This window comes from Amblyraja radiata, chromosome 1 (genome assembly GCF_010909765.2).
Source record: "Amblyraja radiata isolate CabotCenter1 chromosome 1, sAmbRad1.1.pri, whole genome shotgun sequence".
NCBI lineage: Eukaryota > Metazoa > Chordata > Chondrichthyes > Rajiformes > Rajidae > Amblyraja > Amblyraja radiata.
In genome coordinates, this window is record NC_045956.1 from 37,393,525 (window position 1) to 37,465,613 (window position 72,089).

At 43.6% G+C, this 72,089-nt stretch overlaps 1 protein-coding gene across 1 annotated transcript; it reads right to left on the bottom strand.

The window, feature by feature from the left end:
• Positions 1-25,517: 25,517 nt before the first annotated feature.
• On the bottom strand, positions 25,518-30,298 carry LOC116978018. Its single transcript, XM_033029045.1, has 5 exons — positions 29,328-30,298; positions 28,781-29,024; positions 28,348-28,454; positions 27,397-28,039; positions 25,518-25,679 (listed from the first exon to the last, which is right to left on the bottom strand). Exons 1-5 carry the CDS (start codon positions 30,296-30,298, stop codon positions 25,518-25,520), a joined length of 2,127 nt encoding a protein of 708 aa, XP_032884936.1.
• Positions 30,299-72,089: the final 41,791 nt, after the last annotated feature.

The window sequence follows — 72,089 nt, forward strand, 5'->3', positions numbered from 1 at the left end:
AACCCATTCCAACACAATATCCCACCACTCACCCACAGCGCAGGCGCGGTTCATTTCCCCTCAACCCCCAGCACTCCCTCCCCCTCCTCTTCAGGTGTGGGAGGGAAGGGGCGTGTGTCGCGGGGGGGGGGGGGAGAGCTTGAATAAAAGACGGGGAAGAGCCATGCGGAGAGGGGAGGGGGGGAAGGGGGGCAAGAGCCAGCGAGGGTGACCAGAGGGGAAGGGGCTGGCGGTGCGATGGGGACTCACAGTGAGCGCTGGTCGTTCTCCGCCGGGATAAGAGGCTCCGCTTTCCGTTTGGCGCCATCGACGACATCTCCGACGCCGCGCCGTTTCCGGTCCCTCCGAAAATTGTGTCCGGTTGGAGACCTCCGCCGGCCGGCCATCCAAGAGCGTCCCTTAGCTCCAGTAAAAACGCGATGTCAGCTGGCGAAAAATCGTAGCGCAAATAGAAAAACCGGAAGAGCACAAGATCAGCGTTTTAGTTATGTAGAGAGATATAGAACAAATGAATGATCATCTGCAGAAGTTTTCAGATGACTCTGCAAGTGTGGGCTGCATCAGTGAGGGGAGGGCAGCTGAATACAATAACTTTGATTAGTGGTGTGGGCTGAATCACCTGCACCTCATCACCGACAAGACTAAGGAGTTGGTGGTGGTGGAATTTAGGAGGAGAGGAACGCCTCTGTCCCGTCTCCATCAATGATATGGATATGCTAGCAATGTTACAAAATTTTGAGATTTTAAAAATCAAGTCTGCAATTTATCCCATCAGATAAAGCATAAACATAAGTTTAATTTGACACCCAATTCACTTTCATATCTCAAGTATTTAAAAAGTTATGGCCATTTTCATACTGGGAAATGAGCATCTTGTTCCCTATTGATTTTCTATGGACATAACAAAAAAGCTGTGATCGTGAACAGTCAAAAGCCCATAACTTTCTTAAAAATTAAGAGAACTGAATGAAATTTTCAGTTATCATAGATTGAAGCATTCTGAAACAAATATAAAATAATCTTACTTGGATGACCTGAAATTAAAGCATATAATTAGTTAGTTACCCAATTGTAGCTAATTTCAGACTTCAATTACTAGATCTAAACATCTATCCATTTCTTAATAAATGATTAACATTTTTAAATAGCCTAAATGTCCAAATAATATTCACAAATAATTCACAATAAAACATGATTTTTAAATCTCATTTACATTAATTTATAGGCCAAATGGAAGGAATTTAGTGTTCAATTGCTGTAAATAAATGCCCATTTAAATCAGCTTTCCAGTGGGTCCCTGTGGAACGCGCTGGTTTAGAACGTTCACATTGCGGTAGATTTGTGCCCCAAATGCCCAGAAAAATACTGCGCGATATAATGGGCCCAAATTGAGCTACTCGCAATATTAAACTTTGTATAAAGGGTTCTTTAGAAGCCCTTTTTAATGTAAATATATACAGCCTAACTTCAGCTGTTTGCTTTATGAGACTCTGCGGTTGCTGACGGTCGCGGGTTTAGAGATTGATTTTTAAACTACTATAACTATTTTACGAGGCCTTTAAAACTAATAATAGCTTTTGCGACGGGGTCTTCCAGCGATTTTTCGTTAATAATTAACTAGGCTGAACATCTTCGATTTGAACAGCCTGGAGAAAATCGCGTTTTAAACCCGCCCCCTCTAAACGGCGCCAAAATCGCGCACACTTGCAACGGCAGATTTTCAACGACGCTTCAGGTAGGCTTTGCAACATACCTAGATATGCAGTTTACCAGGGAGTACAAATATCTTGGAGTGGACGTGGACAGTAAATTGGACTGGTCCAGGAATGCAGAAGCCCTGTATAAGAAGGGACATAGCCGGCTGGACATTTTGAGTAGGCTCAAAGATGCAGTAAGTTGCTGCAGATGTTCAACCAATCGGTAGCCAGTGCCATCTTCGCTGCTGTGTGCTGGGGCAGCAGGGTGAAGGCTGCGGATGCCAATAGGATCAACAAGTTCATCAGGAAGGTCGGCTACGTCCTGGGGGCAGAGTTGGATACATGAGAGTTAGGGAGGGGAGGATGCCCCTCAAACTGCAGAGCATCAGCCTTCTAGACCATTAAGTGCGGCCTATTGAATGAATCCAAATTTTGTAGAACAAATCCTTTTATTTTTATTAATATGTTTTTGTTCGTCTTATTATTTTAATCTTAAAATGAAATCTTAAAATGAATTTATGAGTGGATAATGGCATGAAGAAGGATATGAGTGAATAGAGGAAGCAATTATGAATCTCCCAAAAGGAAGTACTAGCTCTAGGAGTCCTTAATTTTGATTCCAAACTACATGAAGTCTCATCATCATCATCGTTGCAAACATCTGGTGCCTTACAATGGTGCCTTACAATGCTAAAGTCACGGTGCCTTACAATGGCATTACAAGCCTCATAGCATCGTGAAATATGAGCAAGGAAACATTCTCCTGACTTGTACCTACCATATTCCCTCAGGACGGTGAATCTGTGCTTCCCCGTGTTAAAGGCATAGACTGTAATGGAAGTTAATCCTGACATTTTGACATATACAGTAAATGTAGGGCACTGAAGAATGTTAATAAACAGAGACACCATGGGCTCTACGTATTATTCCCTGAAAGTGACAACACATGTTAATAGGGTGCGAATGCTTATGGCATGCTTAACTTCATAGACGGGCATAGATATAAAGTTGGGACATTATGTTGCCATGTTAGATAGAGTGGATGTGGGAAAGATGTTTCCAGTAATGGGAGACTCTAATATCAGAATCTTGTCCCCATATTAGATGTATCAAAATTAAATAACTTTAATGTAGAAGGAACTTCAAAGAGGATTTAAGGCACTTAAACCAGGTTTATAAGAAAATTATCCTAATGTGAGGCAATGGGATTGGTAAAAAGTTTTCAACTTCTGTACATCGGCGAGACCAAGTGCAGGCTCTGCGATCGTTTCGCTGAACGATCGCCGAGCGAACGATTCGCTCAGTCCGCCTTAACCTAACTGATCTCCCAGTTGCTCAGCACTTTAACTCCAACTCCCATTCCCAATCCAACCTTTCTGTTCTGGGCCTCCTCTATTGTCAGAGTGACGCCCAGCACAAATTGGAGGAACACCACCTCATATTTCGCTTGGGTAGTTTGCACCCCAGCGGTATGAACTGACTTCTCTAACTTCAAATAGCCCTTGCTTTTCCTCTCTCTCCATCCCCTCCCCCTTCCCAGTTCTCCCACCAGTCTTAGTCTCCGACTACATTCTATCTCTGTCCCGCCCACTCCCCTGACATCAGTCTGATGAAGGGTCTCGACCTGAAACGTCACCCATACCTTTTCTCCAGAGATGCTGCCTGTCCCGCTGAGTTACTCCAGCATTTTGGTAAAATATTTGGCAGGGACATTGGAGGCCAATGAGCCTGGTTCTGTGCTGTATGACTCTATGCCTACTTTGGGAAGCTCCAGCTTAGTTTGAAAAGTTTTCATGGAGTTGGAAACGGCAGAACAAGACTTCAACCTCACTTCAACCCTGAATGATTTGATAGCACCACCGGGTTGTGAAGAACATAGCTCTTTGGGACGACAGATGGCACAATGGGCTAAGTGTTCGGCTGGCGACCGGAAGGTAGCCGGTTCGAATCCCGCTTGGAGTGCATACTGTCGTTGTGTCCTTGGGCAAGACACTTCACCCACCTTTGCCTGTGTGTGAGTGATTGGTGGTGGTCGGAGGGGCCGTAGGCGCAGATTAGCAGCCACGCTTCCGTCAGTCTGCCCCAGGGCAGCTGTGGCTACAGAAGTAGCTCACCACCACCGAGTGTGACTGAGGAGTGTATGAATAATGCGATGTAAAGCGCCTTGAGTATTCTAGAAAGGCGTTATATAAATCCCATCCATTATAGCTGCCCAGGTCTGGAGTAGGCAGTGAAGGAAAGGAAAAAAAAAAGGATTTTCCACATCCTCACAAAGCAGCCTCTGGCAGATGCATTTGAACATGATATATTGATAGAGGTACCCTGCACCCTATGTTACTCCAACAGCACCTCTGTCAACAAGTACAAGCGTTTCTGGGAACACAACCGCCATTTGTAAATCCTACACCAAGTTGCACATCATTCTGATGTTGAAATATCAGAATGGTCCTTCATCTTTGCGGAGTTCTTCGTGAAACTCCCTATCCATGTATTGTCAGAATGTCGACAATGGCCCAAGAAACAGTTCACTGTCACTGTCACTACTACCCTTTAGAAGGCAGTTAAACGATAAATGTTGGCTTTGCCAGGGATATGCAGATCCAGAACATTATTAAGTGATAAAAAAAATCCATTGAAGCATTAGAAAATTAACAACAAATGAATAAAGAATGAAGTACCCATTTGAGTGGATTAATTTGGTGTGGTTAGGTCAGAAAGTAAAATAAGAGTGGGAAAACAAAAAAAGATCTAGTAAATACTTTGGTCCTTTTATTCTTAATCTGTTTTGTTTTTTGTTTTTCCACTCTTATTTTACTTTCTGATCTGACTACACCAAATTAATCTACTCAGCTGCCAGTGTACATTTAAAAGAGTGATGGAGTTATAGGGTAATGGAAAGAGGCAGGGAAACAGGCCCTTCGGCCCAACTTGCCCATGCTGACCAAAATGCCCCATCTACATTGGTGCCACTTGCCGCATTTGGGTCATATCCCTTCAATGATTTTCCTATCCATGTATCATCCAAATGTCTTTTAAATGTTATAATACCTGCTTCAACTACTTCCTCTGGCAGCTCCATCCATATACCCACCACCCTTTGTGTGAAGGTATGTGGGAATTTATTTTTTTCACGCAGAGTGGTGGGTGCCTGGAACACATTGCCAGTGGTTGTGATGGAGGCAGATGCAATGGTGATGTTTAAGAGACTTTTAAATAAGCACATGAATATGTTGGGAATGAAAGAACATGGATCAATGCAGGCTGAGGAGATTAGTTTAACTTGGCATCATTTTCACCACAGACAATGTGGACCAAAGGGTCTGTTCCTGTGTTGTACTGTTCTATTTTGTTCTTTTTTGCAGGCCGCAACTGTTGTAACGATGATAAAGGAAACTTGCTGTGGGCTAGGTGAAAACAAGTTACAGACAATGAATCTCGACAAGACAGTGGCGAGTGGAGTGCCGCAAGGCTCGGTGTTGCGGAAATATAGGTGTTGAGTGAATATATCGGTGTTGCAGAAATATAGGTTCCTTTGCTTTTTATGGGAGTAGATGAATGTAAAATGGTTGCACACATGCAAACAATCACAATCCTTCAAAGCAGTTTTGAGAAAGGTGATTAATCAAGGCAGCTGCGTAATAACCGGCACTTTTATGTTGATTACATTTATATTTATAACTGCGACTTGCATAAATGCAGGTCACTTTATGAAACCTTAGATTTCTGTGTTCTTTAAAAGCAATACATTCTGGGGTTTTTTTGTACTTGGTGGTATTGGTGATTGTGACTGTTTCCATTTGACTGCCTGTTCAGTTTGTTCTGGGTTTCCATGGGTTAGCAGGTGAGAGCAGTGTGATATAAATCACTGCCCACCCGTGGATATTGTATAACATTTATCTATATTATACTGCAAGTTGAAAATATATAACACATAGTTCATTCTAGAGAAAATTGGATCCACTCAAGTTAACAGAAACTGAGATTATTTGTGGGTGTAAAACTAAACTCTGATAACCCACAATTAAAACGGAAAATGCTAGAATTATAGAGAAGAATGAAGACACTTGATAGAAAATCTCCTTTGATCACCTCTTTTGCTCCCTAAGTACTCCCCACTCATCAGACGGGTTAAACCCACTGTGAGGACAGTTAAAGTCTGGTCAGAGAAAGCGGACTCCACACTTCAGCAGTGTTTTGGAAACACTGACTGGAAGGCGTTTGCAGCCCAGGCCACCCTTGACTCCCACATGGACATTGATTCCTACACATCCTCTGTTCTGGACTTTATAAACTCCACCATCAATAGTGTCACCTCCCTCAAACGGGTGACCATATTCCCGAATCAGAAGCCATGGATGAACAGCGAGGTCAGGCTACTGCTGAAAGCACGGGACACCGCTTTCAGGTCAGGCGATGCTCGAGCCTACAGTTCATCCAGGGCTAACCTGAAGAGAGGCATCAAGAAGGCCAAGCACTGCCATAAGCTCAGGATTGAGGAGCACTTCAACAACAACTCCGACCCCTGACGCATGTGGCAAGGCATCCAGGCCATCACAGACTATAGACCCACCAACACCACCCCCACATCCAGCGACGCCTCCTTCCTTGAGCTTAACCACTTCTATGGCCGCTTCAACAGGGACAATCTAGAGACAGCCATTAAGGCTGTGCTCCCTGCTGATCACCAACCCCTCACACTCACCCCCTACGATGTGTACATGGCACTTAGGACTAATGCACGTAAGGCTGCTGGCCCTGACGGCATCCCCGGGCGCGTCCTCAGGGCCTGTGCTGCGCAGCTGACAGACGTCTGGACTGACATCTTTAACCTGTCACTTGCCCAAGCAGTTGTTCCCACGTGCCTTAAAACCACCTCCAAAACACTCCACTGCGGCAAGCCTCAACGACTTCCGCCCAGTTGCACTTACCCCCATCATCACCAAGTGCTTCGAGAGGCTGGTCCTGGCACACCTCAAAGGCTGCCTACATTGGATCCCTATCAGTTTGCCTACCGCAAGAATAGGAGTACAGAGGATGCCATCTCAACGGCACTTCACTCCGCCCTCTCCCACCTCGACAACAAAGACACTTACGTAAGAATGCTGTTCATCGATTACAGCTCAGCATTCAACACCATTATACCCTCTAAACTGATCACCAAACTCGGTAACCTGGGCATCGACCTCTCCCTCTGCAACTGGATACTGGACTTTATAACCAACAGACCCCAGTCTGTTAGGTTAGATAAGCACACCTCTTCAACCCTCACCCTGAACACTGGCGTTCCACAGGGCTGTGTGCTGAGGCCCCTCCTCTACTCCCTCTTCACCTACGACTGCACACCTGTACATGGTACTGACACCATCATCAAGTATGCAGATGATCCAACGGTGATTGGCCTCATCAGCAACAATGATGAGTCGGCCTATAGGGAGGAGGTCCAGCTCCTAGCAGCATGGTGCGCTGACAACAACTTGGCCCTTAACTCCAAGAAGACCAAGGAGCTCATTGTAGACTTCAGGAAGTCTAGGGGCGGCATGCACACCCCCATCCACATCAACGGGACGGAGGTGGAACGTGTTTCCAGCTTCAGGTTCCTGGGGGTCAACATCTCCGATGACCTCTCTTGGACCCACAATACCTCAACTCTGGTCAAGAAGGCTCACCAGCGTCTCTTCTTCTTGAGACTGAAGAAGGTCCATCTGTCTCCTCAGATCCTGGTGAACTTCTACCGCTGCACCATCGAGAGCATCCTTACCAACTGTATCACAGTATGGTATGGCAACTGCTCTGTCTCCGACCGGAAAGCACTGCAGAGGGTGGTGAAAATTGCCCAACACATCACCGGTTCCTCGCTCCCCTCCATTGAGTCTGTCCAAAGCAAGCGTTGTCTGCGGAGGGCGCTCAGCATCGCCAAGGACTGCTCTCACCCCAACCATGGACTGTTTACCCTCCTACCATCCGGGAGGCGCTACAGGTCTCTCCGTTTCCGGACCAGCAGGTCCAGGAACAGCTTCTTCCCTGCGGCTGTCACACTACTCAACAATGTACCTCGGTGACTGCCAATCACCCCCCCCCCCCCCCCCCCCCCGGACACTCCTCCCACAGGAAAAACACTATGTCTGTATACATGTAAATAGATTTATTTATTGAAATCATATTCTATGTCGCTCTTTCAGGGAGATGCTAACTGCATTTCGTTGTCTCTGTACTTTACACTGACAATGACAATTAAAGTTGAATCTGAATCTGAAAAGTATTCCATGTCTGATGGGAGATTTGGATGAATTGTTTGTGTCTTTGCTGAGGGTGCACTAAAGTTCACAAATCTGTTTGCTGCAATACATTCAATTCTGAGCATTTTTCTCATGCATTATTCTATAAATTATTTAGGACAAATTACCCACAGAAGGTTCATTCCTCTCCATTTTTAATTGTGCAATGTTTTAATCGCTGCTGAACATACTTAGAATTATGTCCCCACCTCTTCAAAGGTATAACATAGAATGTATAATTAAATAATACTCAGGCTTGTATAAAATTATGAGAGAGTGTATAAAATCATGAGAGAAAGGTGAATCGAGGACCAGAGGACATAGGGTTAAGGTGAAGGGGAAAAGATTTAATAGGAATCTGAGGGGAACTTTTTCACGCAAAGGGTGGTGGGTGTATGGAACAAGCTACCAGAGGAGGTAGTTGAGCCTGGGACTATCCAAACATTTAAGAAACAATTAGACAGGTACATGGATAGGACAGGTTTGGAGGGATATGAACCAAACACGGGCAGGTGGGACGTGTAGCTGGGACATGTTGTGCAAGTTGGGCCGAAGGGCCTGTTTCCACACTGTATCAGTCTATAACTAATGGAAGAATCATGAGCTCTTGGGGCCATGGGCACAGCACCAGAAGTTGAGATTATGGATAATAATTTCCCACCACCATAATGGACAATGTCCTCATTTGGCATTGCAAATTTTCTATAATTCCATAAACACAAGATTTCTAACAATTCCCTTGGAGCTGGAGACTTTTTAAAGCATGTTTAAAAATAGACGAAAGAAAAAGAATACTTCTAAACTTTGAAGGGTGCTGTAGTTGGCTGATTAATTTATTCTTGTTTGGTTCTTGTAAAAAATAACTGAATTTACTGGAATAGTTTATGTGAGTGTACACAACATCTCATTATAGAGCCAAAATATGCCAATTTACCTCAAAGAAATACTGAGGAAGATGGGTGATATCAGTTTGTGGCAGGTAGTGAGAATAATGCAGAGAATAGTGAAATAGATTTCATTGGATTCTGAAACAAAATTGTTTCTCCTTACAAGGACCAACTGCTGAATCAGTCTCACTCTACCTGTCAGAAGTTCAAAGGTTATTTTATTGGTCACATACACCTAGGTGTAGTGAAATGCTTCTTGCCAATGCAGCACATAAAGAAAGAATACAGACATAACAGTAATAAAGAAATTTAAACATAAAAACATCCCCCCACAATGGCTCCCACTGTGGGGGAAGGCACAGTGGGAGCCATCCCATGTCCACCCATTTACGGAGGCCCGATGTTCCAGGCCGTTCTCGACGGGTGATGGTGCTCCGGCGTCGGGAGAATCCTCTCAGCGGCATGGGAACCCTGGAACGGCCGCGCCGGATAGAGCTCCACCACTGGCGATCTCGTCGTGAGATCCCAGGCTCCCGATGTAAAGTTCAGCGCCGCCGCCCGCAGCTGGCCACTCCACAGACCCGCAGCTCCGCGATGTTCATCGGCAGTCTTCAGCTCACCGGAGTTCCAGCGCGGCGCCCCGGGCAAGGCATCGCCCGCTCCGCTCCGCGATAGCGTTCCAGCGCTGTGCCGCCGCCGAAGCCGAGGTACTGGGCGGTCCCCGGCAGGAAACGCCGTTCCAGGCCCGCTGGTAGGCCGCGAGGACGCGTCGAAGTTGAAGCTCCTCTGCGAAATTTGTTACCGTTGAAAAGAGCGAGTGCAGGTCTTGCTCTGCTCAGGATTTGGCAACGGCCGCTGCATTCTGTTGCAGACAAAAACGTTCAATAAATTAATATATTTTCTGCGGAGGTATAAAACTCTGAGTAACTTCACGGCCCTTACAGTGCGAATTTAAGAGCTCCATTAATTGACCATCTGTCATGTAAAATCTACCACATCATCGAGTCTACTCTATGCATTTACTCACCCGAAGAAAAGTGCTACATTCATATTTTCTGAACCATAAAAGAGAGAAGGTGAAAGCCTGTAATATTCCTTCATTTGCCTGTGGCCTGTTACTATGTACAGTTTACATTCCATGTCCCTGGCCCAGGGCTCAGCAACAAAGAACAAAAAATGCTGCACAAATTCTTGATCTTTGAAATTTCATATATAAAAACCATGGAAGTACATTATTAAGCACAATTGGACAAATACGTAATGCTAACAAAAAAATTGTTAGAGGAACCCAGCGAGTCATGCGAAATGGACAGGCGACGTTTCGGATCGGGGCACTGCACTTCTGAAACAGGCAGATGAAGTGTACAGACCCGCAATGTATCTGTTAACTTCCTCTGCAGATGTTGAATTCTTTCAGCACTTAATTTTATGTCCAAGATTACAGCATCTACAGTTTCATGTGTCTCCAAATACCTAATGCAACAAATTTCCGTCATTTTAGAAGGGATAATACCACGATTAAAACTGAGAAAATAGCAATGCACGTGGATTGCTTGTAAAACAACAGTGCTTGTAAAACAAAATCTTTTTCAATAACCTTATGATAAAAATAAAATTGAAACCTGATGCAATTTATCACACAATAATATCGCCATGTGGCCATTAATCGGTATTTACCAAATTGCATGCCTTGCTTGCCAATTCACCATTTCTTAGTTACAGAATGAACAAATTTAGTATTATGCACGGTAATTAATTTTGTCTGAAACCATATATTAAATTTTATTTATCACCAATTTATTGCAGATCAATCAGATTTTACAATATTCAAATCATCTCATGTTATCATGAAACGGGAATGGTGCCGGAGGATTGGCGTATTGTGTGTAGCGGCAGATTTTTCATATCTTTCAGGTAATTAGCACCCTAGCCGTTAATTGGATGAGAATGGATATTTGATGAATATTTGATGAATATTTTCTTTATTGTAGAAAGAAAACAGTTAGATACATCCAAGGTTTTTCCGACTTCTTCGAATTCCAGCTCATTACTTCAGATATTAGAAAGCTCCTCGTGTCTCCGTAACAATGACATGCCTTGACATGGTCGAAGGATTAACCATCTCCATCGTCTCCCCAAAAACGAATCTAAAAACTAAACTTCTGCGCAAGCAGTTAGATACATAGAAAATAGGTGCAGGAGTAGGCCATTCGGCCCTTCGAGCCTGCACCGCCATTCAATATGATCATGGCTGATCATCCAACTCAGTATCCCGTACCTGCCTTCTCTCCATACCCCCTGATCCCTTTAGCCACAAGGGCCATATCTAACTCCCTCTTAAATATTAAAAGTTAAGCTGCAAACACGCCCAAAGACACGTCATAAATCCCACCCACATTATAACGGGCAGTCTAAACTTTAAAGGCACATGCCATCCACAATGACATGCAAAACAGGCCAAATGGCCCCTAATTGTTCCGAATACATAATGAGGCAATTACTAATAAACATCATAAAAGTGGCCATATATAAAAATCAAAAGGTTAGGGAATAAAACCCTGTAGCTCAAAATCAAACCCAGGTCTCCCGCGTGACAGGCGGGGATACTAACCACTACACTACAGAGGAAAAAATAGCATGCACTATAAATCTGCAATCACAATTCTTCTGGCTCTTGCATCTTCACTTTCGCCTTCTAGAAGTAAGCACAACTTAGTTATTAATCTTATTACAACAGTGGTTTAATTCAAAGTCATATCGTGCATACCAATCCCTTAAAATAAGGCATGGTACCCAGTATATAGTCCAAAAGATAATAGTCCAAAGCTTTGAGAGCATGAAACGTCTTCCTCCATGTCCGATCAACTCATTGATGTGTTGTAACAGCAATGTTGAAATATGAAAATCCTTCAAAAGAATGACAGGATCTTTAACAATAAAGTTCACCATTAAGTTTGATTTATCGTCCGAATCTTTAGCAGAGATTTCAAATGCCAGCTCAAGCTTTGGCCATTCTCTGTCTGGCTTGCAGAGAGATTTTAATTCATTGACCCATTCATTGATCCATTGATCCATGAAGTTTCCAGAGAACTGACAGTGAACTGTTTATTAAGCGAAAAGAAATGTCTTTTCGCTTAATAAACAGTTCACTGTCAGTTCTCTGGAAACTTCATTCGCAGAATTTTCTTCTGTGTCAATATATTTCAGTTGCACCACATTAGTAACTCCCAATGTTCTCTCCATTGGCAGATCAAAAACACGTTCTTGCCTGAAAGGCAAGTCCACACAACAGTGTCCATCAGCTTTCATTGAGTAGTTCATAACATCCATGAACTTCAATTCTTCTTTCGACATCTCTTCAGGTGATTTGCTAGTACTTTCATTAGAGTCATGATTGTATGGCTTCATCACTGGCTTTTCTAATTCATCATTGGACATTTGATTAATAACAATGGCATCACAGTTCTCCTGATTTCCGATTTTGTGGTTCCTTTTCAAGGAGCCATAGATAACCCATCCAAGTCGGGTTTTCGTAGCATACAGTCCATCCCATTGGCTCCTAATAATCTGTACAGGTTCTAATGCTCTCAGAGCATTCGTTCCAATAAGTAAGTCAATATCAGAATTTATCTTTGATATTTTGACATCCTTCAGGTAAGGCCATTGCTGTAAGTCTTTGCCAAGGGGATGGTCTGTATGCTACGGCATTGTTTCATGTGTACCATTGACCAACAGGCATTGTTTCATGTGTAAAAACTTCTGAAATTGGAATAAAATTATCTTCATCCAAACTGGATATCTCCATACTCGTAATGCAATGACTCATGCTCTCTTCATCTTTATTCATGGTACGTAATCGAATTTTAGTCTCTTCTCCTCTGATATTCAGCCTTCTCATCAGGCTTTCTGTACAAAAGGTAGTCGAACTTCCATGATCCAGAAAAGCATATATTTGCAACACTGCATTCGTCTTGCTGTTCCTTACTTGCACAGGTAAGATAGAAAAATTACGAGTTTCAACCCCGGCCCCAATATGAGCAGATACTTGAGGCGAGGTGATAGCATTTCTGGTAGTTGGCTTCTCGCCCTCTTCTGTTTGTTCCAGTTCTTCTTCTTCTTCTTCCCGGTGCTCTGACAGCTCTTCTTCAATGTGAAGTGCTTCAGGATGATATTGATTGCATTCATAACAAATTATAGGACTCTTACAGTCTCTTACCATATGTCCCTTTTTCAAACATCCAAAACAGATTCCCTTCTCTTTCAAGAAATCCATCTTGTCTTCATATTCTTTCATCTTGAATCTACGACACCATCTTATGGTGTGACCAACTTCATCACATAACAAACAAAATACTATTTGCTTGCTAGTAGACACCTTTCTTTTTCTTTCATATGTCTTTTCCACAGACACGGTCGTGATAGCAAAACTACTTTTCTTAGGTTGAGATCTTTCTTCGGTTTCGGTAAAAGTAGAACCTTTATAAGTTGCAAGTGGTTTGCGATCTTCAATAATCCCGTTGCATGAGTCTGACATGTACCGTACTTCTCTTTCTAAAAATTTCACCAGGTCTGGTAGCCTGGCTACTTGTTTGCTCTTATCTCGTATTTCACCTGCCCTATCTCTCCACTTTTCTCTCATTCTTCTGGGCAACTTATTAATGATGATTCTCATATTACTTGCAAGATTCATTTCCTCCATGTAGCCAAGATTTTTCATCGAGCTGCAACTTTTCAGAAATATTGCACATTCACTCAATTTTTCCACATCTTCTGGTTTGATTTCTTTCCAAGCATGAGCCTTTTCAATGTATGCATTCGCAATCCTCTGTTCATCACCAAAATGTTCCTTTAGTAATCTTCTTGCCTTTTTATAGCCCTGGTTGCCTGGCTCCATCTGACAACTTTCTACAAGCACCTTCACACTTCCTTTTGTGTGCTTCACCAGAAATCGTAAGCGCTCTTTTTCATCTTTAACTTTTGTCTCTAATACCTCCTCTATTGCCCTTACGAAAGTTTCATACTCCAAAGGATCTCCACCATACGTAGGAATTTAAACTGGTGGCAGAATGAGAGAGGTACTTTGTCGAGCTATAATCTTGTTGAATTCAGATTGCCTATTCAACAGTGCCAATAATCCATCCTGAAATCTCTGTCTTGGCTCCACCTGTTCATAAACAGGTCTTGGCTCAAACAGACTTGTTCGAGCCCATGCCCTAGGCCTTGGAAAAGCATGATCCACTGGTCCATCTCGAATTTGTACGGATGCTCCCATAGTAGCTAGTTTCGTTCTAGAGGAAGCTCTGTTCCAATGGGGTTTCAAAGCCTCGATTGTGGAATTGATCCAACTGCCAATTCATTTCGAGCAGTTTTTCTTCTTGGTCCAGAGCTCATCATCCTCGACGATCTAGAGCTGCATCTTGACCCTTCACTTTCGAGTATGTCCTTCCTGGCTTTGGCCACCGCCATCTTTGTATCTAATTCCAGTTGTTCCTGACATCGCGCCATCTCTTCTTGCTGTCGCTTTATCTGCCGCATCATCTCTTCTTGCTGTCGGGCCTTCTCTTCTTGCTGTCGCTTTATCTGTTGCATCATCTCTTCTTGCTGTCGGGCCTTCTGTTGCATCATCTCTTCTTGCTGTCGGGCCTTCTGTTCTTGCTGTCGGGCCTTCTCTTCTTGCTGTCGGGCCATCTGTTGCATCATCTCTTCTTGCTGTCGCTTTATCTGCCGCATCGGTAGGGGGCGCTGCACTGGCAGCGCCTGTCGGCAGTGTGTCCGTCTTTTTTCAACTTTTTTTATTTTTTTAGTATGTTTAAAAGTGTGTTTTTAATGTTTCTTTGTGTGTTATGTGTGGGGGGTGGTGTGGGGGGGTAAGGGGGAAACCGTTTCGGCCGCCTCTTCCATGGAGAGGCGACTTTTTCAGGCCGCCTCCCCCGTGGCCTAACAGCAAGGATCGGCGCCGACTTTCCCTGAGACGCGCCCGGAGCTTCAGCGGCGGGCACAGCGTGGACTCTCGGCGTGGAGCGGGTGAGCCCTCGCTGGAGGGGAGCGCTCCGTTACGCTGGCCCGCGGCAGCCGGCAGCCTGAAGCAGCGGTCTGCAGAACTCCAGCTGGTGCGGCGTCTACAGCCCGGGATCTCACGTTGGGGACCCGGGTGGAAGAAGCTTTCACTGCCGGCCCGCGGCCATCTTCTACCGCGGGTGCGGCATGGACTTAACATCACCCCAGGAGGGGAGCTTCGACCGCCGGCCCTGCAGACTGCGGTGCTTCCGGCTGCGGCACGGCAGGTACTTTAAAACTTTGACCGCCGGCCTGCGGCCTACACCAGCCTGAAGCCGCGGTCTCTGGTTGGGAAGAGCCGATCCTGGACTCACCTTGACTTTGACTTTGTCCCTTACCATCTGGACGCCCGCAGCAACGGCTGTGGAGGGTGGTGGTCCCGACCACGGGGGAAAATGGAGGAGGACTGGCCAAGCTCTGTGCCTTCCACCACAGTGATGAATGCTGTGGTGGATGTTTGTGTAAAATTTTAATGTGGTTGTGTTCTTTATTATTGTACCGCTGCTGGCAACCCAAATACCACCGACCTTGGTTATTTCTATTTCTATCATCTCTTCTTGCTGTCGGGCCTTCTCTTCTTGCTGTCGCTTTATCTGTTGCATCATCTCTTCTTGCTGTCGGGCCTTCTGTTGCATCATCTCTTCTTGCTGTCGGGCCTTCTGTTCTTGCTGTCGGGCCATCTCATGTTTTTTCTTCATGGCATCCGCTTTTATTGAGAGCACTGCTAACTCAGCCTTCGCACCCAATTGAGCAGAAGCCCTCGAAACCGAACTGACTGAGCAACCAGATCTGCGGCCTGATCTTCGTGAAGATACATTTGAGATACTATCTCCCGTTTCTATATCATCACCTTCTTCTTCTTCATGCTTAGTATCTTCTTTTCTGCTACATTTACTTTTGTCAACTTGCGCTAACCATGCTTCTGCAACATCCATGGATTCATCATAATACTCCGTATTTTCTGAATCCCACTTATAATGTCTTTCACGTTCCTTGAGAACGCTCTGCTTCCAGCAGTGTGTCCTCCTTCTCTTTCAGCTCCTGGCTAAGGCTACGTATCATGCGTAATTTATCCTCCACCTTCTCCTGGTTAGCTTCTGATTCCATGAGTATCTTCACACTTTCAAATAGCCTTCTAATCCTCTTCCACAACTTGTTCCTATCCAATTCAGTCTCCTTGAGAACATGAATTCAACCTTTCTCAGTGAGTTTAACTTGTCTGGCTGGTCTTTCTCCACCATGTGCTCCTTCAAGCACCAAGCTTCGAGCTCCTTCGCTCATAACTTGTGACATAATTTCAGATAACCACTTATCTGCCTTTTTCTTGAAACCATTGAATATCTTCTTTGTGTATTCATCCCACTGGGTATGTCTTCTGCGTTCTTCCCAAGACAGCACTGAACACAGCAGTACATTCTGTTTCTTGCCAACCTCCTGGTAGAGGTTCCATAGTTGGCTCATATTAGATTTCACCTTGATTACGTTCTGTTCTGATTCCATCTGTGTATCAATTAATCTGGTCACCTACAACCATAATTCATTTCTCTCTTTCTCGGTTTCCCTCAAACAGGCAGCATGTGAAATATCTGTTTCTTCAAGTTGTCTGGGTCTTTCTCCACCACCACGTGGTTCTTCTGGCATCGCTCTGCCTTCATCTTCTAAATTCATGATTTTAAAGAGGTCTTGGCAGATTGCCAAGTCTTTAAATTAGTCGAAAAAGTCTCTGCTAGTAGTTGTGGCTTTGTTCTTATCAACAATTTCTTCCAAAACTAAAAACATGCTGATAATGTAGAGAACATCTCTCGAACACCAGGTGCAAAATGTAGCTCTAATTCAATGGAATGCACTTATCATGAGCAATTCCAAACAATCCAAGGTCGGTCTGGAGAAAACAGCTTCTGAGTTCTGTTACAGAAGACTTTTAATAAAGCCGTGATTTTAATTCAAAGAGTAATAATCGATTCGTACTCACAAATCCAGTGATACGTCTTCAGATACGTTCCGATGCTGTTGATAGACCTCAAGGCTTTTCCTGGCCGAGACCTTATCTTCAGTTCCACGACTGGAACCAATCTTCTTTGGCTATGCCTCTCCGAGGTCTTAGCCTTGACATCCTTCTCTGGCTGCACCTCTCCGAGGTCTTAGCCTGGTCGTCCTTCTCTGGCTGTGCCTCTCCGAGGTCTTAGCCTTCTTTTCTTCGATTAAATCTTCTGTCCCACTCTCTGGGACTGGTATTTAACCCCCCTGCCGGAGGTATCCTTCGACTTAATGTAGCGGCAGATTTTTCATATCTTTCAGGTAATTAGCACCCTAGCCGCTAATTGGATGAGAATGGATAAGGGGAATATCTTCGGTACGCATGCAAGCTACCTCAGAGACCTTCAGAGCTTCTCCATTCATAAAGCTTCAGCACAGTCTTTTGATGAATATTTTCTTTATTGTAGATAGAAAACAGTAAGATACATTCAAGGTTTTTCCGACTTGTTACGGCAATCTTCTTCGAACTCCAGCTCATTACTTCAGATATTAGAAAGCTCCTCGTGTCTCCGTAACAATGACATGCCTTGACATGGTCGAAGGATTAACCTTCTCCATCGTCTCTCCAAAAACAAACCTAAAAACTAAACTTCTGCGCAAGCAGTTAAGCTGCAAACACGCCCAAAGACACTCATAAATCCCACTCACATTATAACGGGCAGTCTAAAATTTAAAGGCACATGCCATCCACAATGACATGCAAAACAGGCCAAATGGCCACTACACTGCGCATGTTGGTCCATTGTTTAAAAAGGATTCTACGAGTAAACCTAGCAATTATAGACCTGTTAGTTTGTCGTCAGTGGTGGGCAAATTAATGGAAAGGATACAGAGATAATATATATAATCATCTGGATAAACAGGGACTGATTAGGAACAGTCAACATGGATTTGTGCCTGGAAGGTCATGTTTGACTAATCTTGAACTTTTTGAAGAGGTTACTAGGGACATTGATGAGGGTAAAGCAGTGGATGTTGTCTATATGGACTTCAGTAAGGCCTTTGACAAGGTTCCACATGGAAGGTTGGTTAAGAAGGTTCAATTGTTGGGTATTAATAGTGGAGTAGCAAGATGGATTCAACAGTGGCTGAATGGGAGATACCAGAGAGTAATGGTGGATAACTGTTTGTCAAGTTGGAGGCCGGTGACTAGTGCCTCAGGGATATGTGTTGGGTCCACTGTTGTTTGTCATATACATCAATGATCTGGATGATGGTTTGGTAAATTGGATTAGTAAGTATGCAGATGATACTAAGTGTTGTGGATAATGAAGTAGATTTTCAAAGCTTACAGAGAGATTTAGGCCATTTGGAAGTGAGCTGAAAGATGGCAGATGGAGTTTAATGCTGATAAGTGTGAGGTGCTACATCTTGGCAGGACAAATCAAAATATGACGTACATGGTAAATGGTAGCGAATTGAGGAATGCAGTTGAACTGAGGGATTTAGGAATAACTGTGCATAGTTCCCTGAAACATAGAAACATAGAAAATAGGTGCCGGAGTAGGCCATTTGGCCCTTCGAGCCTGCACCACCATTCAATATGATAATGGCTGATCATCCAACTCGGTATCCTGTACCTGCCTTCTCTCCATAAAGATCCCTTTAGCCACAAGGGCCACATCTAACTCCCTCTTAAATATAGCCAATGAACTGGCCTCAACTACCTTCTGTGGCAGAGTTCCAGAGATTCACCACCCTCTGCGTGAAAAACAGAAGGTAGATAGGGTGGTAAAGAAAGCTTTTGGTGTGCTGGCCTTTATAAATCAGAAAAGTTGGGATGTAATGTTAAAATTGTACAAGACATTGGTGAGGCCAATTCTGGAATCTGGTGTACAATTCTGGTCACCAAATTATTGGAAAGGTGTCAACAAAATAGAGAGAGTACAGAGGAGATTTACTAGAATGTTGCCTGGGTTTCAGCACCTAAGTTACAGAGAAAGGTTTAACAAGATAGGTCTCTATTCTTTGGAGCGCAGAAGTTTAAGGGGGGACTTGATAGAGGTCTTTAAAATTATGAGAGAGATAGAGAGAGTTGACGTGGATAAGCTTTTTCCATTGAGAGTATGGGAAGATTCAAACTACAGAACATGATTTGAGAATTAAGGGACAAATGTTTTGGGGCAACATGAGGGGGAACCTCTTTACTCAGAGAGTGTGGAATGAAGGCAGGTTCATTTTTAACATTTAAAAATAATTTGGATAGGTATATGGGCGGGAAAGGAATGGAGGGTTATGGTCTGAGTGCAGGTAGATGGGACTAGGTGAGAGTAAGTTTACGGCACGGACTAGAAGGGCCGAGATGGCCCGTGTCCGTTCCAAATTATAGGACAAATTATAGTAACAAAATAGAGAGAGTACAGAGGAGATTTACATAGAAATAGAAACTCTATAAGAAATTCTATAAGAGTCATCAGACATGATTTACCTTCCATAAATCCGTGCTGCCTTTGTCCAATGATTTCACCACTTTCCAAATGTGCTGGTATCCCATCTTTAATAACTGACTATAGCATTTTCCCCACTACCGATGTTAGACTAACTGGTCTGTAATTCCCGGTTTTCTCTTTCCCTCCCTTTTTAAAAAGTGTGGTTACATTAGCTACCCTCCAATCCTCAGGAACTACTCCAGAATCTAAAGAGTTTTGAAAAATTATCACTAATGCATCCACTATTTCTGGGGCTACTTCCTTTAAGTACTCTGGGATGCAGCCTATCTGGCCCTGGGGATTTATCGGCCTTTAATCCATTCAATATACCTAACACCACTTCCCGACTAACCGGGATTTCACTCAGTTCCTGCATCCTGCATCTTATTTGACCCCCGGTCCCCTGCTATTTCCGGCAGTTTATTTATGTCTTCCTTAGTGAAGACAGAACCAAAGTAGTTATTCAATTGTTCTGCCATGTCCTTGTTCCCCATGATCAATTCACCTGTTTCTGACTGCTTTAACTAATCTTTTCATCTTCACATATCTATAAAAACGTTTGCAGTCAGTTTTTATGTTCCCTGCCAGTTTTCTTTCATAATCTGTTTCCCCTTTCCTAATTAAGCCCTAGGTCCTCCTCTGCTGTTTCTCCCAGTCCTCTGGGAGGCCGCTTTTTCTGGCGATTTCTACGCTTCATCTTTTGCTTTGATACCATCCCTGATTTCCTGTGTTATCCATGGTTGCACTACCTTCCCTGATTTATTCTTTTGCTAAACTGGGATGAACAATTGTTGTAGTTCATCCATGCAGTCTTTAAATGCCTTCCATTGCATATCCACCGTCAACCTTTTAAGAATCAATTGTCAGTCTATCTTGGCCAATTCACATCTCATACCCTCAAAGTTACCTTTCTTTAAGTTCAGAACCCTTGTTTCTGAATTAACAATGTCACTCTTGCCCAAGGGGCTACACAGAACAAGACTGCTAAGTACCTCATTACTCAATACCCAGTCTAGAATAGCATGCTCTCTCGTTGGTTCCTTTACATGTTGGTTTAGAAAACTATCCCGCATACATTCCAAGAAATCCTCTTCCTCAGCACCCCTGCCAATTTGATTCACCCAATCTATATGTAGATTGAAGTCAGCCATTATAACTGTTTTATCTTTGTTGCACGCATTTCTAATTTCCCCAACTCCACTACTAATGTTAGGTGGCCTGTACACAACTCCCACTAGCGTGTTTCTCAGCTCTACCCATATTGATTCCACATCCTCCAAGCTAATGTCCTTCCTTTCTATTGCGTTATTCTCCTCTCGAACAAGCAAAGCTACCCCACCTCCTTTTCCTTTCTGTCTATCCCTCCTGAATATTGAATATCCCTGGATGTTCAGCTCCCAGCCTTGGGCACCCTGGAGCCATGTCTCCGTGATCCCAACTATATCATATTCATTAATAACTATGTGCACATTCAACTCATCCACCATATTACGAATGCTCCTTGCATTGAGACACAAAGCCTACAGGCTTGTTTTTACAACACTCTTACCCCTTATACAATTATGTTGAAAAGTGCCCCTTTTTGACTTTTGCCCTGGATTTGTCTGCCTGCCACTTTTACTTTTCACCTTGCTACCTATTGCTTCTAGCCTCATTTTACACCCCGTCTCTCTGCTCATGATCCCATCCCCCTGCCACATTAGTTTAAATCCTCCCCGACAGCACTCGCAAACACTCCCCCATTTACAAGAATGTTGCCTGGGTTTCAGCACCTAAGTTACAGAGAAAAGTTGATGAACAAATGCTGAAAAATAGGACTTCCCATGTTGTTATCTCCGGTTTGCTTCCAGTTCCTCGTGCTGGCGAGAGCAGGAACAGGGAGATACGGGACCTGAATGTGTGGCTGAGGAACTGGTGCAGGGATTTGGATTATTAGATCACTGGGATCTGTTTTGGAGTAAGGGGGAACAGTACAAAAGGGACGGATTGCATCTTAACAGGTGGGGGACCAGCATTCTGGCAGGCAGGTTTGCCACTGCTACACGGGTGGTTTTAAACTGAATAAGGGGGGTGGGGTGTCAAATGAGATAGTCGAGGACGGAGTTAAAGGGAAAGAGAGTAAAGGGATGGTTAACGACCTCCTGCACCTATTTTCTATGTTTCTAAGTTTGGTCTTTATTCTTTGGAGCGCGGAAGGTTAAGGGGGGACTTGATAGAGGTCTTTAAAATTATGAGAGAGATAGCCAAAGTTGACGTGGGTAAGCTTTTTCCATTGAGAGTCGGGAAGATTGAGGGGAGCTTCTTTACTCAGAGTGGTAGCTGTGTGGAATGAGCTTCCAGTGGAAGTGGTGAAGGCAGGCTCGTTTTTATCATTTAAAAATGAATTGGATAGGTATATGGAAGGGAAAGGAATGGAGGGTTATGGTCTGAGTGCAGATAGATGGGACTAGGTGAGAGTAAGTTTTCGGCACGGACTAGAAGGGCTGAGATGGCTTGTTTCCATGGTGTAATTGTTATATGGTTATAAGGTTTGGTAGACCAGTTCAATATGGCGAATATTTCTCAGCAAAATTTTTGAATGAATTAGAGAATGTGTTTGAGTGAAAGTACTCAGCTGAAGGGCTAATGTTGGTGAGGATCAGCTCAGAAAAGATTTGCACCAGAGATTGGAAGATTACACAGTAGAAAGTCCAAGGTGGGTCTTCAAAGAGGTTAGTTTGGATAAAGATCAGACGCATTTCCTAAAAAGAAATAGGAATGGAGCCAACCATTCACTGCCACATGGAGATCGTGTTGCAAAATTAACCCATTTACATTTGAACCAATGCAGGCAAAAATAAAATCTGTGTTACTGCTATATATTAAACACCTTTAAACACATATTAATGACGTGGACTTGAGAATGTGGGACTTAATTGCAGAATTTGTACCAGATATGAAACTTTGTCAGTGGCTTTGTAAGGCAGCAACTCTACCACTGTGCCACTGTGCACGTTGGATATGTATTAATATTATACCAGGAATGTGAAATTTCAGTTATGTTGCTCTAATGCCAGAAATGATTGAGAAAATGAATAAGCATGTTCAGAATCATGGCAAATGATGCAACATTAAGAGTTTTTTACTGCTGATAATTGTGATGTTTTGGAATGCACTGACTGATCTATGGTTCAATGCTAAGTTTTATATGTTAGTTTGATAAACATTTGAAAAGTTAAATAGGGCTATGAGGAAAGGGAGTGAATTAGAACTATAACTCTTTAAAAGAGCTGACATAGGAATAATGACTGAATGGTCTTTGATGCCTTTTATTATAACTTTATGTTTTCATAATATTATAATTTACCGAGCAATTTTCCTTCAGTTGTTTTTAGATAATGTCACAGTAAACCCTTATCGTTTTGTCTGCCAGTATTAAAGCCTGCTGTGCAATGTTGAAAAGAACAATATATTTCTTGGGTATGATAATAAATCTTTAGCATTCAGTTCAAGTCTGCTATTCAATCAAAGTCAAGGGAGTGTTCGGCACGGACTAGAAGGGTCGAGATGGCCTGTTTCCGTGCTGTAATTGTTATATGGTTATATGGTTATATGGCGCCGTCCAGTTGTGTATGGCTTCTTTCTTTTATTTTTAGTGTGTTAAAAAGTGTTTTGTTTGGAGGTCTATTCTTTTTTATGTGGGTTGTGGGGGGGGGGGGAGGGTAGGGGGAAAATGCTTTTCCTGTTCTCTACCTGGAGAGGCGTCTTTTCTCCGGGCAGCATCTTCGACCCGTCCTTGCGGCCTACCAACGGGTCTGGAGCGGCGTTTCCTGGGGGGACCGGCCAAAACCACGGCTTCGGTGCATGTGATAATAAATGTCCTTTGTATCCTTGTGAATGTACATCATTCTTAAGTTGCTACAGAACAAAAAATTATAGTCTTGAAACTTAGTTGTCTGTACACGTTTCAATGAAAAAGGTTAATAACCATGTTATCAAAACAAATGTATAACACATACTTGTTATAAAGCATTAGATTTTACAGTCATTATCCTGAACTAAATTGGCTGAAATGAATATAAAATGGTGGGGTGCTTATAATAAATGATAAAGTAATATTGGGACACACGATGATCCCAATTGTACCAATAATATTTGGAGCTTTATGGATCCCCAAGGAGATATTGGACATAAAGGAGATATTGTTCAGTGTGAGAATATGTACATCCAAGCAAGGTAGTCATGGCCTATTTTACATGATCAGTACTCGGTAGAGGTCTTTATTTTATCCATCACATGCCCATCTCAAATCCTGCATGCTGTTGATATTGCATCTGCATTCCTGATCTGTCCGAAGGGTTTTGGCCCGAAACGTTGCCTATTTCCTTCGCTCCATAGATGCTGCCTCACCAGCTCAGTTTCTCCAGCACTTTTGACTCCCTTTACTTTGGTGCCGTTCCCTCTTTGGATCTACCCTGAGCAAACTGCTGGCATGCACAGATAGTCTCCATTTTTTGAGCCACTTGGTCACTCCAAACATACCCTCCTTCAAATTTGTAGTACACCACTCACTAAGGAGCAATGTTATCATTGACATTGAACCTGCTGATACAAGCTATGCTGTTTTTATTTCAATAACTAAGTTACTTACTTTCAGAAGTTTAATGGACAGTGCTCTGATACTTTCTCATATTCTCTTCTGGTTGGTGACCTGACCAAGAACATCAGGTCATTTTTTGCTGGATAGCTACTGACCTAATTTCCTCTGGAGAGTTTCCCTTCTCAGACTGCCAAACAACCACCTTTACCTCCGCAATCCGGACTGTCTGGTTTCGGTTGGACAAATCGTTTCAGCTGGTTCTTGACTCACAAATTGCACTTCTTCCTACCCTGGCTCCTGTCTGTCTCCATGTCAAGTCACCGCCTAATCAAGAAGGGTTTCGGCCCGAAACGTCGCCTATTTCCTTCGCTCCATAGATGCTGCTGCACCCGCTGAGTTTCCCCAGCAATTTTGTGTACCACCGCCTAATCAAGATACCTTCACTTCTGCAAAATGTTGTCATTTTGAAAGTGGTGCTTTGAACCCAGACAAAGAACCCAAATATTTAAACAAATATCAAATGTGATCATTTGGAATGCTTAAATTCCTGTTTCTGCAATTTATTCAAAGCTACGCTCTTCCTGCAGCTTACTAATAAGTTTGTTATAAGCGCAAATACAGAGAGGTTCAGGTACAATGAAAAATCTTACTTTCAAAAAATTTGATTCTGTGATCACAAACTTTATTTGGGATTATAAAACACACAGAATCCATAAACGACATTTATGTAATCCCAAGGAAATTGGCTGACTGGCTCTCCCTAATTTTTGTACTATTACTGGGCAACGAATATTAAAAGCTTAATCTATTGGATGGACAATACATGCCAACAGGTAAACTGGTTAACAATGGAGAGAGAAGATTGTTCGCCTTTTAATATAGGTGCGATTCTTCTCTCTCCGATAAATCTGAAGAAATCAGTATATATCAACAGAATTACAGTTGAAATATCACCTGAAAGGTAGCCAATACTTTAGATATCTTCTAATAATGTTGATTCACATTTTTCTCTCACATCGGTTGTTTCGACAATAATCGACCAGGCACCAGGGTTGCTTTAAACGTACGTTTATTGAGCAGGAGTCTTCACACAGGTTACAACCCGGCAAAGAGTCAAGCTCTCTGCCCTTAATTGCAATGCTTTTTATATGTTAATGCCACTGTTTAGCACCTCCCACATTCCCCAATCAAAGAACCGACACGTACGCAAAATACAGGAAAACAGGTATGTACATATAAGGAGATGTTAGATGAACCACACTAGATCTCAGACCAGTACATTCCTTAGTCTTCCTGGCGAGGGGGATTGTGTATTCCTCAATCTTGTCAGACGGGGCGGGTGATCCCCTATTCATGACTATGCAGTAACTGCAAGACAATCTGTATACCCTTCCTGAAACCTGCAGCCTCAGTTCCAGCAAGCCTGGTCAGCAGCCATCTTATGCTCTTTATTTCAGTCTACCTGGCCAACCATTTTACCTTTACAGAACAATCTTACAGCGTTGATTCAGGATTTCCATTCACATTCCCCCCTTTTGCTATTCTTATGGCAACACTCATAGTCCATTTAAAAGTCCCATTCGCCGAATCTCGTAACCTTCTAGTTCCCTGGCCATGGCTTCTTGGACCGTCCGACCTTTGTCCTCCAATTCTCCTTCCTCACTCACTTCATCGTTTTCGCTGTCGTTGGGGAATGGTAACAGTCTCTCCTGCTCAAGCTGTAAGACCATCATTCGTACAGAATTTTTAGCTTCCTCGGGGGTGGTCCCCAAACCCAATAAGGCCACCATTAATCGGGCTATGATACATTTCACAATGGCAATCCCCACAAATAAGCAAGTAACTACTATAGCAGCATAGATGGCCATGCTGATAATCCAGTTGTATAATCCCCCAAATTCCCAATTCCCCCATCCCTGGTTTTCGTTTATTCCATCCAAAAAGGTGGTAATCTCTTTCTGGTGTTGGGTGATGTTGCTAGTCCTGTCTTGAACCCCCATCATACATTTCCCTTTTATGACGGTACAGGTCCCCCCTTCTCTAGTCAATACGTAATTGAGCGCATATCTATTTTGTAGGGAAAACATCCTCATTTCGGCCATCTGGGTTTTTACTGCCTCCAAGGCTCCAGTTGTTGCATTGCCCAGAATTGTCAGGCCGCAAACAAGGTAATTTCGGTTTTTGGCTGCTTCACCTCCACCCACTCCTCCCATGGTTAGCATGCTTAATAATCCCCATCCGATGGCATGTCCGTGGGTAGCCCCCCTGACCCCTGGATTTCTCCATTGCGCGCAAAACCAACACCGCCCTTCGTTGAACCTGAGCCATGGGTTTAGTCCATTGCTCGGGACAAGGTACCGTGGTTGGCACCAATGCTCCAACTGCCACGTTCTTGGGGAAAGGGGGTTTTAGGACATTGGTTCCTTTCCCATTAAAGAAGAAGTAATATCCTTCCTCCGTATATAATGATCCATTACAGCCCCTTGGGGTGTTAATGTCTTTTCCCCCTCCAGACCAGTCCCTCCACGCTTCACTGATCCCATTGCTATAACTGGGGATTGGCAGGTGATGGGATCCTACCGTCAGATGGGTCCCGTTAGCCCATCCACACAACAGCTGAAATCCAGCATTTACAGGGATACAGTCCCTAGGCACCTTACATTGAACTCCTTTATAGGTAAGGTTACATGTGGAGCCGTGAAAGGGCCCTTGCAGAGCGCAAGTGAGGTTATTTTTAACATTTATGACTATACACCCGTGTCCTTGGTTACTAAAACAATTTTCATATTGCCTGTTATTATTGGTGGTGAAGTTACATGGCCTAGCCGGTGGTCTTTATGCCGTCCTTGATTCATTATAGCAAATGTCGTAGGAGTGGTTATTGTTCTTAGGTAGCGGTAAGCAGTTGGCCGGTGGAGCGAGAAGCCTATCATAGCCGATGCTAACGGGCTTGACAGGGACCGTTTTTTTGTCCTGGCACTTCACCAGTCGTTCAGTTCTGCCTCATGCAGGGGATGGGGTAAACAGGGAGGTAACTGAAGTCATTTGTGGATAACAAACCACCTGTCCCTTCCCGAATAGCTCATTGTGTGCCTGGATGAATAAATTGGAGTTTTCCCGTTCCCCTCTCTTTCCTCGTTTGTTCCGTCCGTATTCAGGCTTTGTCCATTTCCAGCCGAAACTGATTAACCCTGCAGTGGTCGCCACACATATTAATGCCACGAAGACCCTCATCTCAGCGATTTATTTCGTATCTGTGAACACAAGGGAGGGAAAAGAAAAAGAACGTGCAATTTCATAGCAAAATTAATTCGTGCCCTGCTTTCCGTAGACTGGATCCCCCTCCCTGACCTCGACCTCCCCCCTTTGCTTGGTGTCACCAACCACTTTACAATGGTGCAAATGCACCCATGCCGATCGTCCTTCTACCTTTACCGCGGTGGGGGTGGTAAGGAGAACCTGGAAGGGGCCCAACCATCGAGGAGAAAGGGTGTCCTTACGAACCCAATTCTTAATCAACACATAAGAACCCGGGGTGATCCGTCCATTAACGGGAAAATCTATGTCGCCCACATAAGAGGCCTTGACCTCCACATGAATCTCACGCAGGGCCCTTGTAAGGGCAAGGACGTAGGAGACCATCTCCTCCGCCATGTGATGCAATGTCATTGTGGCCGGGATAATGTCTGTCCAGGGGGTGCGCAGAGGTCGGCCATAGATGATCTCTGCAGGAGACAACCTTGTCTTCCCTGCGGGAAGGACTCTGATCTGGAACAAAGCAACAGGCAACATTTTAACCCAGGTGAAGCCCGATTGGTCCACCGGCTTGGCAAGCCTGGTCTTCAGGGTCTGGTTCAAGCGTTCCACCATTCCTGAAGCCTGTGGGCGATAAGCACAATGCAGCCGCTGGGTTACGCCCAGCTGTCGGTACAATTCTTTATTGATAGCGGCAATAAAGTGAGGGCCGTTATCCGAACTGATGGTGTTTGGAACCCCAAAGCGAGGAACAAACTGCCGTAATAAAATAGACACCACCGTAGAAGCAGTGCAATCAGTGGTTGGAAAGGCTTCAATCCACCTAGAAAACACATCAACAATAACAAGCACATGTTTATAACACTGACACTTAGGCAAATCAATAAAATCCATCTGTAAGGAGTCCAATGTAAGGTTTCAAATGGAGCAGTAGGTAATGGAGTACGACCTGTCTGGCAGACAACTCCTTTACCAGGGTTGTGTGTAGCACAGGTGAGGCACCGTGCACTAGTTTGGGCTGCCAAAACCTTAAGTCGAGGATGCCACCATGCCTGTAAGAGAGCATTTACTAGCAAGGTGGCCCCACAGTGAGTGGCTACATGTAGGCAATCAATGACCCAGGTCGCTAACTGGTCTGTCATACAGGTCTGTCCGGCCGGCGTGAGCCACAATCCGGAGTCAGCCTTCCGACAGCCCAGCTGCTCCCATTCCATTATAACATCAACAGAGGCGTCCCCCTGTAAGTGCAATACATCATTCATAGTTGGCATAGGTTTCTCAGATTCAGACGACCCATATAAAGACTTTTCACCTGCCTCATCATACTACCCACCACTTTAAATCTATCGCGTGAAGCACACTTAGCCGCTTCGTCAGCCAACCTGTTACCGATTTGGACCGGGGAATCTCCTGTCGTGTGGGCCGCACATTTGATTATGGCTACCGCAGAGGGCAGAAGGATAGCATTCAACAGGTCACAGACCAGGATCTGATTGGCAATCTTATGGCCCGTCGAGGTGAGGAATCCCCTATTTTTCCATAACTATCCGAAATCGTGAATGACTCCAAATGCGTATCGGGAGTCGGTGTAAATATTGACGGAGTGCCCCTCTGCGAGGACACAGGCTCGTGTGAGGGCAAACAACTCAGCCTGCTGAGCTGAAAACGGTGGGTCAAAACTGCCACAATCCAGCAAGGTTCCATCTTGATTAACTACGGCAAAGCCTGACAGACGGCGTCCCTGCTCGTCGATGGACGAACTTCCATCGGTATAGAGGATCAAATCTGGAGAGGCTAGAGGTTGATCGCTAAGGTTAGGGCGTGGACTGGTATCCGCGAGAATAGCCTCCAAGCAATTATGGTCGCATGGAGCGAGGAGATCAGGAGGAGAGCAGAGAAACGCAGCAGGGTTGATAGTGGTGCAGTGCCGGAACTGTAGCTTGGGATTATTCAACAGGTAGATCTCATACTTATTTTGTCTGGCTGAAGTCAAATGCTGGGTCTGGAGCTGTCCCAGTAGGGCGGTCACGGAGTGGGAGGAATATCGGTAATGTCCTGCTGGAGAGTGAGGTTGGCGGCCGACTGAAGATTATTGTATACAATGAGGATACCCCAGTGCCACAGGGTCTAACTTGGATGAATAATACGCCACTGGTCGGTGCTTATCCCCATGCAGCTGGGTCAAAACCGCAGTGGCACATTCTGCCAGGACGGTACAATAGAGCTGAAAAGGTCTATCATACAGTGGTCGCCCCAGCGCAGGAGCCTTCTGCAGGGCCTCTCGTAGATTATTGAACGCGGTCAAGGCTTCACCTGACAATACAAAGGTACCTTCCTGGCTGGTGTAAGGGGTCAGGTGCTTTATGTCCAGGGCCACATTCGGAATCCACTGACGGCAGTAGTTGATCATTCCCAGCCACTGTCGCATTCCCCTGGCTGACGTGGGGGGTGCTGTTCTGTAAATGGGGTCTGTACGGCTCTCGTCCAACCGACGGCCATCTGCTGAGATTATGACTCCGAGGAATTTCACCTCCTTTTGTCCGACATTTACTTTGGAGGGGGACACAACGTACCCCAATGCCTTTACAAAGTTCAACAACAAAATTATAGCTTCCCTATTCTGCTCCTCCGTTTCACTGGCCACTAAAAGGTCATCGACATACTGGATCAGTGCAGACCCCTCAGGTAACTGAAGGTTTTGTAATTGCTGTTGCAGACAACGAGAAAATAGCGTCGGTGAGTTTACAAAGCCCTGTGGCAATCTGGTCCATGTATACTGTTGTCCATTATAGGTGAATGCGAACAGGTACTGACAGTCCGGGTGTAAAGGAATCGAGAAAAAGGCATGTTGGAGATCCACCGATCCAAAGACTGTTGTTATAGCCGGGATGGTAGCAAGAATATGTGCTGGGTTAGGAACCAGAGCATGTCGGGGTTGTACTATGGCATTGATGGCCCGCAGGTCCTGGACTAGACGATACTGATTCGGTTTGCCCGGTTTTGGGACTGCGAGAATCGGTGTGTTGCAGCAGAACTGGCATGTGATCAAAATACCTTGCTCCAATAGTCCTTTGAGTAACATGTCGATACAGGGTACGGCCTGGACTTTCAAGGGATATTGTCGTATAGATGATCTTTGGTCAGAATGACGGTTAGTGAAGAATTCGAATAATCGCTGGAGCGTTCAGATGGTGCACGCGCATCCTGCACCAAAAGGGGGGGGGGGAGCGTGTGTCGTCACACACAAAGATCTTATAGCGGAGATCTCCGCTATAAGATCTTTGGTCACACACTATGCTCGCGCCTCCACAAACAGATGAGCGTCTTCTTGAATGGAGAGCGCGTGGCCGCCTCCACAAACAGTCACACACACTGTGGACCTGCCCCCACTAAAAATATTTTGTGTGGAAGGGGAGGAGGAGGGTGGAGAGGGAGAGGGAGGGGGGGGAGAAGAGGATGGGGGAGAGAGGTGAAGGGGGGGGGGGGTGGAGGGGTTGGAGCGGGCGTGCATGAGTCGTGAGAAGAGAGAAGGGCAGAGAGAGAGAGAGAGGCTGGTACAACAACAAAAAACCTGGATAAACTCAGCGGGTGCAGCAGCATCTATGGACCGAAGGTACAGGGCAACATTTTTGGCCGAAACCCCTTCTTCCGGGTTTCGCTCCATAGATGCTGCCGCACCCGCTGAGTTTATCCAGCTTTTTTTATGTCTACCTTCGATTTTCCAGCATCTGTAGTTCCTTCTTAAAGACAGAGACTGTGCACGGTAAGGGAATGAGGAGGGAGAGGGGGAAGAGTGTGGAGGGAGGGGGAGGGTGGGATGGGAGGGGGAGAGGGGTGGGGGGAGAGAGAAGTGGAAGAGTGGGGAGGGAGCGAGGGAGGGGGAGAGGGGTAGCAGGAGTGGTGGAAGAGGGACAGGGGGAGTGGTGGACCCCTAAAGAATTTTGTAAGTTTCTATAAGTTACGCCCTCAATCTTCTAAAATCTAGCGAGTACAAACCGAGTCTGGGGCTGATTCTATGGGTGAGATGCCAGTATTTTTTTAAATATTTGGTGGGGGGGGGGATTTGATTAAAAATGTGTACATAAACACGACGAAATGTAATCAGGAGTTTCTATAAGATCCCCCCCAATCTTGTGAAATCTGGCGAGTACAAGCCGAGTCTATCCAGTCTTTCTTCATATGAAAGTTCTGACATCCCAGGTATCAGTCTGGTGAAGCTTCTCTGTACTCCCTCTCTATGGCAACGATGTCTTTGAGCATTGGGCATTGTGACATCACACTATGGAACGTTCACCATTGGCTGGGGCTCCTGCATAGGCATATGTAAATGAATCCATTCCGATTGGACATATGTGAACATTGGGCATTGTGACATCACACGATGGAACGTTCAGCAGGGGCTGGGGCTGGTACAGCTTCTGTGGGTGAGAAGCCAGTTTAGTTTTGAAATATTGGGGGGGGGGGGGAGGATTTGATTAAAAACGTGTACTTAAACACGACGGAATGTAATGAGAAGCGGATACTTAGAAAGAAAAGTGAAATCTCTACCGAAATGGAAAAGACGTCGGCGATTCTGCGTCCGGTTTCGGAGTTGCAGGGAATCAATGGTAGAAATGCGGCCGGAAGCCGTACATGTAAATGGATCCATTCCGATTGGACGTCTGCGAGCGTCGGGCATCGCGATTGGACGTCTGCGAGCATCGGGCATTGTGACATCGCACGGCGGGAACGAATCGAAAGGCAGAAAGGCAGCCGGACGGATGTCGGACGGATGGGGCGAGAGTTTTATAGAATAACTAGACCAAGTGCAGACCCGTTGGGTCTGTTTCCCCAACGGCGTTTGCGGGGGGGAAGAGGGGAGGGAGAGGAGAGGAGGAGGAGGAAACGGGATAGATTTGGGAGGGAAAGGAGAGCGGGGTAGGGGGTGAGAGATGGGGAGAGAGATGTCGGGGAGGGGGGATGGGGAAGATGGGGAGGAGGGAGTGGGGTGGGGGAGAGAGGGGAAAGAGTGGGGAGGGAGAGTGGAGGGGAAGGGGAGAGAAGTGGAAGAGTGGGGAGGGAGGGAGGGGTAGGGAGAGTGATGTACCTGCCTTCTCTCCATACCCCTTGATCCCTTTAGCCAACGCAGCCGTTCCCTACCCATAGCCCCACTGGGGGGGGGGGGGCGGCATCACACACACTAACCACCCCCACACACAGAGTTGGAAAAGTGTATAAACACCGTTCCGTACCTGTAGCCCCCAGCGGAGACGTGGTCGTCGAAGTCGGGTCCCGGCCGTCTTAAAATAGCGCATCTTGAAGTCGTCGAAGTCGGGTCCGTCTCGGCAACGCGGGGGGGGGGGAGCGGTGGCGGGGCGGCATCACACACACGAAGCATCCCCACACACAGAGCCTTAAAAGTGTAATGCCCCAACGCAGCCGTTGTCTACCCGCAGCCCCCACGGGAGACGTGGTCCTCGAAGTAGAGCCGTTCCCGAAAGGCCGTTTTTAAATGGCGTCGCTTGAGGTTGTGCTGCGGGCGCCAGCAGCCGTTATGGTCGCTGGCCAGCAGGAGGCGACAAATTGAGTGAGTGGGGAGGGGGGGTGAAGGTTTTAATGAAAAAAATGGACATAAACATAACAAAATGTAATGAGGAGTGGATAGCTGGAAGGGAAAGTGAAATGTCTACCGAAATGGCTGCTTGTATGGGTGAGAAGCCAGTTTGTACTCTGTACTGTCACTATGGCAACGATGTATTTGAGCATTGGGCATTGTGACATCACACGATGGAACGTTCTCCATTGGCTGGGGCTCCTCCATAGGCATATGTAAATGAATCCATTCCGATTGGACATATGTGAACATTGGGCATTGTGACATCACACGATGGAACGTTCAGCAGGGGCTGGTGAAGCTACTGTGGGTGAGCAGCCAGTTTAGTTTTGAAATATTGGGGGGGGGGGGGGGTAAGGATTTGATTAAAAACGTGTACTTAAACACGACGAAATGTAATGAGGAGCGGATACCTAGAAAGAAAAGTGAAATCTCTACCGAAATGGAAAAGACGTCGGCGAATCTGCGTCCGGTTTCGGAGTCGCAGGGAATCAAAGGAAGAAATGCGGCCGTAAGCCGTACATGTAAATGGATCCGTTCCGATTGGACGTCCGCGAGCGTCGGGCATCGCGATTGGACGTCTGCGAGCATCGGGCATTGTGACATCGCACGGCGGGAACGAATCGAAAGGCAGGAAGGGAGCCGGACGCCAGCCGGTCGGATGGGGCGAGAGTTTTAATATATAACTAGACCAAGTGCAGACCCGTTGGGTCTGTTTCCCCAACGGCGTTTGGGGGGGGGGGGGGGGGGTTGAGAAGTGGGGAGTGGAGGAGGAAACGGGATAGATTTGGGAGGGAAAGGAGAGCGGGGTAGGGGGTGAGAGATGGGGAGAGAGATGTCGGGGAGGGGGGATGGGGAAGATGGGGAGGAGGGAGAGGGGTGGGGGAGAGAGGGGAAAGAGTGGGGAGGGAGAGTAGAGGGGAAGGGGGAGAGAAGTGGAAGAGTGGGGAGGGAGGGAGGGGTAGGGAGAGTGATGTACCTGCCTTCTCTCCATACCCCTTGATCCCTTTAGCCAACGCAGCCTTTCCCTACCCGTAGCCCCCACTGGGGGGGGGGGGGAGCGGCATCACACACACTAACCACCCCCACACACAGAGTTGGAAAAGTGTATAAACACCGTTCCCTACCTGTAGCCCCCAGCGGAGATGTGGTCGTCGAATTCGAGTCCCGGCCGTCTTAAAATAGCGTATTTTGAAGTCGTCGAAGTCGGTTCTGTCTCGGCAACGCGGGGGGGGGGGAGAGGGGTGGCGGGGCGGCATCACACAAACGAAGCATCCCCACACACAGAGCCTTAAAAGTGTAATGCCCCAATGCAGCCGTTGCCTACCCGCAGCCCCCACGGGAGACGTGGTCCTCGAAGTAGAGCCGTTCCCGAAAGGCCGTTTTTAAATGGCGTCGCTTGAGGTTGTGCTGCGGGCGCCAGCAGCCGTTATGGTCGATGGCCAGCAAGAGGCGACAAAATGAGTGGATGTGGCGGGGGGGGGGGGGGGGTGAAGGTTTTAATGAAAAAAATGGACATAAACATAACGAAATGTAATGAGGAGTGGATAGCTGGAAGGGAAAGTGAAATGTCTACCGAAATGGCTGCTTGTATGGGTGAGAAGCCAGTTTGTACTCTGTACTGTCACTATGGCAACAATGTATTTGAGCATTGGGCATTGTGACATCACACGATGGAACGTTTACCATTGGCTGGGGCTCCTGCATAGGCATATGTAAATGAATCCATTCCGATTGGACATATGTGAACATTGGGCATTGTGACATCACATGATGGAACGTTCAGCAGGGCCTGGGGCTGGTGAAGCTTCTGTGGGTGAGAAGCCAGTTTAGTTTTGAAATTTTGGGGGGGGGGGGGAGAAGGATTTGATTAAAAACGTGTACTTAAACACGACGAAATGTAATGAGGTGCGGATACCTAGAAAGAAAAGTGAAATCTCTACCGAAATGGAAAAGACGTTGGCGATTCTGCGTCCGGTTTCGGAGTTGCAGGGAATCAAAGGAAGAAATGCGGCCGGAAGCAGTACATGTAAATGGATCCGTTCCGATTGGACGTCTGCGAGCGTCGGGCATCGCGATTGGACGTCTGCGAGCATCGGGCATTGTGACATCGCACGGCGGGAACGAATCGAAAGGCAGGAAGGGATCCGGACGCCAGCCGGTCGGATGGGGCGAGAGTTTTAATAATATGATAGATAGATAGATAGATAGATAGATAGATAGATAGATAGATAGATAGATAGATAGATAGATAGATAGATAGATAGATAGATAGATAGATAGATAGATAGATAGATAGATAGATAGATAGATAGGAGGAAAGCCTTCTATATATACACATAACTGTTCTCTTAAAGTTAGGCATTCATTAATACAATTTAAAATACTGCATAGACCTAATTATTCAAAGCCTAAACTGAATAAGATCTTCAGGAAGCAACTAATTATTTTGCCTCCTGTATAAAGCTACATAATTTCTGGAGGGGGAATTTTGACATTTTGAAAAAATTATTACTTAAATTTTGGAAACACACATCAGTCTTTACTGTAAAGATGTGGATTACAAATATGTCCAAGACACTACATTTGGAAAATATTAGGCTTGTCCTGGCAGAAAAACCAGATAAATTTTTTAAGACATGGAGACCCTTTACCGAATTCTTACGATAGCATGGCGCAACACAAATTTGGATTTAAATCCAACTATGGGTTGGGTGAGGTGGGTGCGGGGAGACGAGGCACTGGTATATCTCCATCTTTTTATTTTTTTCCCTTTTTTCCCCCTTTTTCTCTCTTATACCTTTACTCACTTTGGCCACACTACTTTGGTAGTCTCGGGGTCCTATCTTTTCACTTTTCACCTTTTCCTTCTCTTGTTCCGTCTCTCTTGTTTTCTCTCATTCTCAGGTTAAATGGTCAAAATTGAAGCTGTACCATAATTGTATAATTTTACATGCCTGTGATTACAATGAATGGCGGTGCTGGCTCGAAGGGCCGAATGGCCTCCTCCTGCACCTATTTTCTACATTTTATTCTTGTACAATTGCTTCTAATAAACATAATTTTTTTTAAATCATACTTTCAGCAGCATCACACGTACACAGACGAACGAACACAAAAACAAATTATACATAAATCAGACCAACAATTCTAAAAGAAAGATGATGGTGCAAAAAAAAAAGATATATTAGTGCAAAAACATAATTAGAAAAAAACGAAGTACAAAGTAATGCAAGAGGAGAACCGTTGTTGTGGGTTGGGACATCATAACTTCATAAGTGATAGGAGCAGAAATAGGCGATTCCGCCCATCACATCTATGCCATTCAATCATGGCTGATCTACCCCTTTTAACCCCATTCTCCTGCCTTCTACCCATAACTCCTGACACCCGTACTAATCAAGAGATGGAACTGGAGATGGAGCTGTAACTAGTACAGCTCATTGAGGGCTCTGGAAACGGGGCCGGAGCTTGAGCTGGAGATTGAGCTATGGTGTATTTAGTGTGTTGTATTATATTGTAAAGTGTTCAACTGTGTTATAGCGTATTATGGTGTGTACTAGTATATAGAATGTAATAGAATAACATGTGTTAGCATGTTTTATATAGTATGTTATATTAAAGTGTGTTTTTGTGTATTAGACTATTTTGGTGTGTTATACTGTTGTAGAGTGATACTGTGTTATAGTGTGATATTATTTTTGTATATGATTATATTTTTAATGTGATAATGTTAAATGATTGTAATGTATTACAGTGCGTTATAGTATATTGCATTGAGAGAACGTGTTATTCTGTGTTATTGTGCATTATATTAGTGTTACAACACTACATTATAATGTATATTATAATGTGTTATGGTCCATTATAATATATCTTAGTGTGTTATAGTGTATTTTTGCGTTTTATAGTGCGTTATAGTGTTATAATGTATTATTGTGTATTACAGTGTTATTAAGTGTTAAACTGTATTATATTGTGTTATAGGGTGTTAAAGTGTATTATATTGCTTTAGTGTATTATGGTGTGTTATAGAGTGTTATAATGTATCATAGTATTCAAATGTATTATAATGTGTTATCGCGTTTTATAGTGTACTGGTGTATTATAGTCTATGTTATACTGTGATAGTGTTTTGTATTGTTTTATAGTGTTATACTGTTATGATAGTGTTATTATCGCGTGTATTATCGTGTGAAGTCGTGTATTATATTATTACAGTTTTAGTGTATTATAGTATTATATTGTGCTAGACGTGTGTCTAATATAATGTGTTATAGTGTATTCCACTGAAAATATGATATAATGTGATGTAGTGTGTTAAAGTACCAGATAGTGTATAATAATGTGTTGTAACGTAGTGTGTTTGTGCTGGTGTATTATAATGTACGTTATATTATAGTATGTTATATTATAAGGTGTAATAGTGTGTATTGTAATGTGCTATTGGGTGTAGTGTGATTGTGACATAGTGTATTGGTTGTTATATTATATTTTACATAGAAACATAGAAAATAGGTGCAGGAGTAGGCCATTCGGCCCTTCGAGCCTGCACCGCCATTCGATATGATCATGGCTGATCATCCAACTCAGTATCCCATCCCTGCCTTCTCTCCATACCCCCTGATCCCTTTAGCCACAAGGGCCACATCTAACTCCCTCTTAAATATAGCCAATGAACTGGCCTCAACTACCTTCTGTGGCAGAGAATTCCACAGTTTCACCACTCTCTGTGTAAAAAATCATTTTCTCATCTCGGTCCTAAAAGACTTCCCTCTTATCCTTAAACTGTGACCCCTAGTTCTGGACTTCCCCAACATCGGGAATAATCTTCCTGCATCTAGCCTGTCCAACCCCTTAAGAATTTTGTAAGTTTCTATAAGATCCCCCCTCAATCTTCTGAATTCTAGCGTGTACAAGCCGAGTCTATCCAGTCTTTCTTTATATGAAAGTCCTGCCATCCCAGGAATCAGTCTGGTGAACCTTCTCTGTACTCCCTCTATGGCAAGAATGTCTTTCCTCTGATTAGGTATGGTCTCACCAAGACCCTGTACAACTGCAGTAGAAACTCCCTGCTCTTATACTCAAATCCTTTTGCTATGAATGCTAACATACCATTTGCTTTCTTCACTGCCTGCTGCACCTGCATTCCTACTTTCAATGACTGGTGTACCATGACACCCAGGTCTCGTTGCATCTCCCCTTTTCCTAATCGGCCACCATTCAGATAATAGTCTACTTTCCTGTTTTTGCCACCAAAGTGGATAACCTCACATTTATCCACATTATACTGCATCTGCCATGCATTTGCCCACTCACCCAACTTATCCAAGTCACCTTGCAGCCTCTTAGCATCCTCCTCACAGCTAACACTACCCCCCAGCTTCGTGTCATCCGCAAACTTGGAGAGGTTGCATTCAATTCCCTCATCCAGATCATTAATATATATTGTAAATAGCTGGGGTCCCAGCACTGAGCCTTGCGGTACCCCACTAGACACTGCCTGCCATTCTGAAAAGGACCCGTTTACTCCTACTCTTTGCTTCCTGTCTGCCAGCCAGTTCTCTATCCACATCAATACTGAACCCCCAATACCATGTGGTTTAAGTTTGTATACTAATCTCTTATGTGGGACCTTGTCGAAAGCCTTCTGAAAGTCCAGATATAACACATCCACTGGTTCTCCCTTATCCACACTATTAGTTACATCCTCGAAAAATTCTATAAGATTCGTCAGACATGATTTACCTTTCATAAATCCATGCTGACTTTGTCCAATGAATTCACCACTTTCCAAATGTGCTGCTATCCCATCTTTAATAACTGACTCCAGAATTTTCCCCACCACCGATGTTAGACTAACTGGTCTGTAATTCCCTGTTTTCTCTCTCCCTCCCTTTTTAAAAAATGGGGTTACATTAGCTACCCTCCAGTCCGCAGGAACTACTCCAGAATCTAAAGAGTTTTTTTAATGTGTGATAGTGTGTTATACTGTGTTAAAGTGTATCATAGTGTATTATAGTGTGTAAGTGTATTAGATTGTGTTATGTGTTATAATTTATGATATAGTTTTATATAATATTTAAACATATAACCATTACAGCACGGAAACAGGCCATCTCGGGCCTTCTAGTCCGTGCCGAACACGTATTCTCCCCTAGTCCCATCTACCTGCACTCAGACCATAACCCTCCATTCCTTTCCCGTCCATATAACTATCCAACTGCATTCTTCAATTCCCTACCATTTACCATGTCTTATATAGTATTATATAGTATGTTACTAGACTAAGTGGGACCCGTTGGGTCCCAGCATCACACGGGAGGGCTGGTCACCAACGCAATATTCCACCTCTCCACCAATTCCAATACTGCTCGCCAGTGGGGGGGCTGTCTGTTGCGCTAGTAGGTACTGGTTTCCAGAGGGCTAGTATAGACATTGTGGGCCGTATGGATGCTTGGGCAGGCATCCAACTGTTGCGACAATTTTAAAAGCTAAGCCAAGGCAAACAATTGGGCTGCAGCCACCCGACAACCAAAATTCATCTTATGAACACAAACTTGTCAAAAAGGCGAGGCAAACAATTGGGCTGCAGACACCCGACAACCAAAATTCATCTTGTGAACACAAACCTGTCAAAAAGGCGAGGCAAACAATTGGGCTGCAGACACCCGACAACCAAAATTTATCTTGTGAACACAAACTTGTCAAAAAGGCGAGGCAAACAATTGGGCTGCAGACACCCGACAACCAAAATTCATTTTGTGAACACAAACTTGTTAAAAAAGGCGAGGCAAACAATTGGGCTGCAGACACCCGACAACCAAAATTCATCTTGTGAACATAAACTTGTCAAAAAGGCGAGGCAAACAATTGGGCTGCAGACACCCGACAACCAAAATGTATCTTGTGAACATAAACTTGTCAAAAAGGTGAGGCAAACATTTGGGCTGCAGACACCCGACAACCAAAATTCATTTTGTGAACACAAACGTGTTAAAAAGGAGAGGCAAACAATTGGGCTGCAGCCACCCGACAACCAAAATTCATTTTGTGAACACAATCTTGTTAAAAAGGAGAGGCAAACAATTGGGCTGCAGACACCAGACAACCAAAATTCATCTTGTGAACACAAACTTGTCAAAAAGGCGAGGCAAACAATTGGGCTGCAGCCACCCGACAACCAAAATGTATCTTGTGAACACAAACTTGTCAAAAAGGCGAGGCAAACATTTGGGCTGCAGACACCTGACAACCAAAATTCAATTTGTGAACACAAACTTGTCAAAAAGGCGAGTCAAACAATTGGGCTGCTGACACCTGACAACCAAAATTCAATTTGTGAACACAAACTTGTTAAAAAGGCGAGGCAAACAATTGGGCTGCAGCCACCCGACAACCAAAATTCATTTTGTGAACACAATCTTGTTAAAAAGGAGAGGCAAACAATTGGGCTGCAGACACCAGACAACCAAAATTCATCTTGTGAACACAAACTTGTCAAAAAGGCGAGGCAAACAATTGGGCTGCAGCCACCCGACAACCAAAATTCATCTTGTGAACACCAACTTGTCAAAAAGGCGAGGCATACAATTGGGCTGCAGCCACCCGACAACCAAAATGTATCTTGTGAACACAAACTTGTCAAAAAGGCGAGGCAAACATTTGGGCTGCAGACACCTGACAACCAAAATTCAATTTGTGAACACAAAATTGTTAAAAAGGCGAGGCAAACAATTGGGCTGCTGACACCCCACAACCAAAATTCATTTTGTGAACACAAACCTGTCAAAAAGGCGAGTCAAACAATTGGGCTGCTGACACCTGACAACCAAAATTCAATTTGTGAACACAAACTTGTTAAAAAGGCGAGGCAAACAATTGGGCTGCAGCCACCCGACAACCAAAATTCATTTTGTGAACACAATCTTGTTAAAAAGGAGAGGCAAACAATTGGGCTGCAGACACCAGACAACCAAAATTCATCTTGTGAACACAAACTTGTCAAAAAGGCGAGGCAAACAATTGGGCTGCAGCCACCCGACAACCAAAATTCATCTTGTGAACACCAACTTGTCAAAAAGGCGAGGCATACAATTGGGCTGCAGCCACCCGACAACCAAAATGTATCTTGTGAACACAAACTTGTCAAAAAGGCGAGGCAAACATTTGGGCTGCAGACACCTGACAACCAAAATTCAATTTGTGAACACAAAATTGTTAAAAAGGCGAGGCAAACAATTGGGCTGCTGACACCCCACAACCAAAATTCATTTTGTGAACACAAACCTGTCAAAAAGGCGAGGCAAACAATTGGGCTGCAGACATCCGACAACCAAAATTCATTTTGTGAACACAAACTTGTTAAAAAAAGGCGAGGCAAACAATTGGGCTGCAGACACCCGATAACCAAAATTCATTTTGTGCATACAAACTTGTTAAAAAAGGCGAGGCAAACAATTGGGCTGCAGACACCCGACAACCAAAATTCATCTTATGAACACAAACTTGTCGAAAAGGCGAGGCAAACAATTGGGCTGCAGACACCTGACAACCAAAATTCAATTTGTGAACACAAACTTGTTAAAAAGGCGAGGCAAACAATTGGGCTGCTGACACCCCACAACCAAAATTCATTTTGTGAACACAAACCTGTCAAAAAGGCGAGGCAAACAATTGGGCTGCAGACACCCGACAACCAAAATTCATCTTGTGAACACAAACTTGTCAAAAAGGAGAGGCAAACAATTGGGCTGCAGCCACCCGACAACCAAAATTCATTTTGTGAACACAAATCTGTCAAAAAGAAGAGGCAAACAATTGGGCTGCAGAAACACGACAACCAAAATTCATTTTGTGAACACAAACTTGTTAAAAAAGTGAGGCAAACAATTGGGCTGCAGACACCCAACAACCAAAATTCATCTTGTGTACACAAACTTGTCAAAAAGGCGAGGCAAACAATTGGGCTGCAGCCACCTGACAACCAAAATTCATTTTGTGAACACAAACCTGTCAAAAAGGCGAGGCAAACAATTGGGCTGCAGACACCCGACAACCAAAATTCATCTTGTGAACACCAACTTGTCAAAAAGGCGAGGCATACAATTGGGCTGCAGCCACCCGACAACCAAAATTCATTTTGTGAACACAAACCTGTCAAAAAGGCGAGGCAAACAATTGGGCTGCAGACACCCGACAACCAAAATTCATCTTGTGAACACAAACTTGTCAAAAAGGCGAGGCAAACAATTGGGCTGCAGACACCCGATAACCAAAATTCATTTTGTGAACACAAACTTGTTAAGAAAGGCAGGCAAACAATTGGGCTGCAGACACCCGACAACCAAAATTCATCTTGTGAACACAAACTTGTCAAAAAGGAGAGGCAAACAATTGGGCTGCAGACATCCGACAACCAAAATTCATTTTGTGAACACAAACTTGTTAAAAAAGGCGAGGCAAACAATTGGGCTGCAGACACCCGACAACCAAAATTCATCTTATGAACACAGACTTGTCAAAAAGGCGAGGAAACAATTGGGCTGCAGACACCCGACAACCAAAATTCATCTTCTGAACACAAACTTGTCGAAAAGGCGAGGCAAACAATTGGGCTGCAGCCACCCGACAACCAAAATTCAACTTGTGAACACAAACTTGTCAAAAAGGCGAGGCAAACAATTGGGCTGCAGCCACCCGACAACCAAAATTCATCTTGTGAACACCAACTTGTCAAAAAGGCGAGGCATACAATTGGGCTGCAGCCACCCGACAACCAAAATGTATCTTGTGAACACAAACTTGTCAAAAAGGCGAGTCAAACATTTGGGCTGCAGACACCTGACAACCAAAATTCAATTTGTGAACACAAACTTGTTAAAAAGGCGAGGCAAACAATTGGGCTGCTGACACCCCACAACCAAAATTCATTTTGTGAACACAAACCTGTCAAAAAGGCGAGGCAAACAATTGGGCTGCAGACACCCGACAACCAAAATTCATCTTGTGAACACAAACTTGTCAAAAAGGCGAGGCAAACAATTGGGCTGCAGACACCTGATAACCAAAATTCATTTTGTGAACACAAACTTGTTAAGAAAGGCAGGCAAACAATTGGGCTGCAGACACCCGACAACCAAAATTCATCTTGTGAACACAAACTTGTCAAAAAGGAGAGGCAAACAATTGGGCTGCAGCCACCCGACAACCAAAATTCATTTTGTGTACACAAATCTGTCAAAAAGAAGAGGCAAACAATTGGGCTGCAGAAACACGACAACCAAAATTCATTTTGTGAACACAAACTTGTTAAAAAAGTGAGGCAAACAATTGGGCTGCAGACACCCAACAACCATAATTCATTTTGTGAATACAAACTTGTTAAAAAAGGCGAGTCAAACAATTGGGCTGCAGACACCCGACAACCAAAATTCATTTTGTGAACACAAACTTGTTAAAAAGGAGAGGCAAACAATTGGGCTGCAGCCACCCGACAACCAAAATTCATTTTGTGAACACAGTCTTGTTAAAAAGGAGAGGCAAACAATTGGGTTGCAGACACCCGACAACCAAAATTCATCTTGTGAACACAAACTTGTCAAAAAGGTGAGGCAAACAATTGGGCTGCAGCCACCCGACAACCAAAATTCATTTTGTGAACACAAACCTGTCAAAAAGGCGAGGCAAACAATTGGGCTGCAGACACCCGACAACCAAAATTCATCTTGTGAACACCAACTTGTCAAAAAGGCGAGGCATACAATTGGGCTGCAGCCACCCGACAACCAAAATGTATCTTGTGAACACAAACTTGTCAAAAAGGCGAGTCAAACATTTGGGCTGCAGGCACCTGACAACCAAAATTCAATTTGTGAACACAAACTTGTTAAAAAGGCAAGGCAAACAATTGGGCTGCTGACACCCCACAACCAAAATTCATTTTGTGAACACAAACCTGTCAAAAAGGCGAGGCAAACAATTGGGCTGCAGATACCCGAAAACCAAAATTCATTTTGTGAACACAAACTTGTCAAAAAGGCGAGGCAAACATTTGGGCTGCAGACTCCGACAACCAAAATTCATTTTGTGAACACAAATCTGTCAAAAAGAAAAGGCAAACAATTGGGCTGCAGAAACCCGACAACCAAAATTCAGTTTATGAACACAAACTTGTTAAAAAGGCGAGGCAAACAATTGGGCTGCAGATACACGACAACCAAAATTCATTTTGTGAACACAAACTTGTTAAAAAGGCGAGGCAAACAATTGGGCTGCAGACACCCGACAACCAAAATTCATTTTGTGAACACAAACTTGTTAGAAAAGGCCAGGCAAACAATTGGGCTGCAGATACCCGACAACCAAAATTCATCTTGTGAACACAAACTTGTCAAAAAGGCCAGGCAAACAATTGGGCTGCAGACACCCAACAACCAAAATTCATCTTGTGAACACAAACTTGTCAAAAAGGCGAGGCAAACATTTGGGCTGCAGACTCCGACAACCAAAATTCATTTTGTGAACACAAATCTGTCAAAAAGAAAAGGCAAACAATAGGGCTGCAGACACCCGACGACCAAAATTCATTTTGTGAACACAAACTTGTTAAAAAAGGCGAGGCAAACAATTGGGCTGCAGACACCCGACAACAAAAATTCATTTTGTGAACACAAACTTGTTAAATAAGGCGAGGCAAACAATTGGGCTGCAGACACCCGACAACCAAAGTTCATTTTGTGAACACAAACTTATTAAAAATGGCGAAGCAAACAATTGGGCTGCAGACACCCAACAACCAAAATTCATTTTGTGAACACAAACTTGTTAAAAATTGGCGAGGCAAACAATTGGGCTGCAGACACCCGATAAACAAAATTCATTTTGTGAACACAAACTTGTTAAAAAAAAGGCGAGGCAAACAATTGGGCTGCAGACACCCGACAACCAAAATTCATTTTGTTGAACACAAACTTTTTAAAAAGACGAGGCAAACAATTGGGCTGCAGACACCCGACAACCAAAATTAATTTTGTGAACACAAACTTGTTAAAAAAAGGCGAGGCACACAATTGGGCTGCAGACACCCGACAACCAAAATTCATTTTGTGAACACAAACTTGTTAAAAATAGGTGAGGCAAACAATTGGGCTGCAGACACCCGACAACCAAAATTCATTTTGTGAACACAAACTTGTTAAAAAAGGCGAGGCAAACAATTGGGCTGCAGACACCCGATAACCAAAATTCATTTTGTGAACACAAACTTGTTAAAAAAGGCGAGGAAAACAATTGGGCTGCAGACACCCGACAACCAAAGTTCATTTTGTGAACACAAACTTGTTAAAAAAGGCGAAGCAAACAATTGGGCTGCAGACACCCGACAACCAAAATTCATTTTGTGAACACAAAATTTAAAAAAAGGGCTGCAGCCACTTTACAGCCGCATCGAGGGGACTCACCGTGGAGAAGACGTGCGTTCAGTGTTATTCGCAGCTCAGAGAGCCGTGACCCTCTCGCTTCCTGGTCTGGCAGAGACTGAGTGAGGCACGACACTTCCTGATTTTATAGTCCCTCCCCCTGCCGCCAGGGGGGGCAGCAGAGATAATGGGGAATTTTGTGAAAACATTAATATATTTCTCATTTTTCTTCGATGGAAAAAATCCTACGCACTCATACGGCGGAGGGGGGCTCTGAGCGATGTGGCCAAAAATGATGGCCATAGGTTGTGGCGTTCTCTCGGAAATCGCAGCACAGTCGGCCAAAAGCGGTCAAGATCAGAGATTTAGTAATATAGATAATGTTAAAGTGTGTTTTTCTGTATCTGCAGTAACACTATAAGACAATGTAACACTATAACACAGTATAACATACTAGTGTTATTGTGTTATAGTGTGTTATTCTATTATAGTGATATGGTGTGTTACTGCATATAATTTATGATTTTGTATTATAATTTGTTGCGTTGTATTGTTGTCGTTTATGGTGTGTTATAATGTATTATAGCGTGTTATAGTGTTTATAGTGTATTTTGTGTTAATATAATATATGATATCGTTTTATATAGCATTATATATGTTATAATGTTAAAGTTTGTGTATTAGACTATATTAGTGAGTTATATTGGTTTCGAATGCTTATAGTGTTTTATAGTGTATTATAGGTACAGTGTGGTACTGTTATAATGTGTTGGATTATTATAGTATTTTATATTCTAATTTAGTGAATCATAATGTCATATGGTATTATACCGAGTAGCAGTGTGTTGGTTTACAGTGCTATAGTAGATTAAGGCGTGTTACAGTGTTATTATATCATATCGTGTATTATACTGAGATCCTGTTATATACTATGTTTTAAGGTGTTATTTTGTATATTGTATATAGTATACAGTATTGTACCATTATAGTGTGTTATAGTGTATTATAGTTGTAATATGTAATAGTGTATAATAGTGTTTTAAAGTGTGTTAGTGCTTTATTGTGTTATATACAATATTATAATGTTATAGTGTGTTGTGGTGTATTAGACTATTATAGTGTTAGTGTTATAGCGTGTAGTATTATATTGTGTTATAGATTGTTATAATGTTATAGTGTTATAATATTATAATGTTCTAATGTGTGGTCTTACAGTATTATTACAGTGTGTTATAGTTTATAGTGTACTATATAGTACAATAAGGTATTATAGTTTTATGTAGTGTGTTATAGTGTGTAATAACGTATTATCGCGTGATACAGTTATAGTGTGTATGTGTTTTATTGTTTTGTAGTATGTAATAGTGTATTATAGTGTATAATTTTATTTTGATATGTATTATAGTGTTATAGTTATAGTGCATTATAGTGCATTATAATGTGTAATATAATGTGTTATAATTGTTATTGTGCTAGTGTATTATAGTGTGTGTTTGTGTATTATCATGTTGTAATATATTGTATTGTGTTATAGTGTATATAGTATATTAAAATATTATTAATAGACAGAATGGGAGGCAGGAAGCAGAAAAGGGAAGCACTCGGACACAAGAGGAGAAAGAAAAAAAAGGAAATAAACAGAGAAGAAGAGACGGGGGGTTTCTTAAATGTGCATATTTTAATGCTAGGAGCATTGTAAGAAAGGTGGATGAGCTTAGAGTCTGGATAGACACCTGGAAGTATGATGTTGTGGCGATCAGTGAAACATGGTTGCAGGAGGGCTGTGATTGGAAACTAAATATTCCAGGATTTCGTTGCTTCAGGTGTGATAGAATTGGAGGGGCAAGAGGTGGAGGTGTTGCATTGCTAGTCAGGGAAGATATTACAGCAGTGCTTTGGCAGGATAGATTGGAGGGCTCATCTAGGGAGGCTATTTGGGTGGAACTGAGAAGTGGGAAAGGTGTAGCAACACTTATAGGGGTGTATTATAGACCGCCAAATGGGGAACGAGAATTGGAAGAGCAAATATGTAAGGAGATAGCAGATATTAGTAGTAAGCACAAGGTAGTGATTGTGGGAGATTTCAACTTTCCACACATAGACTGGGAAACACATTCTGTAAATGGGCTGGATGGTTTGGAGTTTGTAAAATGTGTGCAGGATAGTTTTTTGCAGCAATACATAGAGGTACCTACTAGAGGAGGGGCAGTGCTGGACCTCCTGTTAGGAAATGAGACGGGACAGGTGGCGGAGGTATGCGTTGGGGAGCACTTCGGGTCCAGTGATCACAATACCATTAGTTTCAATATAATTATGGAGAAGGTCAGAACTGGACCTAGGGTTGAGATTTTTGATTGGAGAAAGGCTAACTTTGATGAGATGCGAGATGATTTAAAAGGAGTGGACTGGGACATTTTGTTTTATGGGAAAGATGTAGAAGAGAAATGGTGGACATTTAAAGGGGAAATTTTAAGAGTACAGAATCTTTATGTTCCTGTTCGGTTGAAAGGAAACAGTAAAAATTGGAAAGAGCCCTGGTTTTCAAGGGAAATTGGACATCTTGTTCGGAAAAAGAGGGAGATCTACAATAATTATAGGCAGCATGAAGTAAATGAGGTGCTTGTGGAGTATAAGGAATGTAAAAAGAATCTTAAGAAAGAAATTAGAAAAGCTAAAAGAAGATATGAGGTTGCTTTGGCAAGTAAGGTGAAAGTAAATCCAAAGGGTTTCTACAGCTATATTAATAGCAAAAGGATAACGAGGGATAAAATTGGTCCATTGGAGAAACAGAGTGGGCAGCTATCTGCAGAGCCAAAAGAGATGGGGGAGATATTGAACAATTTATTTTCTTCGGTATTCACCAAGGAGAAGGATATTGAATTATGTGAGGTAAGGGAAACGAGTAGAGTAGTTATGGATACTATGAGTTTCAAAGTAAAAGAAGTACTGACACTTTTGAAAAATATAAAAGTGGATAAGTCTCCAGGTCCTGACAGGATATTCCCTAGGACATTGAGGGAAGTTAGTGTAGAAATAGCCGGGGCTATGACAGAAATATTTCAAATGTCATTAGAAACGGGAATAGTCCCCGAGGATTGGCGTACTGCGCATGTTGTTCCATTGTTTAAAAAGGGTTCTAAGAGTAAACCTAGCAATTATAGACCTGTTAGTTTGACTTCAGTGGTGGGCAAATTAATGGAAAAGATACTTAGAGATAATATATATAAGCATCTGGATAAACAGGGTCTGATTAGGAACAGTCAACATGGATTTGTGCCTGGAAGGTCATGTTTGACTAATCTTCTTGAATTTTTTGAAGAGGTTACTAGGGAAATTGACGAGGGTAAAGCAGTGGATGTTGTCTATATGGACTTTAGTAAGGCCTTTGACAAGGTTCCTCATGGAAGGTTGGTTAAGAAGGTTAAACTGTTGGGTATAAATGCAGGAATAGCAAGATGGATTCAGCAGTGGCTGAATGGGAGAAGCCAGAGGGTAATGGTGGATGGCTGTTTGTCGGGTTGGAGGCAGGTGACTAGTGGGGTGCCTCAGGGATCTGTGTTGGGTCCTTTGTTGTTTGTCATGTACATCAATGATCTGGATGAAGGGGTGGTAAATTGGATTAGTAAGTATGCAGATGATACCAAGATAGGGGGTGTTGTGGATAATGAAGAGGATTTCCAAAGTCTACAGAGTGATTTAGGCCATTTGGAAAAATGGGCTGAAAGATGGCAGATGGAGTTTAATGCTGATAAATGTGAGGTGTTACACCTTGGCAGGACAAATCAAAATAGGACGTACATGATAAATGGTAGGGAATTGAAGAATACAGTTGAACAGAGGGATCTGGGAATAACCGTGCATAGTTCCTTGAAGGTGGAATCTCATATAGATAGGGTGATAAAGAAAGCTTTTGGTATGCTAGCCTTTATAAATCAGAGCATTGAGTATAGAAGCTGGGATGTAATGTTAAAATTGTACAAGGCATTGGTGAGACCAAATCTGGAGTATGGTGTACAATTTTGGTCGCCCAATTATAGGAAGGATGTCAACAAAATAGAGAGAGTACAGAGGAGATTTACTAGAATGTTGCCTGGGTTTCAACAACTAAGTTACAGAGATAGGTTGAATAAGTTAGATCTTTATTCTCTGGAGCGCAGAAGGTTAAGGGGGGACTTGATAGAGGTCTTTAAAATGATGAGAGGGATAGACAGAGTTGACGTGATCAAGCTTTTCCCTTTGAGAATAGGGAAGATTCAAACAAGAGGACATGACTTCAGAATTAAGGGACAGAAGTTTAGGGGTAACATGAGGGGGAACTTCTTTACTCAGAGAGTGGTAGCGGTGTGGAATGAGCTTCCAGTGGAAGTGGTGGCGGCAGGTTCGTTGGTATCATTTAAAAATAAATTGGATAGGCATATGGATGAGAAGGGAATGGAGGGTTATGGTATGAGTGCAGGCAGGTGGGACTAAGGGAAAAAAGTTGTTCGGCACGGACTTGTAGGGCCGAGATGGCCTGTTTCCGTGCTGTAATTGTTATATGGTTATATGGTTATATGGTTATTATAATGTGTAGTATAGTATTATAGTTTGATGTATTGTGCTATAGTGTATTACCATATAACCATATAACCATATAACAATTACAGCACGGAAACAGGCCATCTCGACCCTTCTAGTCCGAGACCCTTCTAGTATTATAGTGAGATACTGTGTATTATAGAGATAGTATTAGTGTGTTATACAGTATTATAGTGTATTATAATGTTATATTGTTTAGTATGTTATAGTGTATTATAGTGTTATAATGTGTTGCATTGTGTAATTAAGTGTAATTAAGTGTTATAGTACATTATAGTTATAATGTGTTATAGTTATAACAATATAACATGTTACACACGATAACAATATTACACACTTTCATGTAAAGTACACACGACCATACACTATAACAAAATAAAATGCTTTATAAATATACACCGATAAAATTATAATACTATAACACTCTGGCAATATGATACACTATAACACGCTATAACACACGACCACAACACTATAACAAATTATAACACACGTTAACACATTATAACGCATTATAATCACTCTCCAATTTCCATCTCTATCTCTATCGTTATCTTTAGCTACACCTCTATCGTTATCTCCAGCTCCATCTCTAGCTCCAGCTCTAGATCTATATTGTGTTCTTTTAGAGTGCGTTATGGTATGTTATAGTGTATTATAGTGGTGTAATGTTTTATTGTGCGTTAGAGTATATTGCAATGTGTTAGAATGTGTTATTCTATGTTATTGTGCATTGTAGTGTTAAGATGTATCATAATGTCTGGAGGGGAATTTTTGAAATTTTTTCTAAAATATTTAAATCAAATTACACATTATAACACATTATAATCTCTCTGCGATTTCTCGGTTTCCATCTCTATCTCTATCTCTATCTCCATCTCTAGCTGCACCTCTATCGTAATCTCTAACTACACTGTCTCCAGCTCCATCACTAGCACCAGCTTCAACCCAAGCTCCACCTCCAGCTCCATCTCAAGCTCCATCTCCAGCTCCATCTCCAGCTCCATACCCTGCTCCATCTCCAGCTCGAGCCCCAGCTCCACCTCTCGCACCTCCAGAATCCTCCGAGTCTAGCTCCATCTTTATCAGAGCTCAGAGCTGCTGTAGATTTGGAAGCAACAGCAGGAGAAGTTTAGCAAGAGAAAACACTGATTGGCTCTAGCCGAAGTGGGAGGAGAGAAGTGAGTCAGAGGGGAGGAAACAGTTGAAAACTGAGGAATTTGGTTTGTAAATTGGTAAATTAGGCAATTTATCAGTCAATATAAGCAAGACGGCTATTAGGGAGCGGCAGTGAGTGAGCGAACTGCCCTGTGAGAAAAGTGTGAGTCTTTGGCGCGAGAGGCTGAGGATAGGAGGCTTACCAAAACACTGGAGAGGGAGAGACGAAAGAAGGAGATGTCAGGCAAGCTGATTCAGTGTGATGCTTGCAGTATGTGGGAGGTCAAGGACACTGCTGGTGCCTCTGGCTTCAAATGTGAGAAATGCATCCAGGTAGAGCTCCTGAAGGGCCGTGTTGGGGAACTGGAGAAGCAAGTGGATTACCTCAGGTTCGTCCGAGAAACTGAGTCGTTCCTCGACAAGTCCTACAGCAAGATTGTTACACCTAAGGTACTAGAAGAGAGAAGGTGGGTGACGGTGGGAAAGGGAGTGAAGCATGGAATGCAAACATCCCCGGCTGTTGTACCTCTTGTGATCAGGTTCACCCACTTAGAAGCTGTCGGGACAGAAGACGTTGGTACACTGAGCGGCGGACTGGCTTGCGATGCGAAATGGCTGTTGAGCCAAAACCAAATAGGCCAAAGGTAGGCAATGCCATTGTAGTGGGAGACTCCATTGTGAGAGGTACGGACAGGGGTTTCTGCGGCAACAGACGGGATTCGAGGATGGCGTGCTGCCTTCCTGGTGCCAGGATCCAAGATGTCACGGACAGAGTGCAGAAAATCCTCAAGGGCGAAGGTGAACAGCCGGAAGTCGTAGTGCATGTCGGCACAAATGATGTCTCCCCCATACCCATCCCCATCTCACCCATCCCCACCCCAATCTCCCCCACCCCCATCTCCCCATCCCCATCTCCCCCGTCCTCGTCCCTATCTTCCCCGTCCCCATCTCCCCGACCCCCATTTCCCCCATCCCCATCTCCCCCGACCCCCATCTCCCCCATCCCCATCTCTCCCATCCCCATCCCCGTCTCCATCCCCATCTCCCCGTCCCCCATCCCCATCTCCCCATCCCCATCCCCCTCCCCCATCTACCCTGACCACATCTCCCCCGTCCCCGTCCCCATCTCCACCGTCCCCATCAACCCTGTCCCCCTTCCCCGACCCCATCTCCCCCCGTCCCCCGTCCCCATCTCCCCCCGTCCCCCGTCCCCATCACCCCCGTCCCCATCCCCATCTCGCCCGTCCCTATTTCCCCCGCCCCTCGTCCAGATCTCCCCTGTCCTCATCTATTCCCGTGCCCCGTCCCCATCTCCCCCATCCCCCGTCCCCATCTCCCCCATCCCCATTACCATCTCCCCATCCCCATTACCATCTCCCCCATCCCCATTACCATCTCCCCCATCCCCATTACCATCTCCCCCATCCCCACCCCAATCTCCCCCATCCCCATCTCCCTCATCTCCATCCCAATCTCTACCATCCCCTTCATCTCCCCCGTCCCCCGTCCCCATCTCCCCCGTCCCCATCCCCATCTCCCCGTCATCTCCCTCTCATCTCATCTCACCTTCATCTCCACATCTCCCCATCCTCCCCATCTCCCCATCATCTCCGCATCATCTCCCCCTCCCCATCATCTCCCATCTCCCGCTTCTCCCCATCATCTCCCCGTCATCTCCCCATTATCTCCCCGTCATCTCCCCATCATCTCTCCAACTCCCCGTCATCTGCCCATCGTCTCCCCATCTCCCCGTCATCTTCCCATCTCCCCTTCATCTTCCCAGCTCCCCGTCATCCCCCTGTCATCTCCCCATCTCCCCGTCATCTCCCCATCTCCCCATCATCTCTTCATCTCCCCGTCATCTCGCCAGCTCCCCATCGTCTCCCCATCTCACCGTCATCTCACCGTCATCTCCCCATCTCCCCGTCATCTCTTCATCTCCCCATCGTCTCCCCATCGTCTCCCCATCATCTCCCCGTCTCCCCAGCATATTATCAACATCTCCTCATCTCCCCGTCATCTCCCCATCTCCCCATCATCTCTCCATCTCCGCATCATCTCCCCATCATCTCCCCCTCCGCATTATCTCCCCATCATCTCCCCCTCCCCATCATCTCCCCATCTCCCCAGCATCTCCTATCTTCCCATCATCTCCCAATCTCCCCATCATCTCCCCATCATCTCCCCAAGATCTCCCCATCGTCTCCCCATCATCTTCCCATCCCCATCATCTCCCCATCATCTCCCCATCATCTCCCCATCATCTCCACATCATCTTCCCATCATCTTCCCATCCCCATCATCTCCCCATCTCCCAATCTCCCCTCCTTCCCACAAAGCAGCCTCTGGCAGATGCATTTGTACATGATGTATTGATAGAGGTACCCTGCACCCTATGTTACTCCAACAGTACAACAAGCGTTTCTGGGACCATTCTGTTGGACCATTCTCCAACCTTTCTGTTCTGGGCCTCCTCTATTGTCAAAGTGACGCCCAGCGCAAATTGGAGGAACACCACCTCATATTTCGCTTGGGTAGCTTGCACCCCAGCGGTATGAACTGATTTCTCTAACTTCAAATAGCCCTTGCTTTTCCTCTCTCTCCATCACCTCACCCTTCCCAGTTCTCCCACCAGTCTTAGTCTCTGACTACATTATATCTCTTACCCGCCCACTCCACTCCTCTGATGAAGGGTCTCGACCTGAAATGTCACCCATTCCTTTTCTCCAGAGATGCTGCCTGTCCCGCTGAGTTACTCCAGCATTTTGGTAAAATATTTGGCAGGGACATTGGAGGCCAATGAGCCTGGTTCTGTGCTGTATGACTCTATGACTACTTTGGGAAGCTCCAGCTTAGTTTGAAAAGTTTTCATTGAGTTGGGAATGGCAGAACAAGACTTCAACCTCACTTCAACCCTGAATGATTTGATAGCACCATCAATTATCAGGTTGTGAAGAACATAGCTGCCCAGGTCTGGAGCAGGCAGTGAAGGAAAGGAAAAAAAAGGATTCACCTCATTCTCACAAAGCAGCCTCTGGTAGATGCATTTGAACATGATATATTGATAGAGGTACCCTGCACCCTATGTTACTCCAACAGCACCTCTGTCAACAAGTACAACAAGTGTTTCTGCGAACACAACCGCCATTTGTAAATCCTCCACCAAGTTGCACATCATTCTGATGTTGAAATATCAGAATGGTCCTTCATCTTTGCGGAGTTCTTCGTGAGACTCCCTATCCATGTACTGTCAGAATGTCGACAATGGCCCAAGAAACAGTTTACTGTCACTACTACCCTTTTGAAGGCAGTTAAGCGATAAATGTTTGTTTTGCCAGGGATGTGCAGATCCAGAACATTATTAAGTGATTTTTTAAAAAAGCATTAGAAAATTAACAGCAAATGAATAAAGAATGAAGTACCAATTTGAGTGGATTAATTTGGTGTGGTTAGGTCAGAAAGTAAAATAAGAGTGGGAAAACAAAAAAGATCTAGTAAATACTTTGGTCCTTTTATTCTTAATCTTTTTTTTTTGGTTTCTCACTTTTAACCATATAACAACAACCATATAACAATTACAGCATGGAAACAGGCCATCTCGGCCCTACAAGTCCGTGTCGAACAATTATTTTCCCTTAGTCCCACCTACCATAACCCTCCATTCCCTTCTCATCCATATGCCTATCCAATTTATTTTTAAATGATGCCATCGAACCTGCCTCCACCACTTCCACTGGAAGCTCATTCCACACCGCTACCACTCTCTGAGTAAAGAAGTTCCCCCTCATTTTACCCCTAAACTTCTGTCCCTTAATTCTGAAGTCATGTCCTCTTGTTTGAATCTTCCCTATTCTCAAAGGGAAAAGCTGGTCCACATCAACTCTGTCTATCCCTCTCATCATTTTAAAGACCTCTATCAAGTCCCCCCTTAACCTTCTGCGCTCCAGAGACCTAACTTATTCAACCTTTCTCTGTAACTTAGTTGTTGAAACCCAGGCAACACTCTAGTAAATCTCCTCAGTACTCTCTCTATTTTGTTGACATCCTTCCTATAATTGGGCGACCAAAATTGTACACCATACTCCAGATTTGGTCTCACCAATGCCTTGTACAATTTTAACATTACATCCCAGCTTCTATACTCAATGCTCTGATTTATAAAGGCTAGCATACCAAAAGCTTTCTTTACCACCCTATCTATATGAGATTCCACCTTCAAGGAACTATGCACGGTTATTCCCAGATCCCTCTGTTCAACTGTATTCTTCAATTCCCTACCATTTACCATGTACGTCCTATTTTCCGACTCTCCCGACGCCGGGGCAAGACCACCCGGTGAGAACGGCCAGGAACATCGGGCCTCCGTAGAGGCAATTGCGGTGGCCTCAATAGGCCTGACTTTGGGGTGAACTGGGGATGGGGACTGGACATTATGCCTTCCTCCACAGTGGTATCCATTGTGGGGGGATGATTTTTTTTGTCTAATGTAATCCTGTAAGTCTGTGTCCAAGATGGCTGCCGTGAAGAGAGAGTGGACGCTGGCACGATTTGGTTGCCGCTGCTCCCTCTTCACACTGTGTTTTTGATTTTCTGTTTTTGGAATGAATTCTGTTTTTAATTTGTGTCTCTGTGATGTCTTTATTACTTATTTTATTCTGATTATATGTTTACTATGTAAGGTGTCCTTGAGATTTTGTATGAAAGGCGCCCATTAAATATAAAATTTATTATTATTATTATTTTGATTTGTCCTGCCAAGGTGTAGCACCTCACATTTATCAGCATTAAACTCCATCTGCCATCTTTCAGCCCATTCTTCCAAATGGCCTAAATCACTCTGTAGACTTTGGAAATCCTCTTCATTATCCACAACACCCCCTATCTTGGTATCATCTGCATACTTACTAATCCAATTTACCACACCTTCGTCCAGATCATTGATGTACATGACAAACAGCAAAGGACCCAACACAGATCCCTGAGGCACCCCACTAGTCACCTGCCTTCAACCCGACAAACAGCCATCCACCATTACCCTCTGGCGTCTCCCATTCAGCCACTGTTGAATCCATCTTGCTACTCCTGCATTTATACCCAACAGTTGAACCTTCTTAACCAATCTTCCATGAGGAACCTTGTCAAAGGCCTTACTAAAGTCCATATAGACAACATCCACTGCTTTACCCTCGTCAATTTCCCTAGTAACCTCTTCAAAAAATTCAAGAAGATTAGTCAAACATGACCTTCCAGGCACAAATCCATGTTGACTGTTCCTAATCAGACCCTGTTTATCCAGATGCTTATATATATTATCTCTAAGTATCTTATTTTACTTTCTGACCTGATTACACCAAATTAATCCACTCAGTGCCAGTGCACATTTAAAAGTGTGATGGAGTTATAGAGTAATGGAAATTGGCAGGGAAACAGGCCCTTCGGCCCAACTTGCCCATGCCGACCAAAATGCCCCATCTACATTGGTCCCACTTGCCGCATTTGGGTCATATCACTTCAATGATTTTCCTATCCATGTACCATCCAAATGTCTTTTAAATGTTATAATACCTGCTTCAACTACTTCCTCTGGCAACTCCATCCATAATACCCATATACCATGAAGGTATGTGGGAATTTCTTTCTTTCACGCAGTGGTGGGTGCCTGGAACACATTGCCAGGGGTTGTGATGGAGGCAGATGCAATGGTGATGTTTAAGATACTTTTCAATAAGCACATGAATATGTTGGGAATGAATGAACATGGATCAATGCAGGCTGAGGAGATTAGTTTAACGGCATCATTTTCACCACAGACAATGTGGACCAAAGGGTCTGTTCCTGTGTTGTACTGTTCTATTTTGTTCTTTTTTGCAGGCCGCAACTGTTGGAACGATGATAAAGGAAACATGCTGTGGGCTAGGTGAAAACAAGTTACAGACAATGAATCTCGACAAGACAGTGGCGAGTGGAGTGCCGCAAGGCTCGGTGTTGCGGAAATATAGGTGTTGAGTGAATATATCGGTGTTGCAGAAATATAGGTTCCTTTGCTTTTTATGGGAGTAGATGAATGTAAAATGGTTGCACACATGCAAACAATCACAATCCTTCAAAGCAGTTTTGAGAAAGGTGATTAATCAAGGCAGCTGCGTAATAACCGGCACTTTTATGTTGATTACATTTATATTTATATTTATAACTGCAACTTGCATAAATGCAGGTCACTTTATGAAACCTTATATTTCTGTGTTCTTTAAAAGCAATATATTCTGGGGGGTTTTTGTACTTGGAGGTATTGGTGATTGTGACTGTTTCCATTTGACTGCCTGTTCAGTTTGTTCTGGGTTTCCATGGGTTGGCAGGTGAGAGCAGTGTGATATAAAACACGGCCCACCCGTGGATATTGTATAACATTTATCTATATTATACTGCAAGTTGAAAGTATATAACACATAGTTCATTCTGGAGAAATTGGATCCACTCAAGTTAACAGAAACTGAGATTATTTGTGGGTGTAAAACTAAACTCTGATAACCCACAATTAAAACAGAAAATGCTAGAATTATAGAGAAGAATGAAGACACTTGATAGAAAAGTATTCCATGTCTGATGGGAGATTTGGAGGAATTGTTTGTGTCTTTGCTGAGGGTGCCCTAAAGTTCACAAATCTGTTTGCTGCAATACATTCAATTCTGAGCATTTTTCTCATGCATTATTCTATAAATTATTTGGGACAAATTTCCCACAGAAGGTTCATTCCTCTCCATTTTTAATTGTGCAATGTTTTTATTTTTATATTTTTTGGGTTTTTTTTTTAAGAGGGAAAAAGAGAGGGTAGAAAGTTACAAATAAAAAAGAAAGCAAAAAAAAACACAACAGAAAAACAAGGGAGGTGGAATGGGTTACCTGTAATACATCAATGGAGATAGGTTCGTAGGTTATAAAGTATAGTTTTTCATCTATTCCTGAGTTCAAGTTTCAGCTGGGTCCTCGTGCTGTGCCAATCTATCCCTTCAGATAGTTAATGAATGGAGCCCAAATTTTATGGAAAAGATCTTGTTTGTCCATTAAGACAAGTCTAATTCTTTCTAAGTATAGGGTCTCCGACATTTCCGTAATCCACATTTTAATTGTGGGGGTTGTAGGGCCTTTCCAAAATTTTAATATTAATTTTTTTCCGGTTATTATACTGTAATTGAGGAAGTTTCTTTGGTAACTTTTTAATTGTGCAATGTTTTAATCGCTGCTGAACATACTTAGAATTATGTCCCCACCTCTTCAAAGGTATAACATAGAACCTATAATTAAATAATACTCAGGCGTGTATAAAATTATGAGAGAGAGTGTATAAAATCATGAGAGAAAGTGTATAAAATCATGAGAGGAATAGATTGTGTGGACGCACAGAATCTCTTGCCCAGAATCTGAGGGGAACTTTTTCACGCAAAGGGTGGTGGGTGTATGGAACAAGCTGCCAGAGGAGGCAGTTGAGCCTGGGACATTTAAGAAACAATTAGACAGGTACATGGATAGGACAGGTTTGTAGGGATGTGAACCAAACCAAACAGCTGGGACATGTTATGCAAGTTGGGCCGAAGGGCCTGTTTCCACACTGTCTATAACTAATGGAAGAAGCATGAGCTCTTGGGAACATGGGCACAGCACCAGAAGGTGACATTGTGGATAATACTTTCCCACCACCACAATGGACAATGTTCTCATTTGGTATTGCACATTTTCCATAATTCCATAAACACAAGATTTCTAACTTGGACCTGGAGACTTTTTAAAGCATGTTTAAAAATAGATCAAAGAAAAATAATACTTTTAATCTTTGAAGGGCTGATTAATTTATTCTTGAGTAAAAAGTAAAAAATAACTGAATTTACTGGATTATTAATAAGAAATACTGAGAAAGATATCATCTATGGCAGGTAGTGAGAATGATGCAGAGGATAATGAAATAAATTTAATTGGATTCTGAAACAAAATTGTTCCTCCTTACAAGGACCAACTGCTGAATCAGTCTCGCTGTCAGAAGTTGAAGCTCCTCTGGGAAATTTGTTACAGGTGAAAAGAGCGAGTGCGGGTCTTGCTCTGCTCGGGATTTGGCAACGGCCGCTACATTCTGTTGCAGAAAAACGTTCAATAAATTAATATATTTTCTGTGGTGGTATAAAACTCAGAGTAACTTCACAGCACTTACAGTGCGTATTTAAGAGCTCCATTAATTGACCATCTGTCATGTAAAATCTACCACATCATCGAGTCTATGCATTTACTCACCCGAAGAAAAGTGCTACATTCACATTTTCTGAACCATAAAAGAGAGGTGAAAGCCTGTAATATTCCTGTGGACTGTTACTATGTACAGTTTACATTCCATGTCCATGGCCCAGGGCTCAGCAACAAAGAACAAAAATGATATTTCATAACGCTGGAAGTACATTATTAAGCACAATTGTTCGGCACGGACAAAAGTTGTTCGGCACGGACTTGTAGGGCCGAGATGGCCTGTTTCCGTGCTGTAATTGTTATATGGCTATATGGTTAATTGGACAAATACGTAATGCTAACAAAAAAATTGTTAGAGGAACCCAGCGAGTCATGCGAAATGGACAGGCGACGTTTCGGATCGGAACACTGTAGTTCTGAAACAGTCAGATGAAGTGTAGAGCCGCAATGTATCTGTGAATTTCCTCTGCAGATGTTAACCATATAATATAACCATATAACAATTACAGCACGGAAACAGGCCATCTCGACCCCTCTAGTCCGTGCCGAACACATAATCTCCCCTAGTCCCATATACCTGCGCTCAGACCATAACCCTCCATTCCTTTCCCATCCATATAACCATCCAATTTATTTTTAAATGATAAAAACGAACCTGCCTCCACCACCTTCACTGGAAGCTCATTCCACACAGCTACCACTCTCTGAGTAAAGAAGTTCCCCCTCATGTTACCCCTAAACTTCAGTCCCTTAATTCTCAAGTCATGTCCCCTTGTTTGAATCTTCCCTACTCTCAGTGGGAAAAGCTTTTCCACGTCAACTCTGTCTATCCCTCTCATCATTTTAAAAACCTCTATCAAGTCCCCCCTTAACCTTCTGCGCTCCAAAGAATAAAGCCCTAACTTGTTCAACCTTTCTCTGTAACTTAGTTGCTGAAACCCAGGCAACATTCTAGTAAATCTCCTCTGTACTCTCTCTATTTTGTTGACATCCTTCCTATAATTAGGCGACCAAAATTGTACACCATACTCCAGAATTGGCCTCACCAATGCCTTGTACAATTTTAACATTACATCCCAACTTCTATACTCAATGCTCTGATTTATAAAGGCCAGCACACCAAACGCTTTCTTTACCACCCTATCTACATGAGATTCCACTTTCATGGAACTGTGCACAGTTATTCCCAGATCCCTCTGTTCTCCTACATTCTTCAATTCCCTACCATTTACCATGTACGTCCTATTTTGATTTGTCCTGCCAAGATGTAGCACCTCACACTTATCAGCATTAAACTCCATCTGCCATCTTTCAGCCCACTCTTCCAACTGGCATAAATCTCTCTGTAGACTTTGAAACTCTTCTTCATTACCCGCAACCCCACCTATCTTAGTATCATCTGCATACTTACTAATCCAATTTACCACACTATCGTCCAGATCATTGATGTACATGACAAACAACAGTGGACCCAACACAGATCCCTGTGGCACCCCACTCGTCACTGGCCTCCAACCTGACAAACAACCATCCACCATTACTCTCTGGCATCTCCCATTCAGCCACTGTTGAATCCATCTTGCTACTCCACCATTAATACCCAACCATTGAACCTTCTTAACCAACCTTCCATGAGGAACCTTGTCAAAGGCCTTACTGAAGTCCATATACACAACATCCACTGCTTTACCCTCATCAATTTCCCGAGTAACATCTTCAAAAAATTCAAGAAGATTAGTTAAACATGACCTTCCAGGCACAAATCCATGTTGACTGTTCCTAATCAGACCCTGTTTATCCAGATGCTTATATATATTATCTCTAAGTATTCTTTCCATTAATTTGCCCACCACTGACGTCAAACTAATAGGTCTATAATTGCTAGCATGTTGAATTCTTTCAGCACTTAATTACAGTTTTCATGCGTCATTTTAGAAGGGATAATACCACGATTAGCAATTTAAAAATAAATTGGATAGTTATATGGATGGGAAAGGAATGGAGGGTTATGGTCTGAGCGCAGGTATATGGGACTAGGGGAGACTATGTGTTCGGCACGGACTAGAGGGGTCGAGATGGCCTGTTTCCGTGCTGTAATTGTTATATGGTTATATGGTTATATGATTAAAACAGAGAAAGTAGCAATGTACGTGTATTGCTTGTAAAACAACAGTGCTTGTAAAACAAAATCTTTTTCAATAACCTTATGATAAAAATAAAATTGAAACCTGATGCAATTTATCACACAATAATATCGCCATGTGTCCATTAATCGGTATTTACCAAATTGCATGCCTTGCTTGCCAATTCACCATTTCTTAGTTACATAATGAACAAATTTAGTATTATGCACGGCAATTAAATTTTATTTATCACCAATTTATTGCAGGTCAGATTTTACAATATTCAAATCATCTCATGTTATCATGAAACGGGAATAGTGCCGGAGGATTGGCGGACAGCGCATATTGGTCCATTGTTTAAAAAGGGTAAACGAGTAAACCTAGCAATTATAGACCTGTTAGTTTGTCGTCAGTGGTGGGCAAATTAATGGAAAGGATACAGAAATAATATATATAATCCTCTTGATAAACAGGGTCTGATTAGGATCAGTCAACATGGATTTGTTCCTGGAAGGTCATGTTTTACTAACCTTCTTGAATTTTTTGAAGTGGTTACTAGGGACATTGATGAGCGGTGCATGTTGTCTATATGGACTTCAGTAAGACCTTTGACAAGGTTTCACATGGAAGGTTGGTTAAGAAGGTTCAATTGTTGGGTATTAATAGTGTAGTAGTAGATTCAACAGTGGGTGAATGGGAGATACCAGAGAGTAATGGTGGATAACTGTTTCTCAGGCCGGTGACTAGTGGGGTGCCTCAGGGACATGGGTTGGGTCCACTGTTGTTTGTCATATACATCAAAGATCTGGATGATGGTTTGGTAAATTGGATTAGTAAGTATTCCGATGATACTAAGTGTTGTGGATAATGAAGTAGATTTTCGAAGTCTACTGAGAGATTTAGGCCATTTGGAAGTGGGCTGAAAGATGGCAGATGGAGTTTAATGCTGATAAGTGTGAGGTGCTACATCTTGGCAGGACAAATCAAAATATGACGTACATGGTAAATGGTAGCGAATTGAGGAATGCAGTCGAACAGAGGGATCTAGGAATAACTGTGCATAGCTCCCTGAAATATAGAAACATAGAAAATAGGTACAGGAGTAGGCCATTTGGCCCTTCAATATGATCATGGCTGATCATCCAACTCGGTATCCTGTACCTGCCCTCTCCATACCCCCCCTGATCTCTTTAGCCACAAGGGCCACATCTAACTCCCTCAACTGGCCTCAACTACCTTCTGTGGCAGAGAGTTCCAGATATTCACCACTGTGTGAAAAACAGAAGTTAGATAGGGTGGTAAAGAAAGCTTTTGGAGTGCTGGCCTTTATAAATCAGAGAAGTTGGGATGTAATGTTAAAATTGTACAAGACATTGGTGAGGCCAATTCTGGAATCTGGTGTACAATTCTGGTCGCCAAATTATTAGAAAGGTGTCAACAAAAGAGAGAGTACAGAGGAGATTTACTAGAATGTTGCCTGGGTTTCAGCACCTAAGTTACAGAGAAAGGTTTAACAAAATAGGTCTCTATTCATTGGAGCGCAGAAGTTTAAAGGGGGACTTGATAGAGGGCTTTAAAATTATGAGAGGGATAGAGAGAGTTGACGTGGATAAACTTTTTCCATTGAGAGTATGGGAAGATTCAAACTACAGAACATGATTTGAGAATTAACGGACAAAAGTTTTGGGGCAACATGAGGGGGAACTTCTTTACTCAGAGAGTGTGGAATGAAGGCAGGTTCGTTTTTATCATTTAAAAATAATTTGGATAGGTATATGGACAGGAAAGGAATGGAGGGTTATGGTCTGAGTGCAGGTAGATGGGACTAGGTGAGAGTAAGTTTACGGCACGGACTAGAAGGGCCGAGATGGCCCGTTTCCGTTCCAAATTATGACAAATTATAGTAACAAATTAGGGAGAGTTCAGAGGCGATTTGCATAGAAATAGAAACTATAAGAAATTCTATAAGATTCGTCAGACATGATTTACCTTCCATAGATCTGGATGCTGCCTTTGTCCAATGTGTCCAATTACCTTCCAAATGTGCTGTAATCCCATCTTTAATAACTGACTAACTGGTCTGTAATTCCCGGTTATTCAATTACTGCCATGTACTTGTTCCTCATGATCCCACCCGTTTCTGACTGCAAGGGAACTACATTTGCTTTAACTAATCTTTTTCTCTTCACATATCTATAAAAACATTTGCAGTCAGCTTTCATGTTCCCTGCCAGTTTTCTTGCATAATCTATTTTCACTTTCCTAATTAAGCCGTAGGTCCTCCTCTGCTGTATTCTGAATTTCTCCCAATTTTATGGGAGGCGAATTGGTACGCTCCATCTATCCCTTATTTCCCGTGTTATCCACGGATGTACTACCTTCACTGATTTATTTTTTTGCCAATTTGGGATGAACAATTGTTGTAGTTCATCCATGCAGTCTTTAAATGCTTTCCATTGCATTTTAAGAATCAATTGTCAGTCTATCTTGGACAATTCACATCTCATACCCTCAAAGTTACCTTTCTTTAAGTTCAGAACCCTTGTTTCTGAATTAACAATGCCCAAGGGGCCACGCACAACAAGACTGCTAAGTATCTCATTACTCAATACCCAGTCTAGAATAGCCTGCTCTCTCGTTGGTTCCTTTACATGTTGGTTTAGAAAACTATCCCGCATACATTCCAAGAAATCCTCTTCCTCAGCACCCCTGGTGTAGCACCCTATATGTAGATTGGTCAGCTTTTAACCTTTGTTGCACGCATTTCTAATTTCCCCCTCCATTACTAATGTTAGGTGGCCTGTACACAATTCCCGCTAGTGTTTTCTGCCCCTTAATATTTCGCAGCTCTATCCATATCGATTCCACATCCTCCAAGCTAATGTCCTTCCTTTCTATTGCGTTAATCTCGTCTCTAACCAGCAATGCTACCCCACCTCCTTTTCCTTTCTGTCTATCCCTCCTGAATATTGAATATCCCTAGATGTTCAACTCCCAGCCTTGTGCCATGTCTCCGTGATCCCAACTATATCATATTCATTAATAACTATGTGCACATTCAACTCATCCTCCATATTACGAGTGCTCCTTGCATTGAGACACAATTATGTTGAAAAGTGCCCCATTTTGACTTTTGTTCTGGATTTGTCTGCCTGCCACTTTTGCTTTTCACCTTGCTTCTAGCCTCATTTGACACCCCTGTCTCTCTCTCATCCCCCTGCCACATTAGTTTAAATCTTCCCCGACAGCACTCGCAAACACTCCCCCATTTTACAAGAATGTTGCCTGGGTTTCAGCACCTGTTACAGAGAAAAGTTGCTGAACAAATGCTGAAAAATAGGATCTCCCATGTTGTTATCTCCGGTTTGCTTCCAGTTCCTCGTGGCCTGTTTCCATGCTGTAATTGTTATACGGTTTGGTAGACCAGTTCAATATAGTGAATACTTAATTGCAGAATTAGCACAGACTTTAGACTCTAGAGATACAGCGCGGAAACTGGCTCTTTAACCGCGTCTGCGACGACCAACGATCACCCCATACACTAGCACGACACACTAAACAGACAGCACCCACAGTCACGACGAACCCGGGTCAGAAATGATTGAGAAAATGAATAAGCATGTTCAGAATCATGGAAAATGATGCACAATTAAGCTATTTACTGCTGATAATTGTGATGTTTTGGAATGCACTATTGATCTATGGTTCAATGCTAAGTTTTATATGTTAGTTTGATACATATTTGAAAAGTTAATAGGGGCTTTGAGGAAAGGGAGTGAATTAGAACTATAACTCTTTAAAAGAGCTGACATAGGAATAATGACAATGGTCTTTGATGCCTTTTATTATAACTTTATGTTTTCATAATATTATAATTTACCGAGCAATTTTCCTTCAGTTGTTTTTAGATAATGTCACAGTAAACCCTTATCGTTTTGTCTGCCAGTATTAAAGCCTGCTGTGCAATGTTGAAAAGAACAATATATTTTTTGGGTATGATAATAAATCTTTAGCATTCAGTTCAAAGTCTGGTATTCAATCAAAGTCAAGTTGTGTATGGCTTCTTTCTTCTATTTTTAGTGTGTTAAAAAGTGTTTTGTTCGGATGTCTACCGGAAAAACACGGCTTCGGTGCATGTGATAATAATTGTGAATGTACATCATTCTTAAGGATTGTGTTGCTACCGAACAAAAAATTATAGTCTTGAAACTTATTTACTGCTCGCTTGTCAGTTGTCTGTACACTTTTCAATGGAAAAGGTTAATAACCATGTTATCAAAACATAAGTGTAACATATACTTGTTATAGTCATTATCCTGAATGTAAGCGCTGAACTAAATTGGCTGAAATGAATATAAAATGGTGGGGTGCTTATAATAAATGATAAAGTAATATTGTACCAATAATATTTGGAGCTTTATGGATCCCCAAGGAGATATTGGACATAAAGGAGATATTGTTCAGTGTGAGTATGTACATCCAAGCAAGGTAGTCATGGCCTATTTTACATGATCAGTACTCGGTAGAGGTCTTTATTTTATCCATCACATGCCCATCTCAAATCCTGCACGCTGTTGATATTGCATCTGCATTCCTGATCTGTCCGAAGGGTTTCGGCCTGAAACGTTGCCTATTTCCTTCGCTCCATAGATGCTGCCTCACCAGCTCAATAACTAAGTTACTTACTTTCAGAAGTTTAATGGACAGCGCTCTGATACTTTCTCATACTCTCTTCTGGTTGGTGACCTGACCAAGAACATCAGGTCATTTTCTGCTGGATAGCTGCTGACCTAATTTCCTCTGGATAGTTTCCCTTCTCAGACTGTCAAACAATCACCTTTATCTCCGCAATCCGGACTGTCTGCTTTCGATTGGACCAATCGTTTCAGCTGGTTCTTGACTCACAAATTTCACTTCAGATGGGGATAGGGGAGATGGGGATGGGGAGGGTGGGGATGGGGATGCGGGAGATGGGGTTGGGGGAGTTGGAGATGGGGGTGGGGGAGGGGGTGGGGGAGATGGGGATGGGGTGGGGGGGATGGGGTGGGGGGGATGGGGATGGGGATGGGGAGTGGGGAAGTGGGGAGGGGTGATGGGGGGGATGGGGGGGTTTGGGTGGGGAGAGGGTGGGGGTGGAGGGGTGGGGGGGGGAGCTGGGGATGGGGAGATGGAGGAGATGGGATGGGGAGTTTTGGTGGGGTGATGGGAATGGGAAGGATGGGGGGGCAGGGATTGGGGATGGGGATGGGGAGATGGGGACGGGGATGGGGGAGATGGGGAGATGGGGGAGGGGGATGGGGAGATGGGGATGGGGATGGGGAAGATGGTGATGGGGAGATGGGGATGGGGATGCAGGAGATTGGGATGGGGATGAGGAGATGGGGATGGGGGCGATGGTGATGGGGAAGAGAGAAATAGGGATGCGGTTGAGGAGATGGGGATGGGGGAGATGTGGATGGTGACGGGAGGGATGGGGATGGGGAGATGGGGATGGGGATGGGGAGATGGGGATGGGGGAGATGTGGATGGGGATGGGGATGGGGATGGGGATGGGGATGGGGATGGGGATGTGGATGGGGATGGGGAGATGTGGATGGGGAAGATGGGGATGGGGGAGATGGGGATGAGGGAGATGGGGATGTGGATGCTGGAGATGGGGATGCGGAGATGGGGATGGAGATGGGGATGGAGATGGGGATGGGGATGCAGGAGGGGGATGGGGATGGGGGAGATGGGGATGGGGAGATGGGGATGAGGGAGATGGGGATGTGGATGCTGGAGATGGGGATGCGGAGATGGGGATGGAGATGGGGATGGAGATGGGGATGGGGATGGGGAGAATGGGTTGGGGGAGATGGGGATGGGGATGGGGGAGATGGGGATGGGGGCGATGGTGATGGGGAAGAGAGAAATAGGGATGCGGTTGAGGAGATGGGGATGGAGGATATGGGGATGGGGCTGGGGGATATGGGGATGGGGAGATGGGGATGGTGGAGAAGGGGATGGGGATTGGGGGGATGGGAGGGATGGGGAGATGGGGTTGGGGGAGATGGGGATGGTGGAGATGGGGATGGGGGAGATTGGGATGGGGAGATGGGGATGGGGGAGATTGGGATGGGGAGATGGGGATGGTGGAGAAGGGGATGGGGATTGGGGGGATGGGAGGGATGGGGAGATGGGGTGGGGAGATGGGGATGGTGGAGATGGGGATGGGGGAGATTGGGATGGGGAGATGGGGATGGGGAGATGGGAATGGTGTTGGGGGAGAAGGGGATGGTGGAGATGAGGATGGGGATGGCGGAGATGGAGATGGGGGAGATGTGGATGGGGAAGATGAGGATGGGGATTGGGGAGATGGGGATGGGTATGCAGGAGATTGGGATGGGGATGGGGAGATGGGGATGGGGCGGTGATGGGGGAAATGGGGATGGGGTTGGGGAGATGGGGATGGGGAGATGGTGATGGGGTGATGGGGATGGGAGGGATGGGGATGGGGATGGGGGAGATGGGAATGGGGTTGTGGGAGATGGGGATGGTGGAGATGGGGATGGTGATGGGGATGGGGGAGATTGGGCTGGGGATGGGGGAGATGAGGATGGGGATGGGGGAGATGGGGATGGGGGAGATGGAGATGGTTGAGATGGGGATGGGGAGATGGGGATGGGGGAGATGGTGATGGGGTTGGGGGAGATGGGGTTGGGGAGATGGGGAAGGGGATGGGGAGGGGGATGGGGATGCAGGAGATGGGATGGGGAGGGGGATGGGGGTTTGCGGATGGGGCGATGGTGATGGGGATGGGGGAGATGGGGATGGGCAGGGGATGGGGGAGATGGGGCTGGGGATGGGGGAGATGAGGATGGGGATGGGGAGATGGGGATGGGGAGGTGAGATTGCAGGGGATGGGGGAGATGGGGATGGGGGGATGGGGGAGATGGGGATGGGGGAGATGGGGATGTGGTTAAACCATATAACATATAACCATATTACAATTGCAGCACGGAAACAGGCCATCTCGGCCCTACAAGTCCGTGCCGAACAATTATTTTCCCTTAGTCCCACCTGCCTGCACTCATACCATAACCCTCCATTCCCTTCTCATCCATATGCCTATCCAATTTATTTTTAAATGAAACCAACGAACCTGCCTCAACCACTTCCACTGGAAGCTCATTCCACACCGCTACCACTCTCTGAGTAAAGAAGTTCCCCCTCATGTTACCCCTAAACTTCTTTCCCTTAATTCTGAAGTCATGTCCCCTTGTTTGAATCTTCCCTATTTTCAAAGGGAAAAGCTTGTCCACATCAACTCTGTCTATCCCTCTCATCATTTTAAAGACCTCTATCAAGTCCCCCCTTGACCTTCTGCGCTCCAGAGAATAAAGACCTAATTTATTCAACCTTTCTCTGTAACTTAGTTGTTGAAACCCAGGCAACATTCTAGTAAATCTCCTCTGTACTCTCTCTATTTTGTTGACATCCTTCCTATAATTGGGCGACCAAAATTGTACACCATATTCCAGAATTGGCCTCACCAATGTCTTGTACAATTTTAACATTACATCCCAACTTCTCTGATTTATAAAGGCCAGCACACCAAAAGCTTTCTTTACCACCCTATCTACCTTCTGTTTTTCACACAGAGAGTGGTGAATCTCTGGAACTCTCTGCCTCAGAAGGTAGTTGAGGCCAGTTCATTGGCTATATTTAAGAGGGAGTTAGATGTGGCCCTTGTGGCTAAAAGGATCAGGGTGTATGGAGAGAAGGCAGGTACGGGATACTGAGTTGGATGATCAGCCATGATCATATTGAATGGCGGTGCAGGCTCGAAGGGCCAAATGGCCTACTCCTGCACCTATTTTCTATGTTTATATGTTTCAGGGAACTATGCACAGTTATTCCTAGATCCCTCTGTTCAACTGCATTCCTCAATTCGCTACAATTTACCATGTACGTCATATTTTGATTTGTCCTGCCAAGATGTAGCACCTCACACTTATCAGCATTAAATTCCATCTGCCATCTTTCAACCAACTTCCAAATGGCCTAAATCTCTCTGTAGACTTTGAAAATCTACTTCATTATCCACAACACTTAGTATCATCTGCATACTTACTAATCCAATTTACCAAACCATCATCCAGATCATTGATGTATATGACAAACAACAGTGGACCCAACACATATCTCTGAGGCACTAGTCAGTCACCAGTCACCAACCTGACAAACAGTTATCCACCATTACTCTCTGTTATCTCCCATTCAGCCACTGTTGAATCCATCTTGCTATTCCACTATTAATACCCAACAATTGAACCTTCTTAACCAACCTTCCATGTGGAACCTTGTCAAAGGGCTTATTGAAGTCCATATAGACAACATCCACCGCTCATCAATGCCCCTAGATTAGATTAGTCAAACATGACCTTCCAGGCACAAATCCATGTTGACTGTTCCTAATCAGATGCTGTTTATCCAGATGATTATATATATATTATCTCTGTATCCTTTCCATTAATTTGCCCACCACTGACGACAAACTAACAGGTCTATAATTGCTAGGTTTACTCGTAGAATCCTTTTTAAATAATGGACCAACATGCGCAGTGAAGTGGCCATTTGGCCTGTTTTGCATGTCATTGTGGATGGCATGTGCCTTTAAATTTTAGACTGCCCGTTATAATGTGGGTGGGATTTATTTATTTATTTATTTATTTATAAAAAAATTTTTATTAGAAGTACAGTAAATTACAGTAATAGACATCACATATATCTTATTACATTTGTTGTACCACTTCGTTTTTCGAGCTTTAAAAAAGGTAGAAATAAAAGAAATGAGGAAAGTGAGCAAGAGTCGTGAAGGTGCAGGAAAGTGTTGGGAAAAGAAAGCCCCTTAGAGAAGAAGTTAGAGAAGGAAGTAAAGAAAGGAAATAGACCCTAGAAAGAAAAGAAAAAAAAGGAGAAACAATCGCTCTATTATAACACAAAACTCCGCAAAAAAGGATATACCAACCGTGTTTTTTGGTTTTTTTTACCCCCCGTTACAAGATCCTGGTACCATTTATTTTTAAAATTACTATTGCACCTTATGCTTGTAATAGTTCCATAAATGCAGACCACGTCTTTTGGAAGTGGTCTGCTTTGCCTGCTAGGAGGAGTCTCATCTCTTCCAGGTGTAATGTTTCGAACATGTTTGAAATCCACATTTTTATTAACCATATAAACCATATAACCATATAACAATTACAGCACGGAAACAGGCCATCTCGACCCTTCTAGTCCGTGCCGAACACATAATCTCCCCTAGTCCCATATACCTGCGCTCAGACCATAACCCTCCATTCCTTTCCCATCCATATAACTATCCAATTTATTTTTAAATGATAAAATCGAACCTGCCTCCACCACCTTCACTGGAAGCTCATTCCACACAGCTACCACTCTCTGAGTAAAGAAGTTCCCCCTCATGTTACCCCTAAACTTCAGTCCCTTAATTCTCAAGTCATGTCCCCTTGTTTGAATCTTCCCTACTCTCAGTGGGAAAAGCTTTTCCACGTCAACTCTGTCTATCCCTCTCATCATTTAAAAAACCTCTATCAAGTCCCCCCTTAACCTTCTGCGCTCCAAAGAATAAAGCCCTAACTTGTTCAACCTTTCTCTGTAACTTAGTTGCTGAAACCCAGGCAACATTCTAGTATGTTATTGTTGGTATTGGAGCGTTTTTCCAGAATTTGAGTATAAACTTTCTTCCCATTATTAGCCCGTAATTGTTTTTTTTTTGTGTGTTTTTGTTTTTGTTTATTTTATTAGAAGTTAATACAATACAAAACAGTACGGTGGAACCTAATTTTAGGTGCCAACTATGTCATACGGTAATCCATTCTATGTACAACCTCTAGTTTTATGTTTTGAGAAGGAAGTAAGCAAGACAAGAAAAAGAAAACAATAGAAAGGGGAAAAAGAGGAAAAGTAGATGGTAGAGAATAGAAAAATGTGAAGTGTGTATATAAAAAAAAAAGAAAAAGTGGTAAGTAGAAATAGGAGAGAAGGCCCCTGAAAAGAGAAATTTTCAAATCTTTATTCGGAGATGTAGATCTATCCACGGCATGAACTGAAATCAGCAATCTTTACGGTACCGCTGCATCACATGATTCCAAAAAGTCAATGAAAGCAGACCAACTCCTTAAGAATTGGTCATATTTATCTATTAGTCGGAGTCTCATTTCTTCAAGGCGTGCTATGTCCATCATATTTCTAATCCACATTTTAACAGTTGGTATGGTTGTATTTTTCCAAAATTTAAGTATCAATTTCTTTCCAATTATTAACCCATAATTAAAAAAAACGTTTTGGTCTTTATTTAAATTGATATCTTCTACTATTATCCCAAATATAATCCATTCCGTTTTAGGTTCTATTGTGGACTTGAAAAGCTTTGTAAATATATCAAATATATCGCTCCAAAATTTATTCAACTTTGTACATCCTACAAATGAATGTGTTATATTAGCGTTTTGAAACAAACATTTATCGCATCTGGGAGAGACGTTTGAATAAAATTTATTCAACCTCGTTTTTGAATAATATAGTCTATGTAATAATTTGAATTGAATTAAATTATGTCTTGCATTAATAGAACAATTATGTGTGTTCATCAGATACTTTTCCCATCTATCCTTCGAGATCTTTATCATTAGCTCATGTTCCCAAGCTTCTCTTAGTGCTTCTGTTGAGGGTAATTCTCTATTTAATATATTATTATAAAAGTATGATATT

Bases quoted from the DNA above. Each gene is read 5' to 3' on its own strand.
- LOC116978018 (XM_033029045.1), bottom strand. From the start codon at position 30,298: ATGTTACTCAAAGGACTATTGGAGCAAGGTATTTTGATCACATGCCAG. The intron at 28,455-28,780 runs GTCATTCACGAT...TTGCACTTACAG, and splicing joins ACTCCCGATACGCATTTGGA to GGGGACGCCTCTGTTGATGT. The intron at 25,680-27,396 runs GTAAAGGTAGAA...ATGGTCTTACAG, and splicing joins TCCTTACCACCCCCACCGCG to CTTGAGCAGGAGAGACTGTT.